The sequence below is a fragment of the Glandiceps talaboti genome, chromosome 13, assembly GCF_964340395.1.
Source record: "Glandiceps talaboti chromosome 13, keGlaTala1.1, whole genome shotgun sequence".
NCBI classification, from domain to species: Eukaryota; Metazoa; Hemichordata; class Enteropneusta; family Spengelidae; genus Glandiceps; species Glandiceps talaboti.
In genome coordinates this window covers 6,346,713-6,413,517 of record NC_135561.1, presented here as the reverse complement: position 1 = coordinate 6,413,517, position 66,805 = coordinate 6,346,713, and the positions used below count along the sequence as shown (strand labels likewise).

General features: G+C 33.9%; 4 protein-coding genes and 1 pseudogene across 9 annotated transcripts in view; all 5 read right to left on the bottom strand.

The window, feature by feature from the left end:
• LOC144444986 (cytochrome P450 2U1-like) overlaps positions 1 to 2,598 on the bottom strand; it is a 4,535-nt gene extending 1,937 nt beyond the window's left edge. Inside the window, exon 1 of the mRNA XM_078134536.1 lies at positions 2,238 to 2,598. Coding sequence (XP_077990662.1) covers positions 2,238 to 2,598 — 361 coding nt within the window. The remainder of the gene's footprint in view (positions 1 to 2,237) is intronic.
• Positions 2,599 to 6,289: 3,691 nt separating this feature from the next.
• LOC144444733 (cytochrome P450 2U1-like) lies at positions 6,290 to 38,518 on the bottom strand (annotated as a pseudogene). The gene is made up of 4 exons (XR_013481864.1): positions 38,060 to 38,518; positions 33,484 to 34,240; positions 7,039 to 7,250; positions 6,290 to 6,692 (listed from the first exon to the last, which is right to left on the bottom strand). The product of XR_013481864.1 is annotated as a cytochrome P450 2U1-like (transcript).
• A 5,978-nt stretch (positions 38,519 to 44,496) lies between these two features.
• LOC144444985 (cytochrome P450 2J6-like) lies at positions 44,497 to 46,962 on the bottom strand. The gene is made up of 3 exons (XM_078134535.1): positions 46,602 to 46,962; positions 45,062 to 45,997; positions 44,497 to 44,696 (listed from the first exon to the last, which is right to left on the bottom strand). Exons 1-3 carry the CDS (start codon positions 46,960 to 46,962, stop codon positions 44,497 to 44,499), a joined length of 1,497 nt encoding a protein of 498 aa, XP_077990661.1.
• Positions 46,963 to 48,789: 1,827 nt separating this feature from the next.
• On the bottom strand, positions 48,790 to 51,061 carry LOC144444984 (cytochrome P450 2J4-like). Its single transcript, XM_078134534.1, has 3 exons — positions 50,986 to 51,061; positions 49,489 to 50,415; positions 48,790 to 48,983 (listed from the first exon to the last, which is right to left on the bottom strand). The coding sequence occupies exons 1-3, from the start codon at positions 51,059 to 51,061 to the stop codon at positions 48,790 to 48,792; spliced, it is 1,197 nt and encodes a 398-aa protein (XP_077990660.1).
• Positions 51,062 to 53,711: 2,650 nt separating this feature from the next.
• The window catches only part of LOC144444595 (solute carrier organic anion transporter family member 3A1-like), a 64,206-nt gene continuing 51,112 nt past the window's right edge, over positions 53,712 to 66,805 (bottom strand). For all 5 annotated transcript variants that reach the window (XM_078134080.1, XM_078134075.1, XM_078134077.1 and 2 more), the window contains 6 exons: positions 65,114 to 65,278; positions 62,271 to 62,469; positions 61,359 to 61,503; positions 59,384 to 59,712; positions 58,559 to 58,623; positions 53,712 to 58,079 (listed from right to left, as the gene is read on the bottom strand). In XM_078134080.1, the coding sequence (XP_077990206.1) occupies positions 57,457 to 58,079; positions 58,559 to 58,623; positions 59,384 to 59,712; positions 61,359 to 61,503; positions 62,271 to 62,469; positions 65,114 to 65,278 (1,526 nt within the window). In that variant the 3' untranslated portion in view covers positions 53,712 to 57,456. The remainder of the gene's footprint in view (positions 58,080 to 58,558; positions 58,624 to 59,383; positions 59,713 to 61,358; positions 61,504 to 62,270; positions 62,470 to 65,113; positions 65,279 to 66,805) is intronic.

Sequence of the window (66,805 nt, the reverse complement as noted above, 5' to 3'; positions counted from 1 at the left end):
TCCTGAGCTAGCTAACCATGCAAACCAGTCAACTAGCTAGTAGGCCATCCAGACAGCTAATCAGGGACGGCACCAAGACGGCTAGCCAGTCATCAGCTAGACACTTCGTGCAGCTAGCTAGCCGGCTAGCTAGCTAGTTAGGATTAGTTAGCTAGCTAGCAGTCTACGTATCAGCTAACCATCCAGTCAGATATTAAGCAGGTCAGTCAGTCAGTCAGTCAGTCAGTCAGTCAGTCAGACAGTCAGTCAGTCAGTCAGTCAGTCAGTCAGTCACTTATTTACCAGTAAATCACTCGATCAGTGTCAGTCAGTCAGCTAGTCGACAAGCTAGTTAGTTTAATATCTAATTTTCATTCATTCATTCATTCATTCATTCATTCATTCAGTCAGTCAGTCAGTCAGTCAGTCAGTCATCCATGGCCATCCAGCGAGCGAGTGAGTGAGTGAGTGAGTGAGTGAGTGAGTGAGTGAGTGAGTGAGTGAGTGAGTGAGTGAGCGAGCGAGCGAGCGAGTGAGTGAGTTGAGTGTGTGTGTGTGTGTGAGTGAGTGAGTGAGTGAGTGAGTGAGTGTGTGTGTGTGTGCGTGTGTGTGTGTGTGTGTGTGTGTGTGTGTGTGTGTGTGTGTGTGTGAGAGAGAGAGTGCGTGCATGCATGAGTCAGTCAGTATCAGTCAGTCAGTCAGTCAGTAAGTCAGTAAGTCAATCATTCAATCAGTATTATATCAGTGTACCTGTCTGTCAGTCGTTCAATTATTCCAATCTTTTTAGTCTATGTTTAACATTTAAACACACATGTCCGTAGGTCATCAGATAACCTGCGGTACAATTCACGTCAGATGAAAAATAGGTAGAGGCTATGTGGTAGCTTCTTATCATGGCGGGAACTATATATAGAAGCGATAGATGTGTGGTGGCGCACACATTAATTATGTGTACTCTTTGAGAACTACAGCTAAAGACAAGCAGTGACAATTACTCGACATTTATATCCCTTCCAAATTGTACATAAAAGTAGTAAAATAAATCGCGCAAATCTCCGCATTATATATCTCATGATATCGTTTATCGATTTGATATCGTTACGGTCTTTTGATCATTGTACAGGGACTCAACTCGACTCGACTTTGCTCTTTTTCGTCGTGAAATCTTTAATTGCAACAGGGTCCAAAGTAACGCGTATCTTTGTAATAACGTCAAAATGAGGATTCGTGTATCTTTTGACATGAGATTGTTCACCGCCAGAGCTGTCTGGTATCTATACAATTACTTAGATAATCAATAATGTTTTTTTAAAGTGGATCACCTCATTCTTAATAAAGGGGTCGTATCGACAATGGATAAAAAGACTGATCGTGGCAATAGCCAACTTGTTTTGCTTCTTTTACTGCAAGCAATATAGGTTATACATACCCTAGTAATCTTTCTTAACAGACCCAGTTTTTACCTCTTCTAACCCTAGTTTGACAATAATCGCTCAGTATTGTGTTGCAATGTTAAAGAACGGCTACAGATTTCATACAAAACTTTGAGTAAATTGCAAAAAAGCATTCTTTCGCACCTCTTAGTGTGTTCCCAAGTTTCCATAATAACATTTAAACATGGAAATGATGAACAATTTGCCGTTTTGTTTTATTTTATTCACAAACAAACAAACAAACAAACAAACAAACAAACAAAACCAATACAAACAAGCAAACAAATAGTAGAAAAGTCGCATGTCGTCTGCAACACATAAATACATTTATATTGACCAACATCTAATGTTCCACAATACTTTTTTTCTTGTATTAAGTTTTCGAGCAAATCTTGTCTCAATTTTGGAACGTAACCACATTACTCAGTCTAATTTATGCATTCGTGCCAATTTTTTGGTCTAAAATTGTCTTGTAGTGTCTCGTCTAATTACTTTATGTATCGCCAGTAGTCGAGGATTAACTTTAGCATCGTTTGACTAGCAGAATAATATATTGTTAGTGTATTGGTCCTGTTTTTATAACCAAATACCAATACCATTAGATATTTGTCACTCTTAACAGTGCGAAAATTATAACTCAAGTTTCTATTATATTTGTAATATTGATTTTATACATGTGTTTCGGCCTCGGGGTTTTATCTTATAATCTTTGAGGCCAACATGCCGTCCCGCTATCTCCAATCTATCAACTCAAACAGGTTGAGTGAACTAAACTGGGGTCAAACAGACAGACCTTCTACTATTCATTTATAAAAGGATACTCACCTTTTCCTTGATTTAGCATGTCTACGACCACCAATTTTGGTCGATTACTGAAGAAATCGCTCCTGTGCACCAGTGCTTCTTTCACGGCGTCGTATCCGTTCAAAACCACGACCAATCTAGAGCCCAGATACACACTAAAGACGTCCCCGTGTGTTTTAGCAAGGTCCATGAGAGCGCAATGCGCGCCTCCCTTGTGGCTAAATAGAAACGGGAGGCTTCCGACGAAGGGCCATCCGAGCGGACCGGGTGGCAGGTTTGTCTTCACAAGTCGAGCTGAGTAAACTTTCACCAAGATAAAGACTATAAATGCCAAGCAAAAGGTTGTTAAATCAAAATATTGATGTATTTCGTGGACAACCATTTCGACGGTTAGTCTGAGGGTAAAGTCGTTCGTTAGTGACGCTATCATGTGTCGCTTCGATACTAATACTGTATTGTCACATGGTCATTCGATAACCAAATTGCTGAGCGGTCAGACTTAAGTTTCAAAAACCAAATACTGGTCAAATAACATAGAATTCAGTTTTCCCTTTTGTGTCTTTCACGCAGGTATAGAAAATATGTATATTAGAATTGATTTTATGAAGAGCTTCTTAGTTTTTAGGCGGAATATCACAATGTCAGTTAAAACGTTGTTGTTGTTGTTGTTGTTGTTGTTGGCATATATCAATCATCACAAATCGTAGTACTAGCGGTAGTTGTTTACATTGTCGAATTGAAGGCCGCATTGCGGAGTTGTGTTGATGTAATCATACAATACCATGAATTGCAACACAATTGTCAGCAGGCGTAACGTTAGACTGGAGATTCGTCGTTGTTGGCGCTCCACACGCCACTCCAGGAAATAAAGGTATTTCATAAACTTTGCGTTCTGACTATTTATCTGAAGAAAATGTGCTCTTAGGAGTCGTGACTATTCAGGGTGTACCTAGTAAATATTCCTGTCTGCGAAGACCCATGATGCAATGGTGTACCTGTCAAAGGAAAACAAAGAGACGAAAGAAAACAGTTTCCATTTTGTGTTTCTTGGCAACCGAACGAAAATTACATGATGCGAAATCATGAACTGACTCTCCAGCACCGAAAGTTTTAGAAAATATATTTATTTCCGAGAGTGGCGATCCAATAATTAATGCGTGGAGGACAAACAACCAATCTCATCATGTGTGTTGTTTACACTGTTCTATATAGGTAGGCTACACCATGACGTTTCTTGTCTTCTCCATTTAATAGTATATTTGTGGCGTTGTCTTAGTGACAGCGACGGTTTCCTCAAGCATGAATTTATCGCAACGCACGGTGCAATGGAACCAGCATGCCTTATATTGAAGCAAACCTTTTCACACCCTCAGTTTACTGAACACCTCTAGCAAATTTGGATCATTCTGTCAGATCCAGTTAGACTTTGAAGAAGTACAAGTGATTTGTTTGAAACATGTCTGTTTCTCAATCAAAAGTGGAAGAAGAGAACTTGTGAGTGATACCTTGTTTTATATATATATTCATAACAAATCCATCCTTAATCAGCAGGTGAATGAAACAGTAGCAAAAACTCAAATTTGTATGATAGAAAGAATTAACATATCGAAGGTTCACTGTATGCTACATGCTCATAATATGGTATAGGATGTACGCTGAAATACCCATAAAGTGACTGGCGCCCTCCTCTGCTATTTAGGGAGAATCTTATCTCTCAAATTTTCAATCTACCTGCAAAAGAAATGACTGACTACGTACGTCATTCAACAGTTTCACTAACAGATATCCAAATAAACGTCCATATGTATAAATATGTACTGTACACGGTATATTTATGTTTGTTTTATATACATGTACAGGTACAACCAAAGTAATTTTCTGAGAAATAAATGTGTGTGCCCTCCCACTGAAACATTTCACGTGTCCTCCCTCTGAACCCACATATGCCCTTTGACATTACGTACCCCAAAATATATGTGATCGTTTTCTTTATCCCATATCAGTATATACTCCTCACTGCCCTCACCGGTCATTCAGCTTTATGTTCAATTCTCCAAAGAGATATTAACATTCGTTATCAGAATAGTTTAACTCCTGACCACACAATATTTCTATTAAATTCCACCCCTCTAAATTTATCATTGTACCTAGTAAATATTCCTGTCTGCTAAATATATATATATTTCCCTTCTCCCCTTGCCCACTTAGCTTAAACACAAGTTTTGCCCGTTGAAATATTGGCTGTTTCCTCTCCCATGGCTGATAGAAATCTCCTCCCACTGAAAAATCCTGTATGAAGGGCTTTTTCTCACGCCAAGCTAGCTTTGTTCGTTGTATCTGTATGTTCATGAATCCTGGGCCTGAATCTGACTGTGTAACTTTCATTTTTTCCTATCAGAATGGGACGAAAGCTGAACTCGCTACGGTACAGATGAATTTAGAAAACACACTCATTTTCGAATAATAGGCCGCGGTACGTGGCGAGAACAGCTGTTTGTTTTGTCTCTCACTATAAATCAGTCTACATCCGATTATGTCCGCCCCCTTTCGACCCTCTTCTCATTGCTTGGCTCTATTGCATAAATAAAGTGTCTCTAAAACGTTGCTGGTATCACGTAGTTGGGGTGATAATAAATATATGTATATCTAACACGAAATTCGTTTCTTTGGAAAGCTAACAATTCTATTATAACAAATTTGGGTTAAAAGAATTAGGATTACATAAGGTGCAGCCAACGGGTAGATTTGTGGTTTTATTTCAGACTACATTTGAAAATGTGTCCGTCCACTGAAAATTTGTCAGAACAGCTTTTCGCGAAAATAGATTGGTTAGCTCACAGTCTGTGATTAGCTGCACCTGTCATGTCTACATCATGAAATAGATACTCTCTGAAAGAGAAATACTGTCGTATCTAGCTGTGATTCGGCAAATAACTACATGAAAACTGTTGTGGACTTAAATAAATGTGTATAGGGCATCCCGGGAGTGGCACGCATGAGTTCAAAGGTTACGAAGAGATGTCATGATTGTCAGCTCAATCCAAAACCAAATGTATGCTATTCGGTCTGTAGCCATCTTTACTGTTCATAGTAGTCAAAATATGCAATAGACGTACATCCCACCTATAAAAACACACTGTCAGATTGTTGATGCGAAGGGTGAGAGTTATTTGTGTATGGGTTATTAAATCAAACTCTTAGTTAAGGAACTTTTATAGGCAAACACATCAAAATTATGTGTACGTTTATCGTTCAGTAAAACATTTTGAAGCGCAAATCCCTATACTGATAGAACTAGAGAACAAAGGTCAAAGAGGTCAGACATACGATAAACTGAAAAACTCTCCTTGTGCAGTCTTATCTACATGTTGCATGCGAATGGTGACATTTTGAGTAGTGCGGGCCAACATAAATATTTACTGCCCAATGTCTTGACAACGATACCATGATAATTCATCTGAAGTTATTTATGTAAAACGTACACACAATTTTCATACTCAACTCATCATTAAAGTTAGCATTTCACCCATACACAAACGGAGACGCCGATGTACTAGATTTTGTTCTTTTAATAACAATATATTTCAAACCAACGTTAACAGATTGACATTATTTCACCGTTCGAAGGATTAAATCTACCACACTAGTACATATCTCAATAAAGTCAACACTTTTCCAATATATAGCCCATACATGTATATAGTTAGCTATAGTCCATACAAATAGAAATATATAATTGGCTATATCCCCAGATATATAGTTAGGTATATCCGATAAATATATAGTTTAGCTATAGCCAACACATATATACAGTTAGCTATGGTCAAAAAATATATAGTTAGCTATAGGCCATTCACAAATATATATATATATATATATATATATATATATATATATATATATATATATATATATATATATATATATATATATATATATATATAACAAAAACCCAAGATCGATGAATGGGCCAATTACATATAGCACTATTTTATAAACAGATTATCATAATTATTATTATTAATACCATGACTTAAGTGTTAAAATGTTAAAATGTTTCCATTTTACTTCTACGTTCTAGAACATGACAATCTAACTTGGTGTTGGTCAAAATTACAGACAAAAATATTAGTAGTAAAGTTCTGCACGAACAAAATGGGCAGTGTAAAATACAGTCATGATGATCGGTTTTGTAAATGTACAGAAAGTTCTAAAACACATCAGTCTATATATATATGTTTATTTGAAAAGACTCTATGTTCAGAAACTGCAATGTTACGTTCCCAGCACACATCTATAGTCATCTCTTGTGAAGAGATATTTTATATGGGTGTGGTGACGTGGTAATTCCCGCCACTGGTTTCATGGTTGGTGTACAATCGTCGGGGATGGTGATTCGAAACTCGTGAATGACGTGTGTGATTAACAAGAAGAGTTCGCTCTTTGCTAACTGTTCTCCAAGGCACACTCGACGACCTGAAAAAAATAGGAAACGTTTCCAGATTTAGAGGTATTGAATTTGATGATGATAATGATGATAATATAGTTACGATTGTGGTAGGGGTGGTGGTGGTGGTGATAGTGATGGTGTTGGTAGTAGTAGTGGTGATGGTGATGATGGTGGTGGTGGACTGACTGACTGACTGACTGACAGACTGACTGACTGACTGACTGACTGACTGACTGACTGATTAACTAGCAATACATGATGAAATGAATACAACAGAGGAAAGCATTGAAGAAGAAGTGATAAATTTTCTGTTAATCTAGGAAGGTAACAATCAGCGAATATTACGTTAAATATATACGTGTATTACTGTACCTATGCTGAACGGAATACAGTCGTCACGAATCTTGAGTTTACCCTCGTCGTCTAGGAAACGAGTCGGATCAAACTTATCTGGGTCTGGCCACTTTTTGGGGTCATGTAAAGCTGACCATAGATTTACCATGAGTATGGTTCCCTCGGGGACGTGGTGACCCATTATCTCGGTATCAGCGGTCGTGGAATGGGGTATGCAGATCGGGACGATGCTTGAGATACAGACATGTACTACTCGAGTACCAGATCTATGCGTTGCGAGTATCATTAGCAACTCCTGTGTCTGGTACAGTCATGAGCGTTACCAGTTCTGTCATGCGCTGTCGTGTGCAAGTAAAGGTCAAACCCCACTGCGTAATCTTCCTACGTCGACTGACTGACAGTTATATATTATGTATATAGCGTTTGATTACGTAATTATTGTTTGTGCCACCCCACCCCCGTGCACCCCACCCCACTCGTACGTCCATGCAGAGACCACGGTGACGAACAGTAAAACTTAAAAAGTCTTTACACAGAAAGATAGACAGGGAAAGGGAATTTCCTAGTATATTGTGTTGACATGTATTAACGTTTGATTAATAAATGCAATGTATCCTCTGTTTATTGTTTATTTGCATGGTGGTCTTTATGTGCGTCTTGCGTTTAATGTTTGCCGCAACTTGGTAATTACGCATCCAGATACATTGTACACAAAATTATATTACCAAGATGTTTTATACGTACGTTCATGCGTTCTCAGTAGTATAGCGCCACCAACATTCACGTTAACTTAAAAAGTCTTATAGTTCACTAACTGACATCTACCAATCCGACTAACGGTTGGTGTATTACCATTTGTCAGTTAGTAGATATTTACACTGGTTATGGAAATATGTTACTAGTAATTTGCCAAATAGCCTACCAGTTTGATCAAGGATATTAGCTGTGCACTAATTAATTCAAAGTTGGTAAGCTACAAAGAGACAGAGAAGACGATAGTTTTGATTTAAAACTTTATCAACTAGAGATGTTATCTGATAAAAACATGAATAACATTATAAAGCTAAGAAATCGCAAAGACACCCACTATTATTTATTCGACCTGGTGTCACCAAGGTTGGTGTGTAGGGGTGATCCTAATGTTTAAAAATGTTTTTGTTTTTTTCCATGGAAAATTTTGGTCGGTCGGTCGATTTAAAAAAGTATATAAATAAAAAATCATCTTTGAATTCATGTTTCTTTGCCTCTCCTTTTCCTCCTTTCAATCATCTTTTCATTGGATTCCTAGAAACAAGCCCTTCTCAGCTTTTCATAGGGACCGGTCAGTTTCTCCAGCCTGGGGGGGGGGGGGCGGTGGATTCTTAAATCGGGCCGACAAAAAGTCACTGACCCCCCCCTATCTGTAAAACCCAAAACAGGCTGACCCCCCTATCACTTAATTCTAAAACATGATGACCCCCCCCCCCCCCATATATGATATTCGCATGAGTGACAGGTATTATCGTGACTCAGTGTGGACTGCTTGACTGTCTTGCATCTACTTTATAAGATCCCGGGTTTTTATATAGCACTATCATAATTATAATTATTGACTACCCAGGGTAAATATATTTGAAAAGGAGTTTAATAGCATCTTGACAGTGAAAGGTAGGGGGAAAGCTTTGAGAAGGGAATATGTACAGCTGTCATGGGGGGTCCTTGAAATATACTAGTAGTTTGATAGGATCTTGACAGTAAGAGGTAGGGGGAGATCTTGAGACTGGGATGTGTACACCTCATGGGGGGGAGGAAGGTTCCAAGGGGGTCTCCCCCTAGAACCCCTGGAGGTTTTTTCCCTCAATTTTGAGACTATTCAGACCCTTTCAGACAATAATTTCCAAGCCTTACAAGACAACACCAACATGTAAAAAACAACTACATAGGGTTGAAATACTTTTGAAATATACTTTAATAGCATCTTGACAGTAAGAGCGGAAGAGCTTGAGACTGGGATATGTCCACCTCATGCGGGGGGGGGGGGGTCTGAGGGGGTCTCCCTCTAGAAGCCCTGGAGGAATTTTACTCTTATAGCCAATATTTACACTATTTAGACCCTTCAAGCAATAACTTAATCCATGCTTTACAAGACAGCAAGTATTAGAAACTATTCTCTATAACTTACACTAAGGGTTGAAATATGTTCTTAAAAAGTTAAATGGCATCATTATATACATGTAATAAAGGTCAGCACATCTAATGGTAGTATCATTGGTAGGGGATATTTGGAGATTAAGGCAATTTTAGACTATCTTGGCAAACATTTCACATCTTGAAAAGACAATATCATCTCAAATTAGAATAGGGTGAACATATTTAAGAAAAGTTTAATACCATTATGACAGTAAAAAGGTTGTTGGTGCATCTGATTGTTGGTTGAATGCATGAGTGACCTCTGGGGGTGAGGAAGTCCTTGGGGTTTTCCCCCTGGCAGATATGGAGTTTTTTGCTTGAGATACTAAGGCAATGTTTAGGTTATTCATAACCTTTGAGGTAATATTTCCAAGCTTCGAAAAGCTAACGTAAATGTACGTTTTAAATGAGTTTCCTATATCACATAAAATAGACATGTAACATTAGTATAGGGGCATTAATATATGTATAATAAAGTCACCGGTATGTTAGAGAACTTTAGGTGGATATTGTGTTTTATTGTGTTTTTGTGTGGTCATTGTGTTTTAAATTGTGATTGAAGAAAAACATCCTTTCTACAATGGCATATAGCCTTGTCTGAAATGTGGTACATGTCAATATTTGTTCTTGTCCCTGTTTCTTACATGAATTCTTTAATATTACTTATAACTTCAAACATAACTATACATATACATATACATGTATTACCTAGCTACCACACTAGTTACAGAACATGTTATGTAAATGCTTGGCTGTTTCACAATCAATGCTTTACTTATATTGCAGTTTGGGGCAAACTTGAAGGTTTCGTAATGGCAATTTTCATAGATAGTTTATAAATGAAATTAATCTAAATTGTTCTACTCGTCATGTTATTGACACTACAAATCACCACATCTCATCAGATTCCAGTTTCTGTTATACCCTAGGTATGACCACCTAAAGTTCTCTGACATACCGGTGACTATACTATACATGCAATATTAATAATGTCCCTGTACCAATTTTACGGGCCCATTTTTATGTGACATGGGAAACTCATTTAAAACTTAAATTTACGTTAGCTTTTCAAAGCTGGGAAATATTACCTCAAAGGTTACGAATAACCTAAAAGTTGCCTTAATAGAAACAAAAAACCTCCCGATCTGTCAGGACGACAACCCCCAAGGACTCCCTCAGCGCCAGAGGTCAAAGGGGGGAGGTCAGTGAGTTTTTGTCGACCCGATCGTATTTTTCTAATTCAAAAATTGGTCTTCTAGTTCAAGTGTCGGTCTTTTAATTCAAGTGTTGGTCTTCTAATTCAAGTGTCGGTCTTCTAATTCAAAAATCGGTCTCCTATACTATACTATACTATACTATACTATACTATACTATACTATACTATACTATACTATACTATACTATACTATACTATACTATACTATACTATACTATACTTTACTATACTATACTATACTATACTATACTATACTATACTATACTATACTATACTATACTATACTATACTATACTATACTATACTATACTTTACTATACTATACTATACTATACTATACTATACTACTAGTATACTATACTATACTATACTATACTATACTATACTATACTATACTATACTATTATATACTATACTATACTATACTATACTATACTATACTATACTATACTATACTATACTATACTATACTATACTATACTATACTATACATTGCTATACTATACTTTACTATACTATACTATACTATACTATACTATACTATACTATACTATACTATACTATACTATACTATACTATACTATAGTATATACTATACTACATTATAGTGTAGTGTAGTGTATTGTAGTGTAGTGTAGTATAGTATCGAGGAGTGTTGTATTTCCGTATTTGTTTGCCCAGAGTTTACTTGTATTGTTCATCAAATAGAGATGCCAGTATTATGATAGTGGACTCAGGTTACTAGTATTTATTTCTGTTTCATTATAGCCTCTTTTCGCCAGTTTCCAGGTGAAGAATTTAATTTTCTTTTGAAATTCTTTTTCGTTACTACATGTTCGTATGTATCTGATCGTTTGACCCTTAATGGACCCTTTGAAGACTGAGTTCGGGCGGCAGTATTACCTGTGTAAATATTGGAATGAGTTTTGATATCCAATACTTTGTGTTATTGGTGCCGTTGACATTTGTGGATTGTGATATGTTACTTCCGTATCTGAGCTTTCCAACGAAAATTTGAAAGTTGGATGTATTTGGTTTATTTTTTCACTCAGATTATTTAGTTCAACTTGGGTGCCACAAAATATCATGAAAACGCCACCCCTGAAATGTGTCCAGAGTGATATTTTATCCGTGTAGATTTCAATAATGCGACTTTCCAGTTCATGGAATGTCGGCTATTTCGGGTGATGCCCAAGAGCCAATGCACATGCATGTTTGTGTGTAGAATTCTCCTTTAAATTTAAATGTGTTTTTCGTGAGAATCACATAATAGTTTTAGGAGATGCACAGGTGGTGGTTTTGGAATGCTATAGTCGATTGTTTGTGTAACTGGCGAGTCAAGTGCTTCGACAACTGACTGCATTGCGCCAGACTGCAAAGTATGTGTGTACATACCACATGTAAAGTGACTAGTATCCAATTTTCAGGAACTACATACAGTAGCTTCTGATGCCATGTGACGATACACTTTGTGCAAGTGTGAGACATATCTCGCTGGACACCCACAAATGAGATCCCATTGGTCTTCAACACAACATACAGTCTCTATATTAACGGATCTCATCTACGAGATGCAATAACTAAACACTGGGACGTAATAGCAGACAATGACATATGAAATCAATTATATCCAAAAAGACCAATCATAGCACAGAAGCGAAACATAAACTTAAAAGACAAATAGGTCAACACTCAATTGCAGCATTCCGAATTTAAAAATCTAGCGGAAATAAAACGAAATAATATTATAATATAGTATAGTATAGTATAGTATATAGTACAATATATAGTATATAGCACAGTCTAGTATATAGTATATTATAGTATAGTATAGTATATAGTATAGTATAGTATATAGTAAAGTATAGTATAGTATAGTATGGTATAGTAGAGTATAGTATAGTATAGTATGATATAGTATAGTATACTATATAGTACAGTATATAGTTTAGTATATTATAGTATAGTATGGTACATAGTATAGAGCATAGTATAGTGTATAGTGTAGTCTAGTATATAGTATAGTATAGTATAGTATAGTATATAGTACAGTATAGTATAGAATAGTCTAGAATATAGTATATAGTATAGTATATAGTAAAGACAAGTATATAGTACAGTATATAGTACAGTATGTAGCATAGTCTAGTATATAGTATAATATAGTATAGAATAGTATAGTATAGTATAGTATATAGTACAGGATATAGCATAGTCTAGTATATAGTGCAGTATAGTATAATATAGTATAGTATAGTATAGTATAGTATAGTATAGTATAGTATAGTATAGTACAGTATAGTATAGTATAGTATATAGTAAAGAATATATTATATAGCATAGTCTAGTATATAGTATAGTATAGCATAGTACAGTATAGTATAGTATAGTATATAGTACAGAATATATTATATAGCATAGTCTAGTATATAGTGCAGTATAGTATAGTATAGTATATAGTATAGTATAGTATAGTATAGTATAGTATAGCATAATATATTATAGCATAGTATAGTATAATATATAGTAAAGAATATAGTATAGTCTAGTATATAGTATAGTACAGTATTGTATAGTATATAGTATATAGTATAGTATAGTATAGCATAATATAGTATAGCATAGTATAGTATAATATAGTATAGTATAATATATAGTACAGAATATAGTATAGTCTAGTATAGTATAGTATAATACAGTATAGTATTGTATACTATACTATATAGTATAGTCTAGTCTAGTATAGTATAGTACAGTATAATATAGTATAGTATAGTACAGTAGAGTACAGTACAGTATAATATAGTATAGGACAATGTATAGTATATGGTATATAGCATAGTATAGTATATAATGTAGTCTAGTATATAGTATAGTATAGTATATAGTATAGTACAATACAGTATAGTATAGTATATAGTACAGAATATAGTATATAACATAGTCTAGTATATAGCATTGTATAGTATAGTGTATAGTATAATATAGTTTATAGTATATAGTATAGTATAATATATAGTACAGTATACAGTATATAGCATAGTCTAGTATATAGTAGAGTATAGTATGGTATAGTATAGTATAGTATAGTATAGTGTAGTATATAGTACATTATATAGCATAGTCTAGTATATAGCTTAGTATACTATAGTATAGTATGGTACATAGTATAGAGCATAGTATAGTATATACTGAGTCTAGTATATCGTATAGTATAGTATAGTATAGTATAGTATAGTATAGTATAGTATAGTCTAGTCTAGTATATAGTATAGTATAGTATATAGTAAAGACAAGTATATAGTACAGTATAAAGTATAGTATATATAGTAAAGTATACAGCATAGTCTAGTATATAGTATAATATAGTATAGAATAGTATAGTATAGTGTAGTATATAGTCCAGTATATAGCATAGTCTAGTATATAGTGCAGTATAGTATAGTATAGTATAGTATATAGTACAGAATATATTATATATCATAGTCTAGTATATAGTGCAGTATAGTATAGTATAGTATATAGTATATAGTATAGTATAGTCTAGTATAGTATAGCATAGCATAATATAGTATAGCATAGTATAGTATAATATAGAATAGTATAATATATAGTACAGAATATAGTATAGTCTAGTATATAGTATAATACAGTATTGTATACTATACTATATAGTATAGTATAGTATAGTACAGTATAATATAGTATAGTACAGTAGAGTACAGTACAGTACAGAATAGTATAGTATATAGTACATAACATATTATATAGCATAGTCTAGTATATAGTATAGTATAGCATAGTACAGTATAGTATAGTATAGTATATAGTACATAATATTTTATATAGCATAGTCTAGTATATAGTACAGTATAGTTTAGTATAGTATATAGTATAGTATAGTCTAGTATAGTATAGTATAGCATAATATAGTATAGCATAGTATAGTATAATATAGTATAGTATAATATATAGTACAGAATATAGTATAGTCTAGTATATAGTATAGTACAGTATTGTATACTATACTATATAGTATAGTATAGTATAGTACAGTATAATATAGTATAGTATAGTATAGTACAGTAGAGTACAGTACAGTACAGTACAGTATAGTATAGTATAGTACAATGTATACTATATAGTATATAGCATAATATAGTATATAGTGTAGTCTAGTATAGTATAGTATAGTATATAGTATAGTATAGCATAGCATAATATAATATAGCATAGTATAGTATAATATAGTATAGCATAATATATAGTACAGAATATAGTATAGTCTAGTATAGTAATAATACAGTATAGTATTGTATACTATACTATATAGTATGGTATAGTATAGTACAGTATAATATAGTATAGTATAGTATAGTATATAGTACAATATATAGTATATAGCACAGTCTAGTATATAGTTTAGTCTAGTATAGTATAGTATATAGTATAGTATAGTATAGTATAGTATGATATAGCATAGTATACTATATAGTACAGTATATAGTTTAGTATAGTATAGTATAGTATGGTACATAGTATAGAGCATAGTATAGTATATAGTGTAGTCTAGTATATAGTATAGTATAGTATAGTATAGTATAGTATAGTATAGTATAGTATAGTATAGTATATAGTACAGTATCGTATAGAATAGTCTAGTATATAGTATATAGTATAGTATATAGTATATAGTAAAGACAAGTGTATAGTACAGTATATAGTATAGTATATAGTACAGTATACAACATAGTCTAGTATATAGTATAATATAGTATAGAATAGTATAGTATAGTGTAGTATATAGTACAGTATATATCATAGTCTAGTATATAGTGCAGTATAGTATAGTATATTATAGTATAGTATAGTATATAGTACAGAATATATCATATATCATAGTCTAGTATATAGTGCAGTATAGTATAGTATAGTATATAGTATAGTATAGTCTAGTATAGTATATCATAGTATAATATAGTATAGCATAGTATAGTATAATATAGAATAGTATAATATATAGTACAGTATACAGTATATAGCATAGTCTAGTATATAGTATGGTATAGTATAGTATAGTATAGTATAGTGTAGTATATAGTACAGTATATAGTATATAGTATAGTATAGCATAGCATAATATAATATAGCATAGTATAGTATAATATAGTATAGTATAATATATAGTACAGAATATAGTCTAGTCTAGTATAGTATAGTATAGTATAATACAGTATAGTATTGTATACTATACTATATACTATGGTATAGTATAGTACAGTATAATATAGTATAGTATAGTATATATTACAATATATAGTATATAGCACAGTCTATTATATAGTATAGTCTAGTATAGTATAGTATATAGTATAGTATAGTATATAGAAAAGTATAGTATAGATTATAGTAGAGTATAGTATAGTATAGTATGATATAGCATAGTATACTATATAGTACAGTATATAGCTTAGTATAGTATAGTATGGTATATAGTATAGAGCATAGTATAGTATATAGTGTAGTCTAGTATTTAGTATAGTATAGTATAGTATAGTATAGTATAGTATAGTATAGTATAGTATATAGTACAGTACAGTATAGAATGGTCTAGTATATAGTATATAGTATAGTATATAGTAAAGACAAGTATACAGTACAGTATATAGTACAGTATATAGCATAGTCTAGTATATAGTATAATATAGTATAGAATAGTATAGTATAGTGTAGTGTATAGTATAGTATATAGCATAGTCTAGTATATAGTGCAGTATAGTATAGTATATTATAGTATAGTATAGTATAGTATAGTATAGTATATAGTACAATATATAGTATATAGCACAGTCTAGTGTATAGTATAGTATAGTATAGTACAGTATAGTATAGTATAGTATATAGTAAAGAATATATTATATAGCATAGTCTAGTATATAGTATAGTATAGCATAATACAGTATAGTATAGTATAGTATAGTATAGTATATAGTATAGTCTAGTATAGTATAGTATAGCATAATATAGTATAGCATAGTATAGTATAATATATAGTACAGAATATAGTATAGTCTAGTATATAGTATAGTACAGTATTGTATACTATACTATATAGTATAGTATAGTATAGTATAATATAGTATAATATAGTATAGTACAGTACAGTACAGTACAGTACAGTATAGTATAGTATAGTATAATGTGTAGTATATAGTACAGTATATAGCATAGTCTAGTATATAGTATAGTATAGAATAGCATAGTATATTAGAGTAGAGTATATAGTATAGTGCAGTGTAGTATATAGTATAGTATAGCATAGTATATAGTACATTAGATAGTATAGTCTAGTATATAGTACAGTATATAGTATATAGCGTAGTCTAGTATATATCATAGTATAGTATAGTATAGTACAGTGTATATTGTACAGTATAGTGTATAGTATAATATAGTATAGTATATAGTATAGTATAGCATAGTATAGTATAGCATAGTACAGTATAGTATAGTATATAGTACAGAATATAGTATATAGTATAGTCTAGTATATAGCATAGTATAGTATAGTATAGTACAGTGTATATTGTATAGTATAGTGTATAGCATAATATAGTTTATCATATATAGTATATTAAAATATATAGTACAGTATACAGTATATAGCATCGTCTAGTATATAGTACAGTATAGCATAGTATAGTCTAGTATATAGTATAGTATTGTATAGTATAGTATATATTTTATAGTAAAGACAAGTATATAGTACAGTATATAGTATAGTATATAGTACACGAGTATATAGCATAGTGTAGTATATAGTATAGTATAGTATAGTATAGAATAGTATAGTATAGTGTAGTATATAGTACAGTATATGGCATAGTCTAGTATATAGTATAGTATAGAATAGTATAGTATAGAATATTAGAGTAGAGTATATAGTATAGTGTAGTGTAGTATATAGTATAGTATAGCATAGCATAGTATAGTCTAGTATAGTATAGTCTAGTATAGTATATAGTACAGTCTAGTATAGTATATAGTATAGCATAGTCTAGTTTAGTATATTATAGTATATAGTATATAGCATAGTTAAATACATAGTTAATAGCATAGTGTAGTATATAGTACAATACAGTATAGTTTAATATATAGTATATAGCATAGTATAATATATAGTATAGTATAGTATACTATAGTATATAGTATAGTATAGTATATAATATAGTATAATATAGTGTAGTATACTATATAGTACAGTGTATAGTATATATCATAGTCTACTATATAGTACAGTATAGTATAATATACCATATACTATACAATACTATCCTATGCTATAATATATACGATACACTATACTATACTATATACTCTACTATATAATATACTATATTATACTATATACTACACTTGCCTATATACTATACTATGCAACACTACACTATGCTATATTCAATATACTCTACTATACACTACTATATTATACCATACTATACTATACTAGAATATACTATCCTATACTATACTATACTATACTATACTATACTATACGATACTATACTTGACTATACTATACTATACTATACTATACTATACTAATTTTATATGATACTATGCTTGACTATATACTATATACAATAGTATAGGTATGCTATAGTATGCTATACTATAACCTACACTATACTATACTATATTCCATATACTAGTATATTATACCATACTATACTATACTATACTACACGACACTATACCATATACCATATACTCTACTATACTCTATTATACTATAGTATACTTAAGCAATAAACCACACCTTGGGGATGGTATACCACTCGGTTTTGAGCAGTGAACTCAATATATTTCGTTCACTGGTCAAAACAGAGTGGTATACCATTCCCAGGGGTGGTTTATCGCTATTATATTATACCAGTATATTGAAACTGATATGACGCAACATTTTCTGGTTTCATTTGTGCCCCCATCCCTGCGCGGACTATACTGTTCGTAGACGAACAGTGAGAGAACATCAAAATTTGGACACGTGCCAACTGTGCATTATCGCTCAGTTTAGACGCGCTAGTTCGATGCCTAGATCAATCAGATCTCTCGATTTGCGCCATCAATATACTGGACTGTATACTATACTATATACCACATACTCTACTATACTATAATCTACTACACTATACTATACTATACTATACTAGATTATACTAGACTCTATACTATATACGATAGTGTAGGAATAGAATAATATTATAGTATATTATTGTACAGTATATAGTAGAGTATATTATACAGTACTGTATGGTATAGTATGCTATACTATACACTACACTATAATATACACTATACACTATATTCCATATATTCTACTATACTATAATCTACTACACTATACTATACTATACTATACTATGCTATACTAGACTCTATACTGTATACAATAGTGTAGGTATAGAATAATATTATAGTATATTATTGTACTGTATATAGTAGAGTATATTATATAGTACTGTATGGTATAGTATGCTATACTATACACTACACTATAATATACACTATACACTATATTCCGTATACTCTACTATACTCTAGTATATTATACTATACTATACTAGACTATACTATACTTTGCTATGCTATACTATATACCATATGCTCTACTATACTCTACTATACTATACTATGCTAGACTATATATGATAGTATAGGTATAGAATAATATTATAGTATTGTATTGTACAGTATATAGTATAGTACGGTATGGTATAGTATGCTATACTATACACTAAACTATACTATATTCCACATACTCTACTATACTCTAGTATATTATACCATAATATACTATACTATTATATAATATAATATACAATACTATACTATGATATGCTATACTATATACCATATACTATACTTTACTATATACCATACTATATGATATACTATGCTATACTATACTACACTACACTATACTATATACTCTACTATATTATACTATATACTATACTATACTACCAGTATACTATATTATAATATATACTACACTATACTATGTACTATACTATACTACACAAAATAACATATACTCTACTATACTATACTATGTACTATACTATACTACCAGTATACTATACTATATATTATACTATATAATGTACTATACTAGACTATATATAATATGTACTATATATTATAGTATAGGTATCAAATAATATAGTATAGTATTGTACAGTATATAGTATACTATACTATGTAGTATGGTATATAGTATAGTATATAGTATACTAGTAGTATAGAATAGTATAGTATAGTATAGTATAGTATAGTATAGTATGGTATAGTATAGTATACAGTATAATATAGTATAGTATATAGTACAGTATATAGCATAGTCTAGTATATAGTATAGTATAAAATAGTATAGTTTATGGTATATAGCATAGCATAGTATAGTATAATATAGTATAGTACATTGTACAGTACAGTGTAGTATATTATAGTATAGTATAGTGTAGTATAGTACAGTATAGTATAGTGCAGAATAGTAAAGTATAGTATATAGTATATAGCATAATAAAATACATAGTATATAGTATAGTTTAATATATAGTACAGTACATAGCATTATAGCAATATAGCATTATAGTCTGGTATATAGTACAGTATAGTATAGTATAGTTTAGTATAGTATAGTTTAGTATATACATGCAGTATAGTATAGTATACTATATAGTATAGTATAATATAGTATAGTATACTATATAGTACAGTATATAGTATAGTCTGGTATATAGTATACTATACTATATAGTAGAGTATACTATACTATATACCATATACTATACTATACTATACACTATAATTTACTATATACCATACTATATGATATACTATACTATACTTGATTTAATACTATACTATACTACACTACACTACACTATACTATATTCCATATACTCTACTCTACTATATTATACCACACTATACTATATTATATTATACTATGCTATCATGCTATACACCATATATATACTATATTATATAATATACTATATTATACTATATACTATACTTGACTATATACGATACTATACTATACTATGCTATATACCATATACTATACTATACTCTACTATACACCATATACTATACTCTACTATACTACACTATACTATATACCATATACTATACTCTACTATACTACACGACTATATACCATATAGTATACATTACTATACTCTACTATACTATACTATACTAGACTACCATTCTAGACTATATACTATATAATATAGTATAGGTATAGAATATTATAGTATAGTATTGTACAGTATATTTTATAGTACAGTATATAGTATAGTATAATATAGTATATAGTATATAGCATAGCATAGTATATAGTATATAGTCTTGTATAGTTTATAGTATAGTACCATACACTATTATAAGCCCAGTGGATGTATTTGTATTGAACAAAATGTTCACTTGGTAAGCCCACATAGGGCAAGTAAATAAATAAAACAAACTATACTATACTTTGTACTTGATCTTTTTTTCATTATCATTTGTGTCAATATGACTTGAAATGATTTAAACTTTTGAAACCCTAAAATTAGTGATACTTTTATGATATAACTAAGTTGTGTTTTACTTATGAATGGTGCTCTAAATGGCCTCCAAAAGGTGTTCATTTTTCAAAAGATCTTACCATGGGAGGGGGACACCCCCTCCCACTTGTATAGCATGCACGCATGGGCATAGCATGCACTTCTCCCGACACTTTTTCAAGTTCTCTCCCTACTTTGAAACTTACTGAAACCCCTAGGTTTACAATTATGTTAATTTCATTTCTAATAATGTACTTTATAATTAGCTGAATTAATCTATAATGATAATAGTTCACTCAATGTAAGAGATATCCTAGAACTTTTGGTTACTAAAACCATGAATATTTTGCACAGCTATGAACAGACAATCATACTTCTCATAGGGTTCCTGCCTAAAGAGCTTTATATATTGCAAGAAAGAACAAGAATATTTCTTGTCAACAGATGTGGGGGGGGGGGGGGCAGTGTTTTTTTATTTGTCAGCAGGGGTGGGGTGAACAAACAGTCAGCGTAAAATCTGATCGCTCCCTAAAATCAGTCTCATTCAACAACAAAAAATAAAACTGAATCAAATAAAATGAAATCATTCACCACTTACATGCTAGCTTCACTCTGTGTATAACATGTAAAATTGTCAGATATATAGAAGTCCACATTGGTTTTCTGTTCATTTTACATTTTATTACTTATTAATATTATCCATGATTTAAGTTATATGACTATATCTCTTTGCAATATCCAAAATTTTTCTAATGACAAAAGATTGTGTCTTTTAACATTCTCATTTAACAAGTGCTTGAAGTACAAATTACAAAAACACATGTGTGTTTACACCAACGAAGAGAGCCAAGAGACAAGATTAAACAAAATTCACATTTTTATACCTAATTTTCATGTCACTGATGAGATCATCATATGCTTAACACTTCTTCATCTATATACCCCAAGAGCCATTCAAATTAATTTCCAGCTCATTACTTTTGGAATTAAAGATTATTTTACCAAAAAGACACATTTTAGCCATAATTTGCATATCAATAATGGAATCATCATGTTCTGAATAATTCTTAAAGCAATAAAAAAAATAATTGTTTGATTCCGGTTATCTGACCCTGCCTAGTTTTTCACTGCCGACCCTAACCTTTTTATTAACAAGTTCAAGAAAAAAATTGTAACATCAAGTCTCGCAAGAATTGGTGGATGCACAAACTGACATCAATTTAATAAGACAATATAAAACTTTTCTTCCAAAATGTAATGACTGTACATCTGATGAGAAGAAACCAAAAACAGAGAGCATATGGAGAACAATGAAAAACATAACTACCTCAGATATGAAAAAAAATATTTAGAAAAAAAGAAATATAAAATGGCATTGTAGCACAACTATTGTTTTCCAAAATACTGCCAATGGCGATGTAGCACAACTGTAGTTTTTTAAAATATTTATCCATATGCTAGTCCATTCTAAAAATAGGTGTTCATTTGTTGAATGACTATCCAGTTGCCTATCCAACCATGTTATGTTTGTCACATATGTGATTATTGGGCTGTTGCCATGGGCGGGGCCACTGTTGCTAGGGATATTTGCATACATTTTTTGAATGTTTACTAACTGCCTACCAGATGGTGTTCTTATTTAACCAAAATATACTGCCATTTGGTTGTTGCTAAGGCCATGGTCATGGTTGCTAGGGCCAATTGTATCAAACTATTCTAAAGGAAATCTGCAGAACAACACTTCTAGAACCATCTCACCAAATTTCAGTTTCCCTGACCAAGTACTTTTTGAGATATAAATTTTTGACCAATTTACATGTTTACACCTAATTTGGATGTTACTGATGAGATCATTATATGCTTAATATTTCTTCATCTATACACCGGCAGATACATCCCTGTTAAAAGTTCAGCCCAATCTACTGAGTAGTTTTGGAATTGTAGGTTTTTAACCAAAAAGCCCTACTTTGCATATTACACATGGAAACATCATGTCATGAACAAATCTTAATTTACACACCCCTGAGAATCTTCCCACCAAATTTCAGGCCAATCTGCCCAGTAGTTTTGTAGTTTAAATTCTTTGACAAAAATCACATTTTTGACCCAAAACCCATATATCTGATGTGATCATTTTCATTTGAACAATTTCACTACTAGACATCCAATATAACATGACCACCAAGTATCAAAGAAATCGGACTGCAGTTTTCGACTAAGTTGTTTACACACACACACACACACACACACACACACACACACACACACACACACACACACACACACACTCTTCATTTCAATTGTATTAAAAATGTTCAAAATAGAGCTCATGTCCTTGTGCACAACTAATTGATTTAAGATCTAAATTTCTGTTTTACTACACATAGAGTCTGAAGTTATTTTTTTTCTCTTAGAGACGAGCAAAACAACAGCTTCTTTGAATAGGACATCTGTTATGTACTGTGTAACAAACCTGTAAGAGATAAGAAAGTTAACAAAGGATTAATACATTTATTGTTCAACTCTAAAACTTGCAAATATTTATGGTCAAAGTATTGGTGTAGTATTTGATCATGATTTCTTTTGCTAGTTATGTTTCTGTTAAATGAGATTTGGAAAAGAGCAAAGTTTGCAAGGCTAGGTACATGTAACTCTGGTGTCCGGTCTCAGTTACATGTACATGCTAAAAATCAAAATGGCTGACATTTTTCTTATTAATTTTAGTAGTTTAATCTAAGATGGGTAGAAGTAGGTGAAAAACAGTGACAGTGTTATTGTAGCATGATTCAATTTGGAAAAGAGTATAGTTTGTAAGGCTAGGTAACTCTGGTGTCTGGTCTCCTAGTTACATGCTAAAAATCAAAATGGCTGACATTTTTCTAACAAATTTTAGTAGTTTAGTCTAAGATGGATAGAAATAGGTAAAAACAGTGACAGTGTTATTGTAGCATGAATGAATTTGGAAAAGAGTATAGTTTGTAAGGCTAGGTAACTCTGGTGTCTGGTCTCCTAGTTACATGCTAAAAATCAAAATGGCTGACATTTTTCTAACAAATTTTAGTAGTTTAGTCTAAGATGGATAGAAATAGTTGAAAAACAGTGACAGTGTTATTGTAGCATGATTCAATTTGGAAAGGAGTATAGTTTGTAAGGCTAGGTCACTCTGGTGTCTGGTCTCCTAGTTACATGGTAAAAATCAAAATGGCGGACATTTTTCTATCAAATTTTAGTAGTTTAGTCTAAGATGGATAGAAATAGGTAAAAAACATTGACAGTGTTATTGTAGCATGAATGAATTTGGAAAAGAGTATAGTTTGTAAGGCTAGGTAACTCTGGTGTCTGGTCTCCTAGTTACATGCTAAAAATCAAAATGGCTGACATTTTTCTAACAAATTTTAGTAGTTTAGTCTAAGATGGATAGAAATAGTTGAAAAACAGTGACAGTGTTATTGTAGCATGATTCAATTTGGAAAGGAGTATAGTTTGTAAGGTTAGGTAACTCTGGTGTCTGGTCTCCTAGTTACATGGTAAAAATCAAAATGGCGGACATTTTTCTATCAAATTTTAGTAGTTTAGTCTAAGATGGATAGAAATAGGTAAAAAACATTGACAGTGTTATTGTAGCATGAATGAATTTGGAAAAGAGTATAGTTTGTAAGGCTAGGTAACTCTGGTGTCTGGTCTCCTAGTTACATGCTAAAAATCAAAATGGCTGACATTTTTCTAACAAATTTTAGTAGTTTAGTCTAAGATGGATAGAAATAGGTAAAAACAGTGACAGTGTTATTGTAGCATGAATGAATTTGGAAAAGAGTATAGTTTGTAAGGCTAGGTAACTCTGGTGTCTGGTCTCCTAGTTACATGCTAAAAATCAAAATGGCTGACATTTTTCTAACAAATTTTAGTAGTTTAGTCTAAGATGGATAGAAATAGTTGAAAAACAGTGACAGTGTTATTGTAGCATGATTCAATTTGGAAAGGAGTATAGTTTGTAAGGCTAGGTCACTCTGGTGTCTGGTCTCCTAGTTACATGGTAAAAATCAAAATGGCGGACATTTTTCTATCAAATTTTAGTAGTTTAGTCTAAGATGGATAGAAATAGGTAAAAAACATTGACAGTGTTATTGTAGCATGAATGAATTTGGAAAAGAGTATAGTTTGTAAGGCTAGGTAACTCTGGTGTCTGGTCTCCTAGTTACATGCTAAAAATCAAAATGGCTGACATTTTTCTAACAAATTTTAGTAGTTTAGTCTAAGATGGATAGAAATAGTTGAAAAACAGTGACAGTGTTATTGTAGCATGATTCAATTTGGAAAGGAGTATAGTTTGTAAGGTTAGGTAACTCTGGTGTCTGGTCTCCTAGTTACATGCTAAAAATCAAAATGGCTGACATTTTTCTAATAAATTTTAGTAGTTTAGTCTAAGATGGATAGAAATACGTGAAAAACAGTGACAGTGTTATTGTAGCATGAATGAATTTGGAAAAGAGTATAGTTTGTAAGGCTAGGTAACTCTGGTGTCTGGTCTCCTAGTTACATGCTAAAAATCAAAATGGCTGACATTTTTCTGTCAAATTTTAGTAGTTTAGTCTAAGATGGATAGAAATACGTGAAAAACAGTGACAGTGTTATTGTAGCATGATTCAATTTGGAAAGGAGTATAGTTTGTAAGGCTAGGTAACTCTGGTGTCTGGTCTCCTAGTTACATGCTAAAAATCAAAATGGCTGACATTTTTCTAATAAATTTTAGTAGTTTAGTCTAAGATGGATAGAAATAGGTAAAAAACATTGACAGTGTTATTGTAGCATGAATGAATTTGGAAAAGAGTATAGTTTGTAAGGCTAGGTAACTCTGGTGTCTGGTCTCCTAGTTACATGCTAAAAATCAAAATGGCTGACATTTTTCTAACAAATTTTAGTAGTTTAGTCTAAGATGGATAGAAATAGTTGAAAAACAGTGACAGTGTTATTGTAGCATGATTCAATTTGGAAAGGAGTATAGTTTGTAAGGTTAGGTAACTCTGGTGTCTGGTCTCCTAGTTACATGCTAAAAATCAAAATGGCGGACATTTTTCTAATAAATTTTAGTAGTTTAGTCTAAGATGGATAGAAATACGTGAAAAACAGTGACAGTGTTATTGTAGCATGATTCAATTTGGAAAGGAGTATAGTTTGTAAGGCTAGGTAACTCTGGTGTCTGGTCTCCTAGTTACATGCTAAAAATCAAAATGGCTGACATTTTTCTAATAAATTTTAGTAGTTTAGTCTAAGATGGATAGAAATAGGTAAAAAACATTGACAGTGTTATTGTAGCATGAATGAATTTGGAAAAGAGTATAGTTTGTAAGGCTAGGTAACTCTGGTGTCTGGTCTCCTAGTTACATGCTAAAAATCAAAATGGCTGACATTTTTCTAACAAATTTTAGTAGTTTAGTCTAAGATGGATAGAAATAGTTGAAAAACAGTGACAGTGTTATTGTAGCATGATTCAATTTGGAAAGGAGTATAGTTTGTAAGGCTAGGTCACTCTGGTGTCTGGTCTCCTAGTTACATGGTAAAAATCAAAATGGCGGACATTTTTCTATCAAATTTTAGTAGTTTAGTCTAAGATGGATAGAAATAGGTAAAAAACATTGACAGTGTTATTGTAGCATGAATGAATTTGGAAAAGAGTATAGTTTGTAAGGCTAGGTAACTCTGGTGTCTGGTCTCCTAGTTACATGCTAAAAATCAAAATGGCTGACATTTTTCTAACAAATTTTAGTAGTTTAGTCTAAGATGGATAGAAATAGTTGAAAAACAGTGACAGTGTTATTGTAGCATGATTCAATTTGGAAAGGAGTATAGTTTGTAAGGTTAGGTAACTCTGGTGTCTGGTCTCCTAGTTACATGCTAAAAATCAAAATGGCTGACATTTTTCTAATAAATTTTAGTAGTTTAGTCTAAGATGGATAGAAATACGTGAAAAACAGTGACAGTGTTATTGTAGCATGAATGAATTTGGAAAAGAGTATAGTTTGTAAGGCTAGGTAACTCTGGTGTCTGGTCTCCTAGTTACATGCTAAAAATCAAAATGGCTGACATTTTTCTGTCAAATTTTAGTAGTTTAGTCTAAGATGGATAGAAATACGTGAAAAACAGTGACAGTGTTATTGTAGCATGATTCAATTTGGAAAGGAGTATAGTTTGTAAGGCTAGGTAACTCTGGTGTCTGGTCTCCTAGTTACATGCTAAAAATCAAAATGGCTGACATTTTTCTAATAAATTTTAGTAGTTTAGTCTAAGATGGATAGAAATAGGTAAAAAACATTGACAGTGTTATTGTAGCATGAATGAATTTGGAAAAGAGTATAGTTTGTAAGGCTAGGTAACTCTGGTGTCTGGTCTCCTAGTTACATGCTAAAAATCAAAATGGCTGACATTTTTCTAACAAATTTTAGTAGTTTAGTCTAAGATGGATAGAAATAGTTGAAAAACAGTGACAGTGTTATTGTAGCATGATTCAATTTGGAAAGGAGTATAGTTTGTAAGGTTAGGTAACTCTGGTGTCTGGTCTCCTAGTTACATGCTAAAAATCAAAATGGCGGACATTTTTCTAATAAATTTTAGTAGTTTAGTCTAAGATGGATAGAAATACGTGAAAAACAGTGACAGTGTTATTGTAGCATGATTCAATTTGGAAAGGAGTATAGTTTGTAAGGCTAGGTAACTCTGGTGTCTGGTCTCCTAGTTACATGCTAAAAATCAAAATGGCTGACATTTTTCTAATAAATTTTAGTAGTTTAGTCTAAGATGGATAGAAATAGGTAAAAAACATTGACAGTGTTATTGTAGCATGAATGAATTTGGAAAAGAGTATAGTTTGTAAGGCTAGGTAACTCTGGTGTCTGGTCTCCTAGTTACATGCTAAAAATCAAAATGGCTGACATTTTTCTAACAAATTTTAGTAGTTTAGTCTAAGATGGATAGAAATAGTTGAAAAACAGTGACAGTGTTATTGTAGCATGATTCAATTTGGAAAGGAGTATAGTTTGTAAGGTTAGGTAACTCTGGTGTCTGGTCTCCTAGTTACATGCTAAAAATCAAAATGGCTGACATTTTTCTAACAAATTTTAGTAGTTTAGTCTAAGATGGATAGAAATAGGTAAAAACAGTGACAGTGTTATTGTAGCATGAATGAATTTGGAAAAGAGTATAGTTTGTAAGGCTAGGTAACTCTGGTGTCTGGTCTCCTAGTTACATGCTAAAAATCAAAATGGCTGACATTTTTCTAACAAATTTTAGTAGTTTAGTCTAAGATGGATAGAAATAGTTGAAAAACAGTGACAGTGTTATTGTAGCATGATTCAATTTGGAAAGGAGTATAGTTTGTAAGGTTAGGTAACTCTGGTGTCTGGTCTCCTAGTTACATGCTAAAAATCAAAATGGCTGACATTTTTCTAATAAATTTTAGTAGTTTAGTCTAAGATGGATAGAAATAGGTGAAAAACAGTGACAGTGTTATTGTAGCATGAATGAATTTGGAAAGGAGTATAGTTTGTAAGGTTAGGTAACTCTGGTGTCTGGTCTCCTAGTTACATGCTAAAAATCAAAATGGCTGACATTTTTCTAATAAATTTTAGTAGTTTAGTCTAAGATGGATAGAAATAGTTGAAAAACAGTGACAGTGTTATTGTAGCATGATTCAATTTGGAAAGGAGTATAGTTTGTAAGGTTAGGTCACTCTGGTGTCTGGTCTCCTAGTTACATGGTAAAAATCAAAATGGCTGACATTTTTCTAATAAATTTTAGTAGTTTAGTCTAAGATGGATAGAAATAGGTGAAAAACAGTGACAGTGTTATTGTAGCATGAATGAATTTGGAAAAGAGTTTAGTTTGTAAGGCTAGGTAACTCTGGTGTCTGGTCTCCTAGTTACATGCTAAAAATCAAAATGGCTGACATTTTTCTAACAAATTTTAGTAGTTTAGTCTAAGATGGATAGAAATAGTTGAAAAACAGTGACAGTGTTATTGTAGCATGATTCAATTTGGAAAGGAGTATAGTTTGTAAGGTTAGGTAACTCTGGTGTCTGGTCTCCTAGTTACATGCTAAAAATCAAAATGGCTGACATTTTTCTAATAAATTTTAGTAGTTTAGTCTAAGATGGATAGAAATAGGTGAAAAACAGTGACAGTGTTATTGTAGCATGAATGAATTTGGAAAGGAGTATAGTTTGTAAGGTTAGGTAACTCTGGTGTCTGGTCTCCTAGTTACATGCTAAAAATCAAAATGGCTGACATTTTTCTAATAAATTTTAGTAGTTTAGTCTAAGATGGATAGAAATAGTTGAAAAACAGTGACAGTGTTATTGTAGCATGATTCAATTTGGAAAGGAGTATAGTTTGTAAGGTTAGGTAACTCTGGTGTCTGGTCTCCTAGTTACATGCTAAAAATCAAAATGGCGGACATTTTTCTAATAAATTTTAGTAGTTTAGTCTAAGATGGATAGAAATAGGTGAAAAACAGTGACAGTGTTATTGTAGCATGATTCAATTTGGAAAGGAGTATAGTTTGTAAGGTTAGGTAACTCTGGTGTCTGGTCTCCTAGTTACATGCTAAAAATCAAAATGGCTGACATTTTTCTAATAAATTTTAGTAGTTTAGTCTAAGATGGATAGAAATAGGTGAAAAACAGTGACAGTGTTATTGTAGCATGAATGAATTTGGAAAGGAGTATAGTTTGTAAGGTTAGGTAACTCTGGTGTCTGGTCTCCTAGTTACATGCTAAAAATCAAAATGGCGGATATTTTTCTAATAAATTTTAGTAGTTTAGTCTAAGATGGATAGAAATACGTGAAAAACAGTGACAGTGTTATTGTAGCATGATTCAATTTGGAAAGGAGTATAGTTTGTAAGGCTAGGTAACTCTGGTGTCTGGTCTCCTAGTTACATGCTAAAAATCAAAATGGCTGACATTTTTCTAACAAATTTTAGTAGTTTAGTCTAAGATGGATAGAAATAGGTAAAAACAGTGACAGTGTTATTGTAGCATGAATGAATTTGGAAAAGAGTATAGTTTGTAAGGCTAGGTAACTCTGGTGTCTGGTCTCCTAGTTACATGCTAAAAATCAAAATGGCTGACATTTTTCTAACAAATTTTAGTAGTTTAGTCTAAGATGGATAGAAATAGTTGAAAAACAGTGACAGTGTTATTGTAGCATGATTCAATTTGGAAAGGAGTATAGTTTGTAAGGTTAGGTAACTCTGGTGTCTGGTCTCCTAGTTACATGCTAAAAATCAAAATGGCTGACATTTTTCTAATAAATTTTAGTAGTTTAGTCTAAGATGGATAGAAATAGGTGAAAAACAGTGACAGTGTTATTGTAGCATGAATGAATTTGGAAAGGAGTATAGTTTGTAAGGTTAGGTAACTCTGGTGTCTGGTCTCCTAGTTACATGCTAAAAATCAAAATGGCTGACATTTTTCTAATAAATTTTAGTAGTTTAGTCTAAGATGGATAGAAATAGTTGAAAAACAGTGACAGTGTTATTGTAGCATGATTCAATTTGGAAAGGAGTATAGTTTGTAAGGTTAGGTAACTCTGGTGTCTGGTCTCCTAGTTACATGCTAAAAATCAAAATGGTGGACATTTTTCTAATAAATTTTAGTAGTTTAGTCTAAGATGGATAGAAATAGGTGAAAAACAGTGACAGTGTTATTGTAGCATGAATCAATTTGGAAAAGAGTATAGTTTGTAAGGCTAGGTAACTCTGGTGTCTGGTCTCCTAGTTACATGCTAAAAATCAAAATGGCTGACATTTTTCTAATAAATTTTAATAGTTTAGACTAAGATGTATAGAAGTAGGTGAGAAACAGTGACAGTGTTGTTGTAGCATGAATGAATTTGGAATAGAGCATAGTTTGTAAGGCTAGGTATAACTCTGGTGTCTGGCCTCATACAAAAATGTAGTTACATTTGTACATGTTTAAAACGAAAATTGCGAACATTTTTGTAATAAATTTTAGTACTTTAGTCTAAGATTGGTAAAGGAAGGTCAAAAACAAGGAAAGAGTTGATTTAGAATCCACCAGTTTGGAAAGAGCTTGTTTTGTCAAGAATGATAGCCCTGTGAAACTTACAAGTGTGTCTCTGAATTGTCTTTTATATCCTGATGAGTCTCTACCACTAGAAATTAAAGTTGAGTTGCAAAGTTGTTTATTTAAATTACATTATTTTGTACAAAGTAGAAAATAATAATCAACATTAAGAAATCAAGGTCATATGTAAATACAGGAAATCCAAATTTTATTTTTTATAATTTTACTCTCGACAATGTAAGCCTAAGAGAATACTGTTTTCTTGGTATCATTATTTCTTCTAACAGTAAATTTAAACAAAACCTCAATAACTTGAAGTTTAAATCCACGAGAGCTCTCTTAAGTTCATGTATAACTATTTCTTCTAACTAGAGTATTTCTATTGATGTGGCTTTAGATCTCTTTGATTGTTTAATTGTTGCTATTGTGACTTACAGATGTGAAGTTTGGGGTTATGAAATTGAGAAATTTTCAGATTCTTGTTGATGTTTTTTTTTTCTTTTTATAGATTTCTACTTTGGGTTTCTTATAAGATATCAAGATGTGGTATTGTTGGAGAATTAGGTCATTTCCCCACTAATTTCACTGTAATTAAACTTCTGTTAAAGTATTGGTATAGATTAATTGTCGATGGACAATTTATTGTGAGCAGCCTACATTTGTTCTATGTGTTATTCAACATGGGGTATTTATATTTTATTATTAGAAACTTACTTGTTAAATATAATGAGAACAGTGTGTGGTCAAATCTTTGCAGGTTTAATTATACTAGGAAGGTTCATCATAATTTTATGACTTATGTCTAGAATTTTGTAATCATGGTACAGGGAATTACATAATGACATTAGAAGAAAAAAGTACTAATAAAAACAAAATGAGAACATTTAGATTATTTCCCTGGATTATTTAAAACAGCTTTTGGTTTTGAGAAACATCTTCTGCAAATTAAAAATCCAGTTGGTAGAAGACTAGTGACTAAATTTAGAATTTTGGATTATAATATTTATATTGAGTTGGGGAGATGGTGTACTCCTAAGATTCCTGTACATGATGAAAGAATCTTTAAATTTTGTCAAATTATGCGGTAGAAGATGAATTTCATCATTTCATGCTTTATTCTCATTATACAAATTAAAGAAAGGCACTTATTCTTCTTCTTTTTCATTAGATAATTCAAATTTTCATTCAGTTTCTGCATATTTTGACCTCAGATGATAGACTTCCTCTTGGAAACTTTCTAGTCGATGTAAACAGTGCTCCATCAGTTGGTTAAAAGAATATATTTTAATCATTTTATTTCTGCATGTTATTTTTGTATGCTTTACCATGCATGTAAAGATTGACTGACTGTAGACACAGCTGAGAATACAGTACTACTACCAGTATCAATGTCTGTTGTTAAACTTCATGCTAGTCACTAGGAAAGCTCAGAAAACTGTCTGTGTATACACAATCTTGCATGGTTCTCTTCAAAACATCGTTCATTCCAACAGCTGTGTTTATTCAAAACTCATTATATGGCCCATTTTAAACCCACAGAATGTTAATTGTACTTGTGTCAATTGCTTTGTACATTGTATTTTGAGCATAAAGATGCATTCATAATCATGTACGCATAATAAATGTTACACCTCGTTATCTTATCTTTATCTGTGTTTATGTGTTACAACTCAGAGTGAGACAATGCATAGGGATGGGTCTATACTAGCGACAAACACACTACTTTCTAAACTGCATGTCCTGCTTGATATTACGGGAAACGTTTCTGACAATGGAGAATCAGTCCCTTGTGACGTGAGCTAAGATTCTATTCAAGAATGCTATCTATGATGATCATACAAAATAATGACGTTATTTGGGTATATACAATATTCAAAGTTATCGTTGCCGGCGATTGCTCCGGAATATTCAGCTGCCAATATTGATTGTTTTGTATTACGGTCGAAATAGAGTAGAATATTGCCATCATGGAATAGTGTATACTTATTAGCACACAATTACAAGTTGTTGTGATCCAGACACACGCATAGTTTTTCTAATAATAGTGACACATGTACATTTTTGTCGATGAAAGAACAGGGGTCAACTTACCGTGAAAGTTCGCACCTCTGGTTCGCACTTGCACTACGCTCTCGCGATGTATACATCTAGACTGGAACACAGACAATTCTGTGACTTGAAGGAGCACTAGCACTGCACGTGAAGTACAAGTGACACATGTGCATGATGTGAATAACTATATACACAAACAAATTGTAACGTGTGCAAAATGCGCAGGCGTAAACCCGAATATGTATTAAACCAGACACAGGCGTTGTTTACCAGTCACATGCGTTACTGGCAACTCTCATGTCTGCAAACTCGACAACGCGCGTACTGCCTCTATCTTGAGATACGCTGGATCTCCTGAATAACTGCTTCCGTGTAATGAAGATTGCGTCTGTCGTCGAGTGAGGGCAGCCTATTAGGTCCAACTTCTTGGATTATTTCTCTGTGCATTTTCTCCTGTACAGCGTTATGCGTAGCTAAATAGAGCATTGCCCAGCGAAGGGTCGTAGATGCGGTCTCCGTGCCCGCAGCGAATAAATCACTGACAACAGCAAAGAGATTACCAGCATCAAAACTTCCGATATCTTCACCTCTATGTTCCCGATCATAAATTTCATGGAGGTAAGCAGTAACAATGTCACAAATATCACTAGGGTCAAAGTTTATCCTACGTTCGTCAATTTTCTCCTCCAGAAATTGCCGATAGAGTTCAAAGTTATCTACAATTTCTCTCATCGGTCCAACTGGTATGTACTGTAAAATTGGAAAGAAATTCGACACTGCCACGCTACCGGTCAATTCAAAGTTTCTGTTGCAAAGATAAAGAAGTCGTTTAAAGACAGGGTCGTCATACTCAAATCTTTTGCCAAAAATAATCGACGATATAATATTACTGATGGCGTTTGTTAATAAATGGGTAGGATCAATCGGATGTCCTTCCAGTTTTCGTATTTCTGTGTTTAGATGAGAGCATTCATCGACTACACGGTCTTGAATGATAGATCTCCCCATTCCAAGTCTTCGCAGAACGGTTAATGTAAACTTGCGTTGCTCCTTCCAAGCCCGTCCATAGGATGCACTGACGATACCTACAACAAATAACGTTGATGATTATTTGCCACCCTAGCTCAGAGATATAAGGCCAAATAAAAATAAAAATAAATAGTGTTTGTGATAAACGCGACCGACCCTAAACATCGTCTAAGTGCAGAAAGGTAAAAATACGTCAATTTACTCATACATGTATTTCTCTGTTGTAGATTTTCTTGTCAGAGCATCTTTGGTTAATTTTTAAAAACAATCACACCCCAGAGGGAAACGATGTCTTTTCAGCCTATAACAGAACATTCTACTTTAATCAAGGCTCCATATATAGATTTTAGTTCCTCACAGCGTTAAAAAAGTTGATTCGACAATCCACTAACTGTGATGTCTTGATTACTGTTTCTCTACAAATAATTTCCATTTTGTACAATATAAAACTTTCAACACATTTCTATAGAGTCTTACTTTTGTAAGCATTTACAACCCCCGTTCAGTAACTATAATTAACTGGGTCCTGAATTGGCTAATGTGAAAGTGTGGTTGGGTTAACGTAAAGGTCTGTTACATGCATGCGTCCTATGGAGGCTGTCGCCCACGCGTTCCAGTGGTATTTCTTACACTTATTCATGAGAAAATGTAGTGAGTTGTCTTTCTCGAGTTAACACATTCTTAAACTATGCTAGATATTTAATCTGTGACATAGCGATAGGAGCTACTCGTTTAACCTGTTATCCTATATACTGGATCATGTCAAGTAACTACAGCCACGGTTTATTATATTCATATGTTATGTGCTTGTGGTATTTCCTTCTCTTAGCCGTCCGATAGGTTTGCTTTTAAATTTACTTCGTTTACCTTTTAATGGTATCCATCCCAATCACCCTTTCATCACTTGAACTAAATGATGTCCATACATGTATTGCGCATGCGTAATTACAGTTAAAGAACCTTCCAGTTCATTCCTTGTTTTCATATACTATATTGTTTGGCAGATTTTTCTCCACATTTTAATTGTTGGATAATACAAATACAATCACTATCAAATAAATTAATTAAATCGCTATGCATGCGTTGGGGGGAGAGAGAGAGAGAGAGAGAGAGAGAGAGAGAGAGAGAGAGAGAGAGAGAGAGAGAGAGAGAGAGAGAGAGAGAGAGAGAGAGAGAGAGAGAGAGAGAGAGAGGGAGGGAGGGAGGGAGGGAGGGAGGGAGGGAGGAGGGGCACATATAGGCTGACAAAGAAATGGACTGAGATGATTGGGAAAGAGAAGCGAAAGCAAGATGTAAAGATACAGAGAGATACGCGGTATGTCAGAGGCTTAGCCCCAAAGGAACAGAGATATCAACAAAGTTGCTCGGTCTACAAAAGGTACAACAGAGACAATGTGAACTGACGTGTTCATAAATGGATACGCACATTATTATTTTCATCATTATTATTATTAATATAACAGTAACATTCAATACAAATTCAATTGTAAAGTTACTGTTAGTTTTTGGAATTAAGGCAATAGGTGTAATTTTGGTTCAATAAATGAACACACTATACATAGTATATGTGCTCTACTCCATCTTGTATTGATTGCAGGAATCAAAAACGTTTTTATCGAAACAGCTATTGTAAAGTTGTATCCGCGAACTATGATTGAATTATAATTTCAATATAATTGCCTCGGTATTCAGTGTTATCTTTTGAAATAAAGGCAATAGGTGTAATGCTTGTATTTTGGGATGTGAGATTTTCACATTTCGCTGACGTACCACCCTAGTGTGCTGTACATTTTATCGTTAACTGTATCACTAGGTGAGATAGAATATAATTCCGTTGAGATTAAATTAAGTAGTCCCCGTACTTGAATAGTGCAAGGTTCGTGTAGGTTTCCACTGTCGAGGGCTCTTTAACCTCTACCACAACTACAGGACTGGCGTACTTGAATGACATTGTGTCAACAAGGAGAGGGGGCACATGTCACAGTCACGTGTACACGTACTCAAATATACTCAAGTGCGAATAACACAAATCGAATTCAGGTGGATTTCATGAGACTTCCATGTGCCCCAAGTTATCGGGACGCTCTGAATGCAATCATTCACTTGTACAAGTTTTCGTTTCCTCGGGCATAACTTGAAAAGTACAGAATCCTATCTGAGATAAAGCTCACGTTGTGGGGTCTTTCATGAACACGTAAAGGTTAACGTTTTAGTGCTAGTACTTAAAGTGGTAATTTTAGAATCATGCAAGAACTATTATACCATACACGAGTTAAGTTGAACAAAACATATGGAATATATACGTTGGTCGTTCTACGTCACGACAACGTGCGTTTATGTCACGACATCGAGTGTCTACGTCACAGGTTCCGCTGTGTTCGAAATATGAGTCAAAACGTTTATAATTGCCATTACTTTCCCCGATTTTTCTTTGATATTACTGGCGCTGGTATAATTATGTCATTCTCCAATATTTTCCTTCATTCAGCCGGAAAACACTCGTGACCTAAGGGTTGCCACTACTCGTCTCGCGACTCGTAGTGACAAAGGCCCCTTAGGTCACTCGTATTCTCCTTGGCTGAAAAAATATTGAAAAAAGTATCTAAGTAGTATAGCATTGTGATTACCTTTTTAAGCAACTTGTATGCTTTAGCATTATACGGTACACACAGAAATGTCACTTAGCATAGGCAAACATGATTCAATAACGCCACTACTCAATGACGTCATTGGGTTAACGCTGGTAACATAATCAGTTTAGCTTAAAATGCATGAAAGCGAGAATTGCGAGAAGCTTACTGGTGTGAATAACTGAACATACGTCAGCGACTGTAATTTTGTAAATAGCCTTTCATATTAAAGTATACAACCAAAACGAAATGAAATAAAAAAAAATAAAAAACGTAAAAATACCCACACAGCTATAAATATAAATATATTCTTAAAGTATATGAGGTAAAGAATTTAATTGAAATTCCGCTGTACTTTATTTATCAATGTTATGTCTTCAGAGGGAATGTTAAGATAACACTTGTGCTAGGCCAGTGTTTGGAAACTAGTTTGGACATATCATACCCTCAGACAAACTTCAACAAATGAGCTAGTAGTAGTACTGACCATACTCAGTTTGATTTAACGCTATCATATTACTTATCATGCAAATAGTACATTTCATGAAAGTTTTCTCACCAGCTGTGATTGCCAAATGGTGTTATCATTATTTTTGTTTACTTCACCCACACACACTAGACATACTGGTGAGTTAGCTTTATGGTGACGTCTATGTTTGGGTGACATGCGTTATTTAGGAGCTACTCACTGGCTGAAGGTCGCTTAGGACAACACGCGATCAAGAAGGATCAGGCGAAAATATGTGTCATAACCGCCATATATGTATTAAAGTCAGACATGAAACCATGCCATAATAATCAACCAAGCAAATGTCTTATGGTATTGATATTGATGGTTACTTTGCAATTTTAACAAGTTCGAACTTATCACTGATGCAGTTTTTGCTGTATTCGTGACCTTCTATTGACCTCAACATTCGTGGTTGATGTTAACAAGTGCTTCTTAGATTTCAAACAGTGTCACCCCGTGAACTTTTGAAAAGTGCGCTTGGGTAATACTTTATAGCTTGTGTATAAATTAGTGATAAAATAATATTAATGGTACTATAAATAGTTCTAGAATTGTGCCAACACTTCACAGAGTGCAATTACAAAATTTAATGCTGTAGAACCAATTCTAATAGTAACGTTTGCAATCGTGTAATTTTTAAGGCGTGTGTTAGAGAGGATGGTGGTACGTGTCTCAGGGACGTCGGAAACACCAATAACATGTAAGAAATACTGTTACAGTAATTCATAACTTACCTAACTGTTTGGTAGTTCTTTCCATAATAGGCATACTAGGCCTACTGTTACAAAACTCTCCTTTCTTCACCAAAGCTTCCCTAATCGCTTTGTATCCATTCACCACCACTACAAGCTCTGTCCCGAGTCGTAGGCTGAACACCGAACCGTATTTCTCTCCCATATTGGCTAGAACCCGGTGTGGTTCCCCTCCCATGAAAGACGGTAGACATCCAACAATTGGCCAGCCCCATGGACCGGGTGGAAATCTCTTAAAGACCAGCGGCACTAAGAGATGTATACCGTACAAACTTACCAAAAATGCAACCAAAAAGACCTGTATATCAGTTAGCGGGATATAACTACTGAACATGGCAAACTTCGTGATGGGCAACTTAAGTGCCTGCTCTGCTGTTGTAGTTGGTAAATGAGGAACATGTGTTCAACCGGCACTATTTAAAGGCCGAGCACGTGGGCTGTTCGATTTCGATAACTAATATGTGGTACAGACGTATTCCCTTCCACGTATTCTCTTCCGTTGAGAGATGGTCATTTCCGAAGTTATTCCTTTACAACACCTGAGAGCGGAATGCAATATGTTTATGCCTACTTAAACTTTATGTGAGAAGGGCGTTAGATGTCTTAGGAGACGATACATTGCGGCATGTGTCCGCCCTCTATCATTATACTGGTACACATAATTGGGTGGAGAATGTACATACATTTCACGGCGCTGCACATTTATTGGTAATTTGTGGCTGATATCTCCTCGGCTTTCTAATCCCGAATTCTATTATTTTTTTCATTTGGTCTTGTTCTTAGATGATCTGGGATTGTAATATGTATAATCTCCTCATTAAAACATTTTGAATAGGATTATTTCGATTTCGTACATCTACATATGTAAGACTAGCGGTTGTGAGAGAATTTAACATTTTACACTTAGAACAGTAACGGCTAGTGAGTCATGCGGGAATTCGGGACACAGTTGAATTCATAGGCACTCATTCACACATACACACACACACACATACATACACACACACACACCTAGCCACATACATACATACATACATACATACATACATACATACATACATACATACATACATACATACATACATACATACATTCATACATACACACATACACAGACATACATACATACATACATACATACATACATACATACATACATACATACATACATAAGTACATACATACATACATACATACATACATACATACGTACACACATACATACATACATACATACATACATACATACACACATACACACATACATACATACATACATACATACATACATACATACATACATACATATATACATACATACATACATACATACATACATACATACATAACGTTATACCACATCCCTTCATCTATTGCAATCAGTCATATGTGATGGATATGGAAATGGTGTAGCGGGTAGTTAATTATGTTAAATATATACTCCTTCAGTCGACATCAGGGAGAAATTCATTTATAAGATAACAATTTCCTACATTCTATCCGTAGGTGTATCCGGTGGGTGTTATCATAAGGCAATGGAAATGTCAACTAGATACGGTTCATATCAGCACTGTTCTATTTTTTACGATGGAAATTTAATATGAACACCTATAAGGGACGTTGAAATATTGAAATTCTGCAAAGCACGTAAGTGCATACAGAGAGACAGACAGTATACGTAGATCGTGACAATTGCACATATTTGACCTCCTGTATGGGGAGTATTAGTTAGTCTTAGACCTAAAAAAAATATTTCTTTGGTTCAAGTTACCCGACCCCACCTAGCATTTCACTGCCGACCCTAAAAATTTTTTTACGAATTCCTACAAAAAAATAAATAAAATCGCAAAAATTGTGCAGTCTCACAAGAAATAATAGATGCGGAAACTGATATCAACTTAAAATGACAAATAAAACCGTTCTTCCAATCTGTAATGGCTGTACATCTGATAGGAAGAAATAAACAACACAGAGACCATATTTGGAAAACAATGGAAAATCTGAACTAGACACTCACACAGAAAATAAAATGAAATAAAAAATCTACCTACCCGACCTATTCTAAAATTGAGCATAATCGGAATCACAAGATTTTTTTATTAGGCTTCATGGTTCTCTCTTTCCATCCATCCGTCCGTCTGCGCATGTGTGTATGTGTGTGCATGACTGTCTGTCTGTCTGTCTGTCTGTCTGTCTGTCTGTCTGTCTGTCTGTCTGTCTGTCTGTCTGTCTGTCTGTTCTTCCTCCCCTTCGTCTGACTGGTCGATCGACCGTACCGTGCGTCCGTTCTTTGTCGTATTACAATTTGCCAAGGGTTATGATTATAATAACCCTTTTCTTTTTTCGCCGAATTTATTTTGGTGTTTTTAAGCAAGTGTATGCGATGCGATCCAACACTGTCGCCAATGCGGCTTTGTCAGAATGATGTAGGATTGAATGTCTTGTAAGTAGGTAACCGTGACAGATCTAGGGTGTTATCTGGTGTAGAAATATGAATATAATTATTATATAATTATTAAATCATAACACAGCCATAAACTCAAGTAGTGACAGTGAGTCAGATTAGAGTGACACTGATAATACAATACTGAAGGTGAACGTGATGATGATGACAATGATATCAGGGAACTTTTACAAGTGACCAGATCAGGCAGAGTATGCACACCATGGAAAACACGTTTTAGATACTAACTAGATTGTGTACTAGTACCTGTTGTGTTGTCCTTCGATTCGTAATAATAAAAGTCGCATCATCCAGATCTTCATGGATAAAGGTCCAAAATAACGAAGCTTTATTTTTGCACGATGTTTTTACAGTTTCACTGGCAAACTGAATTGCGGGTAACGTACACAATGACTACGTACAAAATTTGATATGAAGGTTTTGAATTATTAAAAAAAAAATATTGCGTCCTACCGATCTGACTCTATATTATAACAAAGCGATGGTTGCCACGAGAGACTAACTTCACGAATCAAAACTACGCTAAATATTGCCACAACTCGGAACTTTCTGCTCACGAATGACGTGTTACAACTACACAGCATTGTCAATTCGTTTAAGTACCTAGTACTCATTGCTTAACGAGATATCTTTTCCGTTTGACATTTCTTCAACTTAATACCAAATTTTGATCAGCTGCATATGAAGGATATAATGTGTTTGATGAATAGTCACTTCCTTTCACGAACGCTTATATGACGTCATCAGTTTGAGTTACGCGCTATGAAGTAATTCCCCAAAATTTGTAAAGATTTCCTACAATTTGCATGTACGTCATCGATCTTGTTATTACAACGGTCCATAATTATTTCAAAAACAAAATGCCATCATTCTTTTCTGACATAGAAGTACAAGTGACCTCTTTGCAGGTGTGATTCCCAGCCCTTTCGCCGCAACAGTGTCTATACTGAGTCAGCGAATAAAATACACAGTGTTTTTTTTTTTGTCCAGAGACGCTGATTTGCAATATGAAGTGAACTCTTTTTACCTGTCATCTTAGATGCTGAATAGTGAGAAATACAACTATGTGACAACATCTCATTTAATCATTAATTGCACTTTATTTGTATATATTTTCTGTTTCATTCTTGATGCTTGGATATAAGGTTGCGCAAATCCTGAAATTTGACTGCGAGAGCAGACGGAGACCTTAGCTTGCGCAAATAGCGCACAAAGAAGTCTTAGCGGGAACTGTCACTGTTGATGAATTATCGAGGAATAACCAGATATTTTCTTAATTGTTGCGATCATTTCAATCGACCACTTCTTAATTTTATAGCTAGATATGAGATCGAGATCAGCGTCAAAATTGCCGAGATAAATGCTGTAAATGACCTTATTGCAATACGTGCCCTTTTGAGATTTTCGCAAAATATGGCCACACGATTATTGAGACGCCGATTTTAAAAAGGTTTCCACTCCCACAGGCCACTTAGTAATGACATTTTAACATTCGTGTTATGTGATGCTAACCGCTTGCATCCTGTAATTTATCCTCCCCCGAGTTCGTAAATGTGAGCGCAAACATGACGTACATATATGTGTGGGAGGGAGGGAGGGAGGGAGGGTGGGGGAGGGAGGTGCCTGTACGTGGTACATGACGAATAATGTGACCAACCTTCATCTTTACTAATTGTTATTGTTCATACATACATTATACGTTACTTTGCCCTCGATTTTTTTATCCGTCGGGCGTACTAATAAGCTTTAGGCCTAGAAAAATAATTGTTTGATTCCGGTTACCCGACCCCACCTAGTTTTTCACTTGTCGATCTTAAACGTTTTTTGCGTATTCGAGAAAAAAATGATAAAATTGTGAATTCGCACGAGAAATAGTGGATGCGGAAACGTCAACTAAAAAAAGGCAATTTCTTTCAAAAACTGTTCTTCCAATCTGTAATGGCTGTACATCTGATAGGCAGAAATAAATAACACAGAGACCATTTTGAAATGGAAACCCTGAACTCGACACTCACAAATGAAAAAAATATATTATAAAATAGAATAAAAAATCTACCTACCACACCTATTCTAAAACTGAGAGTAATCGGAACCACACAATTTTTTTTATTAGGGATTATAAATATTGCACTAGTCGGTTTAGTTGGTGGTATGTTAAGAAAGTAATATCTACTTCTGTCTATAGAAGGAGAGTATGATATTCTATACTGTAAAACATGACATTGACCGTATCACTTTCATGTTATTAAATTACTTCAGCAATTACTTGCATTAAATTAGATGTAGAAATTATAAACGTATGTACCTCTAGGTTTTTATGTTCTCATATTAAAATGGGGCCGTTATGTACAGATACAATAGCATCATAATATTAGTAATTTTCGGATGATAGTGTTATGATATTACATATAAAGTCCAAATTTATGGTCCAAGCTGAAGGCGTTTCCTACTCAAGAGCGTTTTCCAGAATGAAATCATGATTTCTTAGAGAATATTTCACTAGGATTTGCGTCAGACTCTGTTCGACTGTCAACAGAGGGCGCACTGCACAAGTATTCGAAACCACAGCTTGTTTGAATGTAAGTAGTATATGATAATTACAGTCCCTGAAAAGCAAGTAATGACGGTACAGCTGATCATCAGTCTTAAGGCTATATCAGCATTGAAGTTGGACAACGTAACCCTGCTTTGATACTGATTATGTGTTTCACGTTTGACGCGTTCGACCCCCTTCATGGAATATGGTCCCAAATTGAAAACATAACACCCTTGTTCTCAAGTTTTCCCAGACTTTGTTTACTGTGTATTTGGTCTTTGTCTCCTTTTCTTTGTGTATAGTTTTAGAAAACCAAATATACATTCAAAGATAAAATAAACAATACATAGCTTAAAGACATCACCAATTTAGTGTTTGCCTATCCTTTTTTTTTCTAAATGACTGAGCTCTCAAAACTTACCTTTTTAAACAACATTTTTATTGAATTTTGCAGATTTTCTTTTTACATCAACCTTAAATTTCGCCCTTTTTAAGTAAGCATTGTTTTTATTAGCATTATTTTCTTATTCAAACATTTATCTATTTCACTAGCGTATTACACATATTTTGTATAGTTTCAAGTTACATCTGTATTTTAAAATTCCAGTCTGTGTATTGTTATGGAAAGCGCACTGAGACGCAGTGTAGTGCGCTCTTTTATAAGAAATAAATTATTATTATTATTATTAGCTAAGGGGGCAAGTTCAAGTCCCTCTCTGTAGACATTTAGTAAGAATTGGGGTGAGACTGTGAAGTCTGAATATTGCAGCATTTATTCATTTATTTTCTTGAACGTTTATAGAATATTTGAAATATGAAATCCATTGTTACTAGTATATCTTAGAAGAAAGATTATGCTGTATGTCCCCCTGTAAGCAGAGGGCGCCCTACAAAAAATAATCTCACTTTTTACAATGTAGCTGACTCTCACTTCGCCAGTTAATTCCTAAGGAATGTGTCATCTGTTCGGCAATATTATTAAAATTGCACTAACTGTAACTGAAGTATTATTTTTTTTGCTCAGAAACTAACAATATATTCAATGAAATTTGTTAAAATACCAGTTATAATTGAAAATGTCAAGTAGAGATTGATTTATCCATAAGTAATCTGGTAACAGGTTGAAACCTTGACCAATCTTGGGGTTTATGATTTTAGGGTGCGGACTCAGAAACCATTTCAAGTATATTAATTATACCATGTGATGTGTACAGCTACAGAAATATGTTTACTAACAGATGTATCGATACTCATGAGGGTGTACAATATTATGAGTACGTCATTATATCTACAAACAGTTTAAAAATTGTTCCAGTCGCAGCTAGTGCAGCTACAGATCTAGAAGAGAGGGAAGTTTGTTCACATTCGTTATGAAGTATGTGGTTTGTCAGATACCATACGTCGAACCAGTCTTGTTTGTTAGTTGTTGCTCTCTCGAGTGTATCTTTTAATGGTTCGTATACAGTATGACTCAGGTTCCAATGAAACGCCTTGGTGCGGCTGATCAGATGGCACACCATGCTCTGCAGACACTTGGAATTGAAATCGTTGAAACAAGCTGGACAAGAACAAAAATAACTTCGCCTTCGCTAGTTGCTCTCCAAGGCACACACGAGAACCTTGAACAAATGAAGAACAAACACATTAATTTGTGGATGAATGTCATGGTCGTGGAATTAATATGTAATATAAAAATAATAAACTAAAGTGATGTAGTGTAAAGAAATAAGGTGGACACTGAAAGATAACAAAAACACTTATATGCACATACATTCAATAAAAGACAAACAGAAAGAAAGATCCTCGATCCTCGGGGATAAAAATACTGATAGAGAGACCACCCAAAACTTCTCTAAATGAAATTTATTCTACTGAACATGACAATGGGAGGTCTTATTTCCAACTATCCCACAAGCTAGACAACATACCACTGTGATTAAGGTATGTATATATTGCTTTGGCTACAAAAAAGACATGACTTTACCTATTCCGAATGGGATGAATTCATCTCTTGTCTTGAATGACCCGTCTTCATTCAAAAATCTTTCTGGTCTGAAGATATCAGGGTCTGTCCATATATCTGGGTCATGTAAGACGCCCCATAGATTTGGTAGTACGATCACACCCTTGGGAATAAAGTACCCCTGGAAAAGTGTATCCCTCAAAGTTTCATGTGGGACAGATAAAGGAGCGATGGCGGATAGACGCTGTGTTTCACATATTACTGCTTCCAGATATGGGAGTTTGGCTCTATCTTCCATTCGTGGCAGACGTTCATGTCCAACTACTCTGTCCAGCTCCATGTGAACCTTTTGCTGAATTTGTGGATGACGAACAAGAAATACTATACCCCAAAGAATAGTTGTTGATGATGTCTCCGTCCCAGCAGCAAATAAATCAATTGTTGATTGGACCAAATCTTGATCTTTATCCTCACCAACTGGTCGAAGATCTTTAATAAACATATCAATGATATCTCTAGTCCTGTCTGGATGGTACGTTTGCTTATGAGTGGCGATCGCGGGAAAGACGCCCTCTTTCAAGGATTCATATGCACGGCACATTCGACCCCTGATGATTGGAAGGTAGATTAAGATCGGACAGAACATTACCATGCTTATTAGCAACGGTGCTTCCATACTTTCATGCAGTGATGATATGATCCTCTGAAACACAGGATCATTGTAATCAAATCGTTTGCCGAATACTATAGCACAAGTTACATTTGAAACCGATTTGGTTAAATCGTTTCTAGGATTAAAAGGATTATCTCCTTTATGTTCGATTTCTTTGATTAACCATTTGACTTCTTCAAGTATCTTCCCCTCAATGCTGGCCTGACCAACTCCAAAGTCTCGTAGCATACGAGATACAATTCGACGGCGATGTTTAAATTGCTGTGCTCCAGCAAACACGATACCTGTTAATAGATTACAGACGCAGTGTTTAATTGATTTTCGGTCACTTGAAAAGACCTCAAGTCCTTGACCTCATTGCCAAACTAAAGCGTTTTAACTTTGTTATCTATATTTGACCATTACAGGCAGTAAGAACATAAGTCTTGACAAGGTCATTTATTACCTGTTCAAGCGGCACAAGCTGAGTTTATAAATCTTTCACTCAAATGAAAATATTTACATAATAACCGATCCTTAATGTATGTATCTCCCGGTCAGTAAAACAGAGTAATAGTTCGATTTTGAAATTGATGGTATGGTATCAGAAGACAGAGAGCTAAAATCTCAAATATTGAGGGATGAGGGCACACTCAAACTACATCATCTAGTCTTCAACGATCAGTTCTTTGATTTCCGACATATGAACTTTACAAATGGGTCACTTTGAAATTCAACAATTCAACAGAGGTCTCGTTGATATTGACATTCATCGCTTAGATTTGTAGATAACCCCCTCCCACCCCTTCATATATCTGAATGCAGAGTAAGGTTAAATGACAAATGTTAATGTCCTATTATTTTTTTTTTACAAATGAGAAATAATTAGTTTTACATTACAGTTCTTACCATCTCCTTTCGTTGTAAATTCAGAAGGTCTCATTGGTCGGCCATTGAAAACATCTGAATTCAAAGCTTCTTTCATTGTTTTCAGTCCATTAAGAACTACAACTTCTTTTGTTCCAAGTCTTAGATAGACTACGTTCCCGTACTTTGCAGCGAGATCTCTCATCACTAGGTATGGCCGGTTACCGACAAAGCTGGGGATATTACCTAGAATTGGCCAAATCCATGGGCCAGGAGGTAGGCTGCGGTTCTTTGGCTTCAAGAACATAAGGCACATAAGAAGCGTAAGTGCAGCTACGATAAATGTGCGTATGTTCAGATCCCATATATAACCATGGGATGTAGGGTTTGTAACGGTCGACATTTTCTAGCTCTGTTTACGTGACTCAGTTGGTGTTTGATGAACAAGGGAGAACAGTCTAACCTGCAGGCATATGATTTCATGATCATAGTCCGTCGACCTTTCTGTTGAAGTTAAAGGGCACTGGGCCATTATCACTAGTACTCTGTCCAACACGCTGAGGATGCTAAATACCTGGTGTATACGTTTGCCAACGTTGTGATAGCACAACAAGCAAACGTTAGATCGTAAGTTTATACTTCAAATAGAATTTTGACATGATTTTCATGAAAGTGCATATAATTATGTCACTTTTGTGAAAATCTAATGACATGATATTATTTTTTTGCTTAAAAATCGCAATAATTGACACATTTACACATCATGTAATTTCATGACAGGTTTATTTATTCAACAAAAATTCTTCCAATAAATCTTTAAAAATTTCACATATAATAAAAAAACACTTGAATAATACTGTAACAGTAGCAAGCTTAGAACTATTCACATTCTCTGTAGCGCCTCACAAAGTCAAAATAACATTCAAAGTGTTACACAATTAATACCCTGGCACAGACTAATAATAGCACAAACCTTATCATTCTTCAACCTCCTTGGATTCACACAATGCGTGTAGAAACGGGGTGCACATAATTATCTACTTCACATAATAACTTTTGTCCTACCAGGGGCTCATTTATACACCTTGGTTGCTTCTTGGCTCGGCGTTGGTCCAAATTTGCTCAGGACTGACTGTAGCAAATTTGAAGTATACGTAATCGGGCAAGCAATGATGTGTAAATCCTGAGCCAATCATTCAAACAACCACTATCGACCACTATCTAAAATATAACATTTTAGGCGGAATCGGGCAATTCATAGCATGTCAAATAATTAGAAATTAAGGTATTAAACTGCATTATCATTATTTTTAACAGTGGACTTTATATCATGTCTGTCACGTGACATTTTGCATGCACTTACGAGGTTAAACGCATCGACTATCACGTTTTACATGCACTTAAGGGGTTAATCGCATCAACTCTATGTGTGCATCAGTAATCAGGTGGCATCATGTACCAGTTGAAATATTAATTATTGAACTGTTCAGTTAATGTTTTATTCGTTTTCAATTGTTGTTTGTGATCGGTGTTTAAACACTTACAGTATAAAATATTTCGATAAAATCTAATGGGGCACATTTATAGTTCGTTGATACTTTCATGTCATGCACTTTGCACCCATGTCTTTATTTAGTTGTCATTTATTAATTAGTCGTCTGTGCGTATCAATAGAGTTTGAATGTTCGTGTGTTTTGTAAAGGCGACATGTATCAATTTTATGCTTCTCATTTTTAGATATTAAAATGATGGATCGGTCGCTTAAAAATTTGTGCGAGTACATGTTGGTGATGGTTTCAATTTCCAAACATTCTTTTAATCGTACAAATAGCAAATATCGGGATATTTGGGGTATTACACAGTTTGATGTATTACTGGTGGCTACCCAGAATTTTAGCCATAAACGATAATTTTAGCCAAGATATACACTTAAAGTGTCGCCATCAGTAAAGATGTGTCATCTAATCTAACTTAATCAGTTTGATAGTTGGACTTTTTTCCATACCCACAGATGAAAATTATTCAAACTTATGGTGTCTTTGAAATACACTGAGTGTTTTATATGGTTAGATAAAACCACAATGAAAATGACAATTCTCTGAGTTCAAGTTTACCAGACTCCTCTAACCATACCAAAATACCTTTGCTTAAACTCTATAGCAAATCTATTTATTTGACAAGTGCCAATCTACTTTTCATATGGCCTTTTTTCCTCACAACACGTAAAACGTTACTCTAGGATTATAGTTCTTTTGATTGCACGGATGTGGTAAGGCGCTGGGGCCAACGTAACTCCTAGAATCGGCTCCTCTGAAGGCACCCCGTGTTCCACGGACACTTCAAAGCGGTATGCCTGAAATAAACTAGAGAAGAACAAAAACAGTTCCGCCTTCGTCAGCTGTTCCCCAAGGCACATTCTGGAGCCTGAAAGATGAGAACAAGTTAATGAATTGATTAAAATATAATGTAACTGACATACAAATCGTATATAATCTATTGAGAAAAGGAGCAAATGAAAGTGGCAATGAATTTGGAGTAGAGACCATACACCATAGACTGTGAGATTAATCGTTTTATCAAATTAACAAATGTGCCAGGTATTGGACGACAGAGAGTGGTAGGTACTTGTATGTAGAAATTTTCAGACAAATAAAAATTAACCCGAGGGGTAAAATATGGTCTAGCAAACGTATTAATCACCAAAATACTTCAAAGGTTCTTAGCTTCCAGCCTTGGACCTCAGTCATATCGTCTTTAGAGATAACGACGTCATGGTGTTACGTAATCTTGACTCTGTATCTGTATCTGTATCTGTATCTGTATCTGTATCTGTATCTGTATCTGTATCTGTAACTGCTTTCAAATTGGTATTCTGCCAATCAATAACGACAATAACAAAGTTACAACAGTAACTAATTACAATTTTTACCTATTCCAAAAGGGATATATTCGTCTGGTTTCTCGAATGTTCCATTTTTATTCAGGAACCTTTCTGGTTTGAAAACATCTGGCTCGGGCCATAAAGCTGGATCGTGTAACACGTCCCACAGGTTTGCTAATACAAGAGTGTCTTTTGGAATGAAATAGCCATGGAATATAATATCTTTGCAAACTACATGCGGCACGGCTAGCGGAGCGATGGCACTAAATCTCTGTATTTCACTAATTACGGCTTCTATGTATGGAAGTTCGGCTATGTCTTCCATACTTGGTGAGCGGTGCTGCCCGATGACTCTATCCAGCTCAAACTGAACCTTATCCTGAATTTCGGGGTGAAGTACAAGCAGTTGTATACTCCATATCAATGCTGTTGATGACGTTTCCGTTCCTGCAGCAAACAGGTCGATAACTGACTGAACAAAGTCATCTTCACCTATTGGTCTAAGGTCTTTAAGAAACATATCAATCATATCTCTCGGCTTACTTGGATCGAAATCCTCTTTATGTTGGGACACGGACGCCATGATTATTCTTTGCAAGTCGTCATACGTTTGTCGAAATCTACTCCTAAAGAAGGGTGTGTAAATCAATGACCGACAAAATATTGAGAGCATCAATAAAGTGGACTGGGTACTTTCATGCAAAATTGATATTATTCTCTGAAATGATGGGTCTGCATATTGGAATCGTTCGCCCATCACAATTGCACAAATTATGTTAGAAACGGCCTTACTTAGATAGTTTCTTGGGTCAAAGGGTTTACCTCCCTCATTCTCTATTTCTTTGATTAAATATTTTGCTTCTTCAAGTATCTTTTCCTCTATAGTCATCTTACCAAAACCCAGCGAGTCTCGTAGTATCTTTGATACAATTCGCCGGCGATGTTTCCAATGTGGTGGTCCACAAAATACAACACCTGTACAAATACAAAGGTATCACTAGATAGTATGCCATTGAATTTAGTGAATTGAAAATTGAATATTTATCACACTAAAGAAACATCACAGAAGTAGCACCGAAATGAATGTGGAGCAATGTGGAGCATCCACGACCTTTCAACGTTGGATTATTCAGTCGAAGAACTGCAGTGATCATGATAGTTGGGTGAATGATTCTGGCACAGAATTATCGTCAAGTTCAACTCGCAAGTGAAGCCAATATGAGTAAATGTGCACGTGGCTGGTGACAGTTATTAAATTCAAGCGGTCAACCCGTTCTGCTTAACCTTTATGACACCTAAGCTTTTCCCATTGCAGTCTATACTGTCTATACTGTTGGTATGGATCTATACTTACGAGTCGAAGAGTGCATCAGTCTATATCCATGGAAATATTTGGTAGTAATTTTCAATACTTGAGCAGAGCAATTCTTGCAATTAATCTAACTCCTCAAATGTACGTGTATTCCTTTGTTACAAAGTAGGTCAATAGATTTTCAACTGTTTGGAGTAAACTCAGACAATTACTGGTCCTAACCATACACTCACCGTCTCCTCTTATGGTAAATTCAGAAGGTCGCATTGGCCGGTCATTAAAGACGTCTAAGTTAAAAGCTTCCTTCATCGTGTTTAGTCCATGAAGGACTACAACATCTCTAGGCCCAATCTTCAAATAGAACACGTTGCCATACTTTGCAGCGAGGTCTCTCATCAACAGGTACGGTTGATTTCCAACAAGGCTGGGGATGTTACCCAGTATAGGCCAAACCCACGGGCCAGGAGGGAGGTTGCGGTTCTTCGGTTTTATTAAAATTAAACATATTAACAGCGTCAGCACACCTACTATAACAGTGCGTACGTTCAAGTCCCATAAATACGATAACGCGTGGTTTGTCTCCATTTTTGTTATGACGGTTTCTTTTTACAGTCACCGTGATTTGGACTTTGGAATATAGAGCTGACGTCAGAGTTCAGTCATGCGCAGATATAAAAAAAACTTGAACTGTCTGGCATATAGTTTGTTGAACCTTTTGAACCCGATATTCAATCCAAATGTAGTTGAATCCGTTGATAGGGTGACATACTCTCTTAAAACATTATATATATATATATATATATATATATATATATATATATATATATATATATATATATATATATATATGCGATATAGAGCACTGCGGTATAGAGCACTGTCTTAGCAGATTGATACTCACCGAGTTATATATATATATATATATATATATATATATATATATATATATATATATATATATATATCACCGAGTTATATATATATATATATATATATATATATATATATATATATATATATATATATATATATATATATATATATATATATATGTTGAGGGTAGAAGAAAATCAAGTCGGGTTTTTCGTCTCTACAAGCCTGTTTCGTGAGTAAATCACTCGTCAGGAGATGTTGATGACGAGTGATTTACTCACGAAACAGGCTTGTAGAGACGAAAAACCCGACTTGATTTTCTTCTACCCTCAACATATACTCCGCTCTGCGTGCAGACGTATCGAGCACTGTACTACGGACAAATCTTACCACTGACTTCCTATATATATATATATATATATATATATATATATATATATATATATATATATATATATATATATATATATATATATATATATATATATATATATATATATATATATATATATATATAACTTCAAAAATGCACCATTTTCAAAAACTGTTAAAATGTCCAAATGTTAGGAAAATCACTGGTAAAAAGGTACACATACATAAAGGTAGGCCTCAGAACCCCCCCCCCCCTTCTAATTAATTGGCCAAAATTGACAATTTCTTCAAACCACACAATCATTTCAAATCAGTATGTATTAGTATGTAGTGCTATGAATATAAAGCCAGTATGTAGTGTCAATATATTTACTGTCACTTTACTTCATTTTAGTACCATGCATTTACTATAGCAAAAATTCTTCCTTTTCTGAATATGACATTTTTTAAAAAGAAATATTTGTATTTAGGGGTACAAAACATCCATTAAAAGTAAAATCGACTCTGTAAAATGAAAATTAATGGTTTAACCCCCACCCCACCCCCAAAGTCAAAGAAATTGTGTTTTTTTTATCTTACATTGGACTATTGGTCTCGCCCCTTACGTATCCGCCAATCACCATTCTGTAATGCAAAAGATTTAGATCTGTATTTTCACGTTGATTATCACGTTGTTTGATATTGATCAACTTGCCACTGAAACACTGACAAATCATACAGTGGCGCGAAGAAATGGTATACATACCCGCAGATAAGCTTAGATGGCTATTGGTGGTGTGACATCACAGCAAATTTCAGGTTGCTTGGAATGTTTAGAATATTTTTAAAAAGCAAATGATCTCATATGTATTTTCATGTAAGAAAGAACAAAGTAAATAGTCTGAGTGATAATCAGGGTCAATGAACTATTTAAAAAGTTGATGCTGCTGACTGTGCCTTTAGATCCGAATAGCGCCCTCTAGCTAAAACTTATACATTTGTGTCTCGCAGATAAGTTCACTGTTAAATGACGAGTCAACGGTCAGTAGGTGTTATGAATAATGTGTAAAGGATTAAAATATACATCGGAAACGAACTTGAATTGTCACTATCAAGACGGGACTCACCACCTCCCCCTCCGGGACTATGGTATTTGTTGTTAGTAAATTCTAGCAAAGAAAGAAAGCTTTTATTTAAAATAACGGGGAGAGAGAGAGAGAGAGAGAGAGAGAGAGAGAGAGAGAGAGAGAGAGAGAGAGAGAGAGAGAGAGAGAGAGAGAGAGAGAGAGAGAGAGAGAGAGAGAGAGAGAGAGAGACAGACAGACAGAGAGAGAGACAGACAGACAGAGAGAGAGAGAAAGAGACAGACAGACAGACAGACAGACAGACAGACAGACAAAGAGACAGAGACATGGAGACAGAGACAGACTGACAGAGAAAGTATGGTGATGAGAAACAGAATGATGTGGGAGATATAGATACATAGAGAGAGACTTGGACATATGAGACAGATATAGAGGAATAGTTAATTATCCTGACTTAAAGCAGAGACAGTTTCTTCTCCACTTTCTATGCTTATAGTGAGAGGGGATGGCAGACGTGTTTTTTATTAGTATTCTTTAAACGTCTTTGCTGGTGTCATATATTCACCACTTACTACACATACAATCAAGGAGAATTTCACTCACACTAAAGAGTAAACGGATCGATTCCAATTGAGATTTTCACAGTTTATTTCATAACACAGTACAACTTTACCAAATGTACAAAAGTGGCAGTCTCTTACACACAGTGTGACTCTGAAAAATGACTACAAGGTATATAGACAATGTAAACCCCAAGAATATATATAAGTGCTTTAGTAAATACAAAGTTACGCCATCAATAAGCATGTACAGCCAATGCAATCCAACGTTTCCCACTTTCTGAACTGTCTACCTGGTACATCAAAAGCAAACTTAGCACTGAAATTTAATAACCACCCTATTTCAAATCACAGGGCAAGCACTTAAATCTAGAGTGAACAATCGATATACAATTTCCAGACAAGCAGAACGTAATCTTGGCGACTAAATTTAGGTATTTGTTGTGGAAATTTCCTATTTGACATCATAGATATCATATTCTGCAGATCAATACTTGGGAAAATAGTCTCAGTAATTGATAATTTAAGAAATGCTCCTTGTATTTAAGTTCAAACAAGCCAACGTATTTGCACATGTTTATGAAAGCAAAACATTTCAATTAATGCACTGAAGTTTTACTTTCTGGTGATAACACTACCTCATGCATCATCACGTGACGTGGCGCATATCATCGTATTTTAAAACTAAATGGTACATCACACAATTCAATATGGTGATGTCATAGAAATATTTTTTTTCCAAAACATGTACACTTAAATAACCAAATTCAAATCAAAGTTTACTGAATAGGAGAGCAAACATGGCCAAATGTAGGCTTAAAGGGTCAAAGTGTATCTAACATAACAAACTTACTGTACATGTTTGGAAACTCAATCGCTTGTAAGTCGGATAGGGAGGGGGTGGGGTGTTAGTACTTGAACAAGTGTCCTAGTGGGTTGTACATTACCTCGGAACAGGAATAGGAGGCAAACGTTGACGTTTTGCTTTAACACATAAATCGTTTCAATATATCTAAACACCACGAAAAATTACAAGTCGCCCATTGTTAAGTTTTAATATTTTCCAAATAAGAAATTCAAAACACTAAAAAGTTTATTCTCAGATCTTTTGTGTGATTGAAACGGTGTCAGTTGATATACTATACATTACACTATCACTAAAGAGACTAAACTGAACCCTGAACATAACAAATCACGTGATCAAGGTGAGGACTGATCTACAACGCTTACTACTTTTACGTAAACTATGTGTATTTGTCCGACGAGCTTATACGTTAGCTTGTAGTCATTTACGTTGAATAAACTAAAGCCTCTAAATGTATATTTTGAGTCATATATTTACTTCTTTGACAGGGATCACAATAAATGAAAACCATGCGTATCGGTTAAACCTGCAAACATGACTAAAAGGTTGTTCACGGGTTGTGTGAAGCTTGCAATCATAAATAAAGAATTAAATGTTTGCTGGGTGAACTAACTACATTATTCCGCTACATCACTGCCGACACTTTCTTTGAAAATGTAGCAATTGAAATAAATGAGGGCACGGCATGCACAAAATTATAAAAATGAAAACAATTTTTTAGAAATAATTTACCCTCCTTACATCATATGATAAATGATAAATGACTGGGGCTTCGACACCTGTCAAACTTTATAAGTGTTAGCGAAACACATTTTAATTTCAAGACTCCTATCAGCGTGTGTTGAAGGTATCAATTACTAACGGACAAAAGGTTAGTTCATCTTACTATTGATGAATTGATATGTATTAAAACGTTAAAAAAATTAAATCTATGACCCTGTGCGGGCAAATTACTGAAATACCACAAAGAAAGTATTTTGAAGAAAAACAATGCAATTGGGTTCCTTTGCTTCATCAGTGTCACGAAAAATAATGGAATAATTGTCCAATAACGAATGCGTAGTAAATCAATTACTTATAAAACCATCCAAATGAGCAATACGGTAAATTAAGTCATGGATAAATAAAAAACAATATTGGCTAATTTACATACTAATTACATTAATATGCAAATGATTCAATGAATTATGGCTATTCCGGTGGATGTGAGTAAACTAGGTGGTACTAGTACGTGGAAAGACTGGTTTTTGGAGTCTCACTCTAATTATCTGAACATTGAACTTCCAGTTAATAAAGGACGGGGACTACGTCATGCTATTCACGCCCTTAAACATAACTTAGAAAGGTTACACCCTCAGAAAGAAAGAAGAGATAAAACTAAACAACTGTGTATTTACAGAGGAAGCAATACAGAACAATTCATTAAAAAAATAAACAATAATGTGCCAGAAAAGATTGTCTGCGCTTGGGATTTCTTAGAAGTATTTTTCCCTACCAGTTTATCTATTCATCAAAAATTGTGAAATATTGTACAATGAACTTTGAACTTTAAAGTTTTGGAAAATTGTTATCTTTAGAAGTTTTTCTATAAAATCGTAAAGTTTAATGTTGATAATGAAAGGCATGCATTTTGTCCCGTGTGTTTGATAAATATGCACGACACAACATAACGAAGGCACAACAATACACTCATGTTGAGTATTTTTTCCTGAATGGGTGTCCTGTTTGAAAATGTCTCTATAATCACCTTCTATATGACGAGAATAATGACGATGATAGTGATGATGATGACGACGACGACGGCGATGATGATAATGATGATGATAACGGTACTACTGGCGGTAGTAGTGGTGGTGATCATTTTCCGTAGCATCAACTACTGTATTTCACTTCTGTCATTGCCAAAGTCATCAGTGCAAGGTTCGTCATCGTCATCGCTGCCTACGTCGTCGTCGTCCTTCTCCTCATCCCCATTCTCATCGTCGTCATGATCATCATCATGATCATCATCATCATTTGTTTGATACAAATTGTTCTTTGGGTCATGTGATCATTTTTAATAACAAGTGGTTGTTGTAATCACTCAAGTGAAAATTACCTATATCACTATATGACACTATGTGTGCTACCATGAACACAATGTCGTTCTAAACTGTCATGGTTAGAATGTCTATGCCAACATTTTGAATACCTCGTATACATTCAGAATGTGGCTTTGTGTGTATTACACAGAACAGCCAGTTTACTTAGCTAGTTTAATGGAGCTACACAACACAAGATATAATTTCACCAAATTTGTGAAACATAAACAGTCTTTGGCAAATATTGATTACAATATCTATTGTAAGATCAAGTTCAATAGACCACTTACAAAAGAGAAAGGAACTTGTCTAAACTCAGTTACAATTACAAACTTACTATTGTTAATCGTGTCTTGAATTTAACAACTAATCATTAATATATACAGTTGGAAGTTTGTAGTAGACTTTCATAAACTTGCACATACAGTACAGTGGAATGTATTTAAAACCAGCACAAAACATGTCCAGCCTCATATAAATTATGACGGATCAACAAAAGCCAACAGACGTGACTGTTGCAAACGATCATATTATTGAATAATTCTGATACATGTATACATGTATGTTTAAGGACATCCAGACAATGATAATTATTCAAGAAATTTCATGCTTTTTTTTTTCGTGCTGACAACTAATTAAAGTGACTGAAATATCTTTAAATTTGTTAAAAGATCATTTAAACTTTAACTCCAGATGCACATTTTGATCTCTTTCATCATCTTGCCGTTAAATGGTGCTAAAGTTAGGTAAGTGTGAACTCTACAAATTCAATTTTAAAATGGCAACCAAACGATCGGTCTGATAAAACAAACCACGCATGCGCACTTAGGTATATTTCGAATACGAATAAATTTGCATGCAAATAAGTACTCAATAAGTTTTACGTATTTCAGTCGGATATGTCATCAATGTCATAGCCTTCATCTTTGTCCAATGACTTGTTAGACTCATGACGCGTAACGACTTCCGCCAACTTTGTTTCTTCAGATTCCACTTTGTCTGTATCTGCCATCACGAACCTGTCTTCACTTGGGCTTCCGTGTGATCCTTCAGGCTCTTCAGCCGCGGCAACTCTTTCCACATCGCGTTGTTTGGGTTTCTTCTTTTTCTTGTCCTTTTTCTTGTCCTTCTCCTTTTTCTTTTCTTTGTCTTCAGCGGTCAACGTAGATGTATCTCCCGCTACCAAGACTTCTTCCTCGTCGCCTTCTTGTCCTTCCTTCTTCTTGCCTTTCTTATCTTTCTTGCTCCTCTTCAGACTATCGGATTTCGTGGTGACCTCTCCAAGATCGACGATTTCCGTGGTTGGTCTACAGGTACATAAGCTGATCAGTGCAGCGGTGAAGAAAATCAGAGCTATTACTTTCAGGCCGACAGACAGTCCAAAGTACAGGTAGGTGTACACCTTCGTGTCGTATACCCAGCATGCACCTTGTTCGCCACAAGCCCTCGTGTGCCACAGAATGCACGTAAGATCGATAATTTTGCCGTAGTATATCGGAGCAGGAATGAAACCTAAGAGGAAGACGAAAAAACACAACTTAATCCAGCTTGAAAATCAACCGATCTCAGTATTTAATAAATCAATCATTTTATTTATTTATTTATCTATCTATCTATCTATCTATCTATCTATCTATCTATCTATCTATCTATCTATCTATCTATCTATCTATCTATCTATCTATCTATCTATCTATCTATCCCTCTCTCGTCTAGACTCAATAACCACGTGACGTCATCAACACCAGGCGAAAACATTCAGTCCACTGAAGAAGTCAATCGAGCCTAGACGAAATATTTGGAGAAGGTAACATTTCCTGCTTGTGATAAAGTAACCATCATTTATTACATAATTGTTTTTTAAAATGATGTATTCCTATCATTTAGAGATGGGTATATAATACACATGGTCCATTTCACGTCGTGCGTTACAAGATTAGATTAATAATCTAATAGAACCGTAGAGTAATAAATCACCGGAATAAACCTACCAAATAATCTTATAATGAGGTACTGAACTCCGATTGCAAATGCTTTATCCATTTTGGTCACGCTCCTGCAATTGAGAAGAGAAATTGATTTCAATATGAGATGATGCCATCATCGCATAATGCTGAAATATTGCATAAAAAGATAAAAAAATTATGTGATTTCATCAGTGATATCTTACAGTGACGGGTGATTTGAAAACCAGCTATTAGACGGGTTGGTAGATTAGTAGAGAGATACATTGGTAGGCACACATATACACACTGTTATATGTATATATATATATATATATATATATATATATATATATATATATATATATATATATATATATATATATATATATATATATATATATATACATACATATGTATACACATTTATATACATACATACATATATATATGTAATATATAATATATATATATATACGTATGTATCAATATATATATATATATGTGTGTGTGTACATACTATATATACATATATGAGTGGAGGGATGGATAGATGGATGGATAAAAGGGTAGACAGACAGACAGACAGACATACAGAGAGATTGATAGATAGTCAGATAGGTAGATAGATTGGCAGACACAAGTATTTATATAATAGCTTTGTCATAACATAAATGTAGATGGATGATAGATCAATAATATAACGATAAATAGACCTAGAGTGTCTGTGTCTATATGGACAATTCTTTGAGATATTTATCAAATCTTTGAGATGGTTGTCTATTTGTGAAACTCAGTATAAACTGTTATATGTGATGGTTTTTGCTATGCATGTAGTTAGATGTACAGTATTTTGTAGGACTTTAAACTTACCTTAGTGTAACCATAACACCAGGAATCAACTCCATGCTAAGTAATATGGTGCTTAGACACACTGCAATCATAAACGGAATGAAGTAGGCACAATCTGTCTTACAGGGACCGATTTCAACTTGGTTAGGATACTCGTTTGGTCTCTGTGTTGTGCTTCCATCAACCAAGAAGGCCATGTCACCTCGAATCGCTCTAGCCGGCAGTGTTGTAGCATCATCGGGTGTCACAGCAACGTATGGCTTGGTAACGTCATCTTTAGTTTCATTGAGTACCGTCATTTCAGGGGGACTCGTCTCACTTGCAGCTACACACGAACAGTCATAGTATTTCTGGAAGATTAACCAAATGCATAGATATCCTTTAGTGAAACTGTCTTGACAACCATGTGCACTACATCCGCATGTAGTAAACATACACTTAACACACAAAGAACGACAGACAGACAGACAGACAGACAGACAGATAGACAGACATATGCAAACTAAAAAAAGTGTGCGAATATTTCATTATCTTATATAATGCCTGTGAAATACCATTATTTGGCTTTATCTTTTATATATGTCGCATTTTTTTCTTCATGATAAAATGGTGCTCAGATGAAAGTGAGATCCTGTCTTCATCATTTACAAAATATCATTTCCGTATAATAGGCATAATAAGATATGTTTGACAATAAAGGTTCACGAATTCTGTTTATAGCAGACTGTGGCCCAGTACGAGCAGCACACATGCCATACAATTCAAAATTCAAACATGATTTAGATTGCGTAAAGATAACAAACATGTGTTACCAGTTATAGTTATACTAGATTCAATAAAGGAATTACATGGCTGGTAGCATTTCAATGGGAATCACTTATATTCAACACACACACACACACACACACACACACACACACACACACACACACACACACTATATATATATATATATATATATATATATATATATATTGTCTGATGAACGCATTGAGCGTGAAACTCGGAGTTACAACTAAGCACCTCAAGTTCCAACCAACTTACTTTGATTATTCCCGCCCTGCTTACCCAAGCATCTAGCACTCTATTCTACGAGTTTATACTATTTACTATATATATATATATATATATATATATATATATATATATATATATATATATATATATATATATATATATATATATATATATATATATATATATATATATATATATATATATATATATGTGTATATCGATGTTTCACACAGTCATATGAACGACATGAACGACACTGTCATATGTACATGAACGACACTGTCATATGTACATGAACGACACTGTCATATGTACATGACGTGTTAGACTACGGGCAAGGTCCCTGACATTATTCCAACTCATTGGATTTCTTACGAATCTCAGAAGTCGTTTTAAGCAAAAGTTTTACAACACACGAGGGGCTATGCATTCCATTTAGCATTGTATTCCGATAGATAATGGTTTCAAAAATATTTCATAATTAACAGCTGATAAAGAAAGCAAAGCACGTTGTATTTCTTCTTTTGTCGTTAAGGGAATCCCCTTCGAAATATCGGTTTGGGTATCTATTTTTTAGTCTAGAGCAATATTTATCAAATGTATATTCTTTTTATTTTATCCACATTATGAATAGTAATACATGTATCATCATTCATAATCTTTGTTACTCTTCAGCTGTGAAATGCTTTCTTGTCAATACACAAAGTATTCTATAAATTAATGATGAATATGTAACCCATTATAAAACTGTTTAACCTTTGAACTAAATCAAATCAAGCATACAGAATTGTCAAATTGGAATTTGCTCACTGTGGATATGATGTTTTTGCTAAAAAAAAAAACACGAATCTCCTATCGCTCCACAAAAAAAAAATTGTTGCCACACAGCCTCGCTTTCATGGTTTGATTACTAAATATGGTATGAGCGTCACTTCTAGTGCGGCTGCGCGTTCGTAGTTTTATGTGCATTATTACTCACCCCGCCATCTTGACTACTACATCCAGCATAACATGGCGAGTAGTAAGTGACACCATTAGCACCACACACTGGGTTGTAGACTCTCTCTGTACACTGACAATCCTCATTACAAGGTGCAAGTACACTCACTTCTCTGACTTTGGAACTATGGCAAACAAAAAAGTATTTCTACATCAGGATATTATAGTGATTTAAACACATAAAGCAAAGTGTTATTACCCTATAGTTACCCTTTGTAATGTTGAATCAATATGTGATCAGTGGGTAGATGAATCGATCATCTATACTTTCAATAGTCCGGTCTTAAACATTGATATATAAAAAAACAAATTAACATATAATATATGATATCAAGTTTGTGACTATTCAAACTGGATTTTTGTATAAGTTACACAGGAAATGAAGATGCCTTCATTTTCACTCACGAGACACGATGACTTTTACAGACATATATTTTCACATGCTAATTAACAGTTATAAAGATGTGGGGCACAGCTCGCAAGGATAGAAATAGATAAATTATCATGTATATTGTCTGTTGGCAAGTAAACGACTGAAGCTATTTCCGTTTCTACTGCACTGTAAAAGAATATAAATGCGTTATCACTTTTCAATGTGATTGGGCAAAGGATCTTGTTGATGTATGTGTTGTGTCTCTGTTATGGAGGTGCCGATGTGCACAGTGCGGATGTAGAAGTAGATGAGTTTCCATGTTGATTATCGGTTGGAAAGTCTATAGGCTATCGGTTGGAAAGTCTATAATTGGAGTGTGTCTATCTTTGTGTTAGAACACCATGTCCATGAGTGAAACACCAAAGCAACTTCATCTCTCCTGTAATTAAATGGGTTTATATTCACAGAGGAGCTTAGAAGGCAAGGTTTGACACATACATGTATTAGACTATTACTTACACACTGTAGTAATCCACAGTAGCTCCAGCAAATTCAGCCGGTTCGCATCCCAGAAAGAGCTGAACCCCAATTAAAATGGTGGAACAGAATGACAAGATAACAAGTAAGGTCATCATTCCTCTTCTACTGAGATTAGTTCGGTAGATAATAACTCCAATTACGATGACACCAATCACAAAGGCAGGCGCTGGCACACATGCTTCAAAAAAAGTAGACATATATTGAAATGTCATGAATTCCATATGTACTGTGTTGATCATATATATAAGCTACATAGGCTATATCACCCGCATTTGACCTTTAATATTGATGTCAAGGTCACTGCTAGTCAAACTGACCCTTTTGAAATGATCTACAAAGTGCAACTATGAAGCATGTGCTCACGTGATGCACGGTGTATCATTGGAAGTATATTAACATATGTAGTTTTAATAGGAATCCACAATGAAAGAAATGATTATATATATAATAGCAATTTCCAAAAAGACAAATATTAATATCCTGCAAACTCAACACATCGGCGTTACCATAACAACAGATGTAATTGACAGAATGATAATTATATTATTCGAGATGGAAAGTATATAGGAGAATGGATTTGGAGGTGAATGCCCGTCTTTGCGGTCACCATTCAAGGTCAACGTAATTGTTTGGGATAGAGCAGATATTCTTTTGATGGGTTTGCCGTCTGTTTAGAGGCCTATGCATGAGTTACTTGACAGTAAATTGCAAACAGAACATAGCAGAAGTAAAATGAGGGACTACATTTAGGAAAGGATCGCAATTCAAGCAATGAGCAATACACAATTTACTTTACGATTTGAGAAAAAATATTGTTCAACATTTAAATCAATCAATGAATTGATGAATCAATCCATAAATCAATCAATCAATCAATCAATCAATCAATCAATCAATCAAACAAACAAACAAACAAACAAACAAACAAACAAACAGACAGACGGACAGACGGACAAACAAACAAACAGACAAACAAACAAACAAACAAACAAACAAAAAGGTCATGCTTTAGAGCAAAGCTATGTTCAGTGTATCTTCAATGCTAGGGAAGGTATAATGGCTAATCATGGCAGTGTTCATGTCACGTTTTCCATTAATTCACGTAAGGCAAGATAACGCTTATTACAAAATCCAACTCTAACTCTAACAGATTCCCTGGCGAGTTTTCTAAAGGAATGATATTCGAGGAATGGAGTCTGCAGACTGACCGTGCATAATCAACAATGACTTATCTATAAATTATTCAACAGCATTCATCCTATCAAATGTTGCTGGTCATATCACCTGAAAGATGTAAAACTCATCGACGCGAAAAAAAGTGCATTGCTTTTCTTTCATTAATCTACGTACATCAAGCCTGGTATATAAATGCTCGGCAACACTTTGACCTAAATTGCTGTTTTTAATTAAGTTAGCGCGAATTGCCTTTTCACTAAAATGACATTACATTGTATCGGAAAGGTAATACCGTTTGTAGTTGCAATAAAGATATCAGATTACGTTCTATACAACTCTATGGAAAGACAGACAGAACGGGTGATCGTAAAACTCCGACAACGGAAGTCACATATTTCCCCGCAGACTTGCAAAACATACATAAATTACATCGCATTATGGAAGGTATTGTAATTGCTTAATCTGTGAGTGGAAAATGGTATAAGTGATGGGTAGGGACCGAATTGGCAAAGAAGATATATCAAACACAATAGTGATGGACAAATTGTGATACATTTATATCTTTAACGGTGGTCAAGGGATGTATGGATAGTGATCTTGTGTCCTTGTAATAGCAAACAGACTCTCTATTTTCATCTGGTGCCGTCTCCCAAGAGCAAAATATGATTTATTTTGGCAGGATATAAATCGCTATAATATTAATAGAACTTATTGTGCGCAGGTGTACATTGATCTTTCAATAATGGGTTCCTCGAGGTAGGTAGTTTCATTGCGCATGCGTTGATTCATACTCCGTCAAAATAAATAAGAAATTGGGCACTTGAAAACATATCCCCTGTCAACATTCAGGATGGCAACGGTGTTTTTAAGTGCACGAATATAGATACGCATAAGTTACGTATACCGGTATGGTCTGAACAAATCCTTTCCTATTCTCCTTCCACTGTACAGGTACAGGTACATAGGTACATACATTGAAGGTATACTTAAAGATAGTATTCGATATGGATTATATATATATATATATATATATATATATATATATATATATATATATATATATATATATATATATATATATATATATATATATGTATATATATGCGTAACAAGATGGTCGGACTAAACTATTCCTTCCGGGGGTTTACTGCTACAGTTGGCGAGTGAGTATTTGCCTTCATAGTTTAGTCCGACCATCTTGTTACGCAATATATACATACAAACATTAAGTGTATGTACCGATTTTGACAATCCCAATTTAGTTGTCTGAAGATCGCTCGAAGCGTGAAACTCTGAGTAACAACTTATTAATTAAAGTTATATATATATAAACTCAGTATATGTAATATGTCTATACTGGCTATATATATATGTATATATATAACATAGTATAATTATAATATATCGTTATAGCATTGTAATTTCTTTGAATGGGCTTCTTTATCAGATCTCCTTTAAGTAAATGAAATCGTCTGAATAGCTATACATAGAGACTATTAAAATGATATCATTCTATTTACTTATTTTATCATATATCCACCCAATTACTTGTGGTTAACCACTCTATAATAACTGAAAATCAATTAGGAGCTTTGATATATGGTATGCTTCAGTGAATGTGTGTGCCCATGCGCACTGAGACTTACCCATGACAAGGTCAGCAAAAGCCGCACTGACGCCATACTGGGACTGTAAGTATTTGGGTAGAAACAGGAAGTATCCAGCAGCACACGCCAACTCACAGCATGCACCAATACTGATACATATGAATGTACAGTTACTGAAAAGTCTCAGTGTTGTTCCCGGCATGTCTATTGAATATCAACAAAAGTATTGAATGTATTAGTTGTTTGTTTGTTCGACATTTACTTATTTCACCCCACCACTTAGATGAAAATTCCTTTCCTTCTTTAAGCCTTTAATACACTATGGTGAAGTTGATTATGATAAGAGACTTTTTAAAGAGGAACACAACTCCAGGAAATAACGTATTTCGTACACTTCTAGTTCTGGATTTAATGATTTAATATCACATAAATGTCATGGTTACCAAGAAACACCAAATGATTTCACCTTCATGGGACTTACCAGACGTGAATTTTATTAAATAAACAATGAATATTCATAATTCCTATAAAGTGACTATTTCACTCAGATAAATATGAATATTAAATGTTCATCTAATGCATCTGCACGTCTGTTAAGTCCCACAAGGAAACAGTGTAGTTTCTTGGCAATCATGCAAATTCATGTACTGTGAAATATGAAATGACTCTACACAATCCAAAGTTTATGAAAATACCTTTAATTCCTAGAGTGGTATTCCCCATAATGTGACATATAGCTAGAGCTATGTTTTTTATATAATGGAATATATTTGCAATACAAAGAAACATAAGTTTCTCTTTAATGAATATTGGGACCCACTTATCAATATATATAGAGGTCAGATCGAGGTTCGAAGATGGTGAATGATTCTTTGATTTTTTTACCAAGATTGAAATGCATAGCAAAGCACAATTCCTAGAGAAATGGACACATTACCCAAATGCTCTGTACCTGTGTTAAGCATATGCCAATACTTATTCTTTGATCTTCTGAATCCATACATAATTATATCATAAAGCTCTCTTTTCAACAACTGTCTATCATTTCAACTTTCAAGAAGTTAAGTCTCGAATTTTCTAAATGATTCAATAATCAACAATACAAAATTCAAGAAATTCAAACATAGATCCGATCTTACACCTCTATATAGTTATGTATGTATTTTATTCAATGGTATTAATTCATTAACACAACTTACAAATGTATTCCCATACAAAGAGCTGCAAAATAGTATGTGAAATACATTAAAAGATTATTTAATGATTTTTAACCTAAACAGGAAAGTTACATTTATACCGATCACACACGTTATAGAATACATGAAGCCCTCGTTAACATTTATAATGAAATGGTGTTACCATGATGAGTTTCGCCCAAATTTGGATTTATAAAATGATTACATTATTAGAAAATCTTTTTCAGAATAGCATGACATTTCAAAATTTGAAATATCATGGTTAGTATAGTCATCAGGCAAAATGTTACAACACCTTTGTATCTGGAAGACTTTGTTTTTCCTGCGAAGTTACAGAGGAGCACAAAAATTGAATATAAAAGAATATGTTAAACTCGGAAAATGAATAATGCAAGGAGGCTGTAGGGGTCATCTTGGTCACCTTGAAATAGTAATACTTGGCAATAGTGAATGACCGGACAAAAGTCTTACTTTTAGTTTGCAAAGAGCTCACATATATACAGACCGAAACAATGCATGTTGAAATTAGAAGATG

What these genes read in the sequence shown, in the direction of transcription:
- LOC144444985 (XM_078134535.1), bottom strand. Translation starts at nt 46,962, where the DNA reads ATGTCGACCGTTACAAACCCTACATCCCATGGTTATATATGGGATCTG. An exon ending in ATTTACAACGAAAGGAGATG is followed by an intron (nt 45,998 to 46,601) that starts GTAAGAACTGTA and finishes ATCTATTAACAG; the next exon opens with GTATCGTGTTTGCTGGAGCA. An exon ending in ATTCATCCCATTCGGAATAG is followed by an intron (nt 44,697 to 45,061) that starts GTAAAGTCATGT and finishes CATTTGTTCAAG; the next exon opens with GTTCTCGTGTGTGCCTTGGA.
- LOC144444984 (XM_078134534.1), bottom strand. Translation starts at nt 51,061, where the DNA reads ATGAAGGAAGCTTTTAACTTAGACGTCTTTAATGACCGGCCAATGCGA. An exon ending in ATTTACCATAAGAGGAGACG is followed by an intron (nt 50,416 to 50,985) that starts GTGAGTGTATGG and finishes GTATTTGTACAG; the next exon opens with GTGTTGTATTTTGTGGACCA. An exon ending in ATATATCCCTTTTGGAATAG is followed by an intron (nt 48,984 to 49,488) that starts GTAAAAATTGTA and finishes CTCATCTTTCAG; the next exon opens with GCTCCAGAATGTGCCTTGGG.